This window comes from Mercenaria mercenaria, chromosome 14, assembly GCF_021730395.1.
Source record: "Mercenaria mercenaria strain notata chromosome 14, MADL_Memer_1, whole genome shotgun sequence".
Classification (NCBI taxonomy): Eukaryota; Metazoa; Mollusca; class Bivalvia; order Venerida; family Veneridae; genus Mercenaria; species Mercenaria mercenaria.
In genome coordinates this window covers 19,782,057-19,854,145 of record NC_069374.1, presented here as the reverse complement: position 1 = coordinate 19,854,145, position 72,089 = coordinate 19,782,057, and the positions used below count along the sequence as shown (strand labels likewise).

The 72,089-nt window shown below is 34.8% G+C and overlaps 1 protein-coding gene across 2 annotated transcripts; it reads left to right on the top strand.

Moving 5' to 3' along the window:
• The first annotated feature begins 58,101 nt into the window (after positions 1 to 58,101).
• Positions 58,102 to 70,393, top strand: LOC123526501 (uncharacterized). 2 transcript variants are annotated; one of them, XM_045305673.2, is made up of 6 exons: positions 58,102 to 59,827; positions 60,178 to 60,339; positions 60,888 to 60,942; positions 61,745 to 62,839; positions 64,951 to 64,968; positions 66,558 to 70,393. In XM_045305673.2, exons 1-6 carry the CDS (start codon positions 59,447 to 59,449, stop codon positions 67,253 to 67,255), a joined length of 2,409 nt encoding a protein of 802 aa, XP_045161608.2. In that variant the 5' UTR covers positions 58,102 to 59,446; the 3' UTR covers positions 67,256 to 70,393. The 2 variants fall into 2 exon arrangements, with proteins under 2 accessions (XP_045161608.2, XP_045161609.2); XM_045305674.2 differs by lacking the exon at positions 64,951 to 64,968.
• Positions 70,394 to 72,089: the final 1,696 nt, after the last annotated feature.

Sequence of the window (72,089 nt, the reverse complement as noted above, 5' to 3'; positions counted from 1 at the left end):
AGGGTCACTCATAAACGAATGAACATTACTTATTGCCAGTTTGTATTTTCTAGAAGGACCCGGATCTGCCAGATTCCATCGGGCGGTGTCCATGCTTGTACAAACGTTCACTGTCTATGATACATTAAAAAAAACTTGTAATTTGGACATCCTAACGGATGGGCCCCTACAACCTCCCCACTCTTAGGTAGATCTAATTGCAATCAAAATGTACATGTTTTACATCTTGTACCGAATACGCCTTCCAGTATGGACGACACAGCCACGTTCAGTTTGATGGCTTTACTTAGATCCATGGCAAATGACTGAAAATCAAATACAGATAAATTTAATTCAAATATCTCTGTCTGACTTTAAGATGTTGGCGTCATTATCAAAATGACGTATCATAGTGTGACAATGTATTAATGTCATAATTTATACATAAAAGCAAACAATTAATTCATTGTACAGCTACTGCGCCCCTCTTGTAATTCATAGCTATAGGCCTCAAGTATGAAACCTAAATATGTTAAAATGACTGTACACAATGACGAAACATGAAATGGTAGTCTATATATTGATAAAAATGACTTTTGTCCACTGTCGGATCCTGAAAAGTCAAGAAAATAACGTTTTTCATAAATTCCACCCGCTCGTACGTATGCATTTTTATTTTGGTGTACCACCGACTCGGACGTAAGACAAAACCTTCGCCGACGACCGGGTTTTGCCGGGCTAAGTATTTTCGAAACTGCATACAACGGTGACCAATCTGTAAAAGTGGGTATATCGCACAGGAATGACGAAAATACGAGACATTTTAAGAGTAATTTATCCATTTACAACGAAAAAACTAAGGGGCGGTAGGCAAATACGTGTTTTTTAGTGAATATTTCCTGAATGTTAGAAAAAAATACAAATGATACGAAAATTTCGATACATCCCCATCAAAGCGCGTTCATTGTAGGTCATCCTCGGCCAATTCTCAATAACAAAGCTTTAAAAATGAAAAAACTGCGAAGGAAAACATAAGCTTGACTAGTAAAAACAACCGCAAAAAGCGCCCTGCTCGCACGTAATTATACCACCGGTCAACGCTTACGTTGAGACTCGGTGATATTTACACCACCTTGTATAAGTTGCTAAAGAAAGGGTAAGTGCGAGTTTGGCTTGCCTCAAACGTGTTTATAACTCCAGTTTCCTTTACATATATGTTTCAGACTGTTCCAGGGCGGTACCCCTATTTTCAACTTTTTTTTGTCCATTTCTTTTTTATACGTTATGTTTATTGTCATGAATGATGGTGGTGTTACTTTCGTTCAAACCCCCGGCTTCCACTGTTACGCCCTCTCTCTTTTTTACCACGGGTGAGGTTGGGTGCTCACCAGATACACGTGTGAGCTCCCTATTGGTATTTTGCCACCATTCGTTCTTGGGAGGTGACCTACTGTTACCTTTTCTTGTCCTTTTGTCCTCCTTGTTTTGTTTGTCCTGTGCATGCGTGTGCGTGCGTGCGTGCATGTGTGTTGGTCTATGCTTGCACTGCTGTGGTTTGTAGTCCAGAAAGGCCGAGTTATGTAACATGCGTTCCTTGATTAATATTCATCCTTGTTTTTCTCTCCCCCAAAACTCCTCTACCCAATGTAAATGTACTTGTTGTTGGATTTTGAAGCAACCAGTCTGCTATATCTTTCCACTACAGTTTTGAGGGACTTACTTTGCGGTGTGTTGATCTGGCTGTTTATTTTTTTGCCGTGCTCTGTGTGTCCAGAAAATCTACTTTACCTTTTAATTAGGGGACATCCGTGGCCGACTGGTTATGGTCGCTGACATCAAATCATTTCCATGTTACCGATGCGGGTTCGAGCTTCACTCGAGGCGTAGAATTGTTCACGTGAAGAAGCCATCCAGCTGACTTACGAAGGTCGGTGGTTCTACCCAGGTGCCCGCCCGTGATCAAATAATGCACAGAGGTGCACCTGGGGTCTTCCTCCACCATCACAGCTGAGAGGTCGCCATAAGACCTATAATTGTGTCAGTGCGACGTTAAACCCAACAAAAAAGACCAAATAAATTTACCTTTTAATTCTGACTTTTGACTGCTAAAGTGTGCTCTTGACATTCCCTTTTACTGAGGCGAAATAAAAAGTATGACAAAAGGTTTGACATGGACGTTTACAATGACCTTTCATCCGCAAGTGTAACCTTGACCTTTGGGACAAATGTCTGGTGTTGTTCCGTAAGTGTAACCTTGACCTTTGGGACAAAGATCTGGTGTTGTGAGCGACACTTCGTATCATTTAGGGAGACATTTCTGCCAAACAAAGACAAGCTTTAGAATGCCATTTGACCCATAACTGACATTGATTTTAAAGAGAGGAGTATGGGGTTTGGCGACAGTCAATCTCATTGAGGCAATAGTTATCTTGATCTTCAATTAAAAGGAAAATATATACGAAAAAGATGAAACAACACATATTTACATTGCTGCCTTCACTAGTGTCGTTAAGTTTATATATAACACTTTAAAAGTTCTAATTTCCAATGAGTATTAGATTGGTGACTTCTAAAAGACATCTCGGTAGAACAATCAAACAACAATACTGTAGTGTATATAACATCAAACAACAAAATATTGCTTGTACCAGAATATTTTTGCAAGGGAAGATTTTAGAAGCAGCACATATGTATCTTCAAGGACAATATATTGTTATGTATTCGTCCAAAACTATATAGTTTTTTTGTACAGAAATCGCATTTTCATTCAAGGTTACGATGTTTTCGTCAGAATAAACCGATACTGTACCTTCAATAACTTTTTTACAAACAAAAATAAAAATAAAATACGAGTAAAGATAATTTATATGGCCACCAGCTTGGCGTTTTCATTTGAAAATTCGCAGATAATAAAGTCACTTACAACTGAACATTGTTTTCGCCTAAAAACAGCAACTCACAAAATGCGATCATCTCCCTGGTTATGTATGGACAATATTGAAACAAAAATAAGAATTAATCACAAGCTTATCTTCTATATTGCGCACAGATTTAGACAGAACATGTTTCAAAACAAAAAACAACATAAAAAAGAGAGAAAAAACTTAAAAAAAAACAACACTAATATGATGTAAAATTATGTTCAAATTGTACACGAATATTATACATTGACGATGGCGGAAACTCGACAAATGTGCTGGTTTGTATCCAGTTGCATCCACGTGATGCGTGATTTCTACTATGTATAACAAAATGATATTGCAGTTTAACTGTGTTTCCATTTAGCCAAAACACTGTGAATGCGGTTATGTTGCAGTATTTCCCAACAAAAATATCTTTAAACGAGTTTGCAAGCTTATTTCTAAATATAGTCACCATGGTACGTCGGTACGTAGTATCTTTACATACTAGTGAGACATTGTTTCCTTGAAAACGGTCATTTGAGTCATTTGTCCTCGTTGTATTTATAGACATACTGGTGAAAATGACAAATCATATCGGAGAATTTACAACCATACCTCTCTGGAATAAGGATTAAAACATGATCTATAGATATAATTTTATTTCTTGTTAAAACTATCTTGTATTTAAGTATGTCTTAATAATGTGAATATATTGTTAATTTAGCCAGAACCTAGACGTATGATTCAGTATTATTTCGTTATCGTTTTTTTAAATTTAAAACAGAAATCGTGCTTAACTTTATGTCGTCACGTGGTGTATTTACAAAAATATAGAGGGTGGGTGAGGAGAAAATGTAATAAAGAAATTTGATAGGACACAATGATAAGAGTACAGGGTTTTTCCAATACAGTCCCAAACAAACACTTAAACATCTAAAAATTGTTTTTTACATTCATAAGGTCGTATGTACCGTACAGTTTAAAATTAGTGGCACCTTTTTTATCCATTGAGAATAAGTGAGAACCCTTGCGAGGTTCTATGTCATGTAAGGGGTTGAGGGTCATACATACGCTATGAAAATCTCATCAGCTTTATTTGTCATAAGGATAGTTGTATCGAAACAGTTGCGCTGTTTTGTTCAACAAGTTGTAGATAAAGCATGTCAGGTCACCGTTTCATAATGTAGCCAAATGGAAAACACATTGGTTGATGACGGGAAAGGTGGAGAACTCCATGGTAGCTAGCTCTTAAATTCCCCTCTGGGGACGAACTGGTTTGATATTTGTCCCCTTCCCTGGTTCGTCGTGCCCTTACTGGTGTTTTTCTTGTTGCTCTGGCTTCTGCAAAGTCATTGAGTACATACGTTTATGGTTCCATGGGTTTTGGTATATATATATTTACATGAGCATATTTTGTGTTTTACGATGTGTTCTTGTGGTTACTGTTTCATGTGTTAGGGATTCACCTGTTGGGGAACATGGTAGGACAAAGAGAGTGTTGTTTGGAACCGGTAAACTAGTTTAAACTCCCAAGTGGTGTTTTTTTTTGGTCACTGACCGTTCCAAGGCGTAGCCCTACTGTGTTCCGTCTTCATGTATGTTTCTTCATAGTAATGCATTCGTTTGTGTGCGTATATACAGTATTGCACATACATATATTACCATGTGGAGTGCTGTATGGGCGGCTGCAGACCTTGAATGTGACTTTAGTACTTGTTTTGTAACATAAGCTCTATACTCAAGTCACAAAATAGTGAACCGAAAACAGTTTTTGTCCTACACAAATATCATATTGTAACGAATGCCGTCAGTTTATAAATTATGGCGGATGAACGGTGCCAGTTTGTCTGTAATCCCCATTAACATATTATAGTGAACGTTGCTAATTCATAACTTATAAATGCCCAGTTATATTGAACGAAACGGTTAAATTGTATGTCCAATATCAATATTGATGTGAACACAACAAATAATTATTTTGTAGTCAACTATGAAATATTTCATCTTAATATATCAATTATTATATTTTAGTGAACGGAACCAGTATATATCATATACCCATTACCCAGTAGTGATCGGAGCCAATTACATTTGTATTAATATTGTAGTCAACGATGAAAATTTTCATATTCATATCCTGTTTCATACGTTAGTGAACAGAACTAGATTATATCTAATGTCCCATATAATATCGTTGTGAACGGAGCTAGAAAATATCTAATGCCTCATATCATATCTTAGTGAACGGAGCTAGATAATGTCTATTGTCCAATATTATTAGGTCATTTAACATTGTTCTGTACAATACGGAGATATATTTGTATTTCTGCCTTCCTACTTTCAAGACGCATAATCAAACTCTGTATGTAGAGCGCCTATTTCATTCGATTTACATTCGGAACATTTTCCGGCTTTATCTTATGTTTAACATGGGACTGTTGAACTGTCCAAATACAGAAAATACGGGATTTTTTGTACGCACGTGCGTCCAAATGAAGAAAATACAGGATATTTTGTACGCACGTGCGTCCAAATACAGAAAATACAGGACTTTTGTACGCACGTGCGTCCAAATACCGTAATATATTGTACGGTCACGTGTTGCAAATGAACGTTCGCGATTGGATAGATAAAATAAGTATAGATTAACATATTGTAGTGAACAGACCTATAGATAATATCTAATATCCAGTATCATATGGTATTGACCGGGGTTGTCCAGCATTCAATATTAGTGATCGGAGCTAGATAATGTCTTATGTCCAGAATCATATTGTAGTGATCGGAGCTGGATTATGTCTAACATCAAGTATCATAATGTAGTGATTGGAGCTAGATAACTATTTCCTGTATCTTATGGAAGTGAATGGGTTAAGATAATATCTGATGTCCAGTACCTTAATATATTGAACGTTTCTGGATAATGTCTAATGTCCAGTATCATTTTGTAGTGAACGTAGCAAGATAATATCTAATGTCCAGTATCTTAATGTAGTGACCGGATCTAGATAATGGTAATATCTGTTGTCCAGTATCCGTTGTATGAGGCAATTTTCAGATAAGACTGGTTCGTTTGGTTCAGTCTGGGGTTTATTCTAATCTAGATGTTTTCATTTTTGAATGTTAGCAGACAATTGAATGTTTTAGCTGTTTGCCGTTCTTTTGGCTCACCTATATCCCATCGGATAACTCATGTTGATCTATTATGTTTACAGTTTGTCCGTCAACAATTTATGTAGGATTCTCTGAAACTAATTATTCAGGATCTTTGGATGTCACACTAGCTTACTTTTAAAGGTCTTTAGCACCCTTATGCAGAATGAATTTAGTAATTACTAAAAATTTTGTTATTTCCTACAATTTGTCAAAATGAAACTTGAATGTGTTACTTTTAAAAGATAGTTATTCATGTGTGCATAAATTATTATCCCAGAGGCCTTTATCATCTCAACAAAACATTGTTACTAGATACCTGTAGTACGCCTGCTTTTTTTCAGTCTTTTCTTCCTCTTTGTATATATTAGGATAAAATATGGACAACTTCATGGAAAAGAATATTAGTTTCTTCAAATTAAATAAATTCCCCTAAATTTATTTTTGTCATCCTATTTACATAAAATAAATCTTGTTTCTGCTATTAAACAGTTCAAAAAAAATGTGTAAGAAAGTTTAGAATTACAAGTCGTTTCCGGTAGCGTTTTATTAAATACCTTTTACGTTCTAAGTTGAAGATACCCAAATTAGTGTTATTGGCGTACTTATTCTGCACGTGCGGGCAAATTAAATTTTGCTATAACTAAAATGGACACAATTAAATAGCTAGTGCCACACCCTATAAACGACTGTATTTCCCCGCTTCCTCTTGCGAGTGATCAAAACAATAAAGTGACAGCTAAAAGTTGAAAAACATGACTGATTTGCTTTGAAGGTAGATATATTTACATTTTATTGGAAGCTAAACATGATTTGTTTCTGTATATAATGTGTTAGTCTTATGACAGGTAGAATTATAGCAAGAAACTCGATTGATCACTGATTTTGTCCAGAAATTGTACATTGTCGGCGTCAAAGGTACTTATTTTCTTGCTTGAAGAATGACCTACATGTAACTTCCACTGTTTCGTGGATAAAGAAACAATACTAGTTTGGTAAAATAAAATAAAATCATTGATAAATTCTCCAATTGATTTATAACCGTAAATGAAAGAAGATTCAGTGTTATTTCCTGACTGTATGCACGCTTGCTTAATTACTGTACAAGTGCTTGCGAGTTTAATAAAAACCTGTATGCCTGTTTGTGAGTGACATCTTTATAACATTTCGGCGTTTCCTACGCTCCTGTAGTATTTCTTCATATTTAGAACCCGCAAACAATATTTGAAGGAGGGTGGTATAGAGCAGTCACCATGCGGTCTGTCTGTTCGGTCTGTTTGCATATGTGTCCTCATATATTTGGTCGTGCAATTACTTCAATGCTATTGCACCTACCTCTCTCAAAGTTTACATACAAACATCGGCCATATGTAGTTAATGTCCATCTTATTATTTTCTTTTTAAAGTGACACTTTAAGGTGAAACATGGTCTGTTTTTCGTGTCAGTGCCATAACTTGTTTATGCATTAAGGGATTTTGAAATAACTTGGCACAAATGTTCAACATCATGAGACCGTAATGCGACGATGTGTCGCATACAAGACTATATTTCCTGGAATTTCAAACCATTGAAACGAATATATATTCGCAACTGCAATTAATAAGGTGTGAAAATATGAACAGTAAATGAGGTGATTTGGAGTGAAACGGCGCCAGATTGAACCCACTAATCCTTTGTGGATCGTTTTCTTGACAGCGTCGCACAGTAAACAGCTCTATTCTAGTTTTGTCTTTGTATTTGCCATAAACACATGAACTTTAACATGAAACTTGTCTTATTTTACTGAAAATACATTCTGCGAATAAAATAAGTCCCCATTTTACAAGCAGAAGTGCCATTAGAGGAAAAATGAGGGTTTATTACCTCACCAGAGCAAGAAATGCTGAAGGTGTGCTTTTGTGATCACCCTGTGTCTGTCGTCCATCGTTGTCGTCCGTCGTCAACAATTTGACTGTTAACACTGAGAGGTCACACTTCTGGTCCAATCTTAATTAAACTTAGTCAGAATGTTACCCTTAATAGCATCTTGGACGAGTTCGATATTGGGTCATCTTGGCTCAAAAACTAGGTCAACAGGTCAAATCAAAGGAAAAGGTTGTTAACAGTCTAGAGATCACAGTTTCGTCCAATTTTAATGTAACTTAGTCTGAATATTAGCCTCAATAAAATCTTGGACCAGTTCGACATTGGGTCATCTGGGTTCAAAAACTATGTCACCAGGTCAAATCAAAGGAAAACCTAGTTAACACACTAGAGGCCAAATTTATGACCATTTATCAATGAAACATTTTTTTTTTCAAAATGTTTTTTGGTGATATTTAGGTCGAGTTCAAATCTGGGTCAGACGGGTCAAAATCTTGGTCACCAAGTCAAATCAAAGGAAAAGCAAGTTAACACTCTAGAGGCCACATCTATGACCATATCGTTATGAAACTTAATATTAATCTTGATAATCTATAGATGACTAAAAATCTGAGTCAAGTGGGGTCTAAAAAACTAGGTCACCAGATAAAATCAAAGGAAAAGCCTGTTAACTCTCTATCGGCCATAAGTATGGCAATATCTCTAATGCCTACCCACGACTACCGGCGGTGATTTGATAATCATTTCTCATACATTTATACTTACCAAATAACATACAGCTTTCGATATAAATGTCGGAATTTGCCGATCATACTGAAACAAAGACGAGGTACCACTCAAGCCATTTTTAAAACAACGGAAGTGGATTGAGCAAGGTCTAGCAATGAAAACGACAAATCCGCAAGGACAAATTCCCGTCGCGTGTGCGTTATCACTATCAGATGTACATTATTTCTAACATGAGAAATAGCGGTAAATCTTGACAGGTATAGTAAACACGACGGCAGTATTTGTAACGATAACATGTTTATTTTGTTAGTGAGGAAGTGGGAATCGGGTAGTTAAACCATTAGGCCATTCAACTATTTTGTTTTACTTTTGAATCTTGTTGACTGATTTACCATGAGATAAACTCTGAATTACTAATAAGGACTTAATCGACTTTTCCGATAATGTTTTTGTTATCCTTTTCTATTTATACGTCCATTCGCAGGATACTTGCGGGTGAAATAGTTTTTTTTTTTAAATCAGAGGATCATTTTGTTGCAGACGGACAGACAAACGGGATCAACCTATAGCCCTCTCTTGTCTCATCCCATCGATATTTTGAAATCGTAAAGTAACATTTCTTCGTGCGATTTCCATAGGGAATCGACGTTTAATTTCTTGCAAGACATAGTAGGAACCCTGTGTATACATACAGTTTCTAATTCGTATTTTATGATAGTATATGTGTGTAAAACAAACACTGAACACTTGCATGTAAACGACGCTAAAGTATTCAATTAATTATTTAATTAAGTAGGATAGCGAGTCGCAGACACTCCACCCACCCCAATGGATTAGTGCAAGCATTGCATGGGGGTTTGACATTAAATGACATGACGACTGATCAAAAGAAACAATTTTGTATGCATATTTTTTATTTCATTTACGCCTTTTAAGGACATAATTCGGCTATTGTACTCGCAAGATAGAATACAGAATCACTCGCAATTACGCATTCAGATCAAATATCAAAATTGGCAAGTCGGCATACAGTAAATGTTCTTCACCGACTAGGTAAAAATTAATTTCATTCAAAAACGCAACAGAAACGAAACATTTTATTTGCGTGTATTTATGAAGTATGCATACTTATTACAGAACACATCATGGATAATTGGATTACAAATCAATTTGGCGTGATATTCATTAGTTTCGTGACTTGGTCGAGTGAATTTTCATGCAATGAGTGTGATCAGTCAACATTTTTTAAAAATTACCTGTCAGTTTCATCTATTATATCACCATATACACATATTTATGTTAGACTTATCGTTTAACTTAAATACACATACAGTGTAAAGCCAAATAATGAATCTGAAGACGATTCATACCTTTTGCGTGTCTGTTTATTGTTTTGATCACTCGCAAGAGGAAGAGGGGGAATACAGTCGTTTATAGGGTGAGAGTGCACCTGAGACCCTTATTACTGTGAAACCATTTCATTTCGTGGGCATAAGATTAGCTTTCCTGCACCATTCAAACTGTCTTAATGTCTGGTAATATACCCGCAGTCTTCCTCCACCATTGAAACTGCCTTGATGTCTGGAACTATACCCGTGGCCTTCCTCCACAATTCACACTGTTTAAATGTCTGGTTCTAAACCCTCAGCCGAGAAACCATCATTCAAACTGTCCTAGGGTCTGATACTATGCCCGCAGCCATCCTCCATCATTTAAAATGTCTTACTGTCTGGTACTCTACCCGCAGACAATTCACAATTCAAACTGTCTTACTATGGTATTATACCTGCAGCCCTCCTCAACCAGTCAAACTGTATTACCGTCTGGTACTATACCCGAACTATTCAAACTGTCTTATTGTCTGGTACTATACTCGCAGCGTTCCTCCACAATTCATACTGCCTTAATGTCTGGTACTATACCCACAGCCTTCCTCCATCATTCAAACTATAATACTGCCTGGAGCCATACCCGCAGCCTTCCTCCAACATTCCAACTGTCCAATGGTCTGGTACTATAGTCTTATTGTCTGGTACTATACCCGCAGCCTTCTTCCACCATTGAAACTGGCGCAATTTTTGGAAATATACCCGCAGCCTTCCTCCACCATTCAAACTATTTTACTTTTCTGGTACTATAACGACGGCCTTCCAACACCATTCAAACTGTCTTATTGTCTGGTACTATAACCGCAGCCTTCCAGCGCGATTAAAACTGTCTTACTGTCTGGTACTATAACGGCGGCCTTCCAACACAATTCAAACTGTCTTACTGTCTGGTACTATATACAAGGCCTTCCAACACCATTCAAACTGTCTGACTCTCTGGTACTATAACCGCGGCCTTTCTTCACCGCTCAAACAGTCTTACAGTCTGGAAGTAACCTTCGGTCTTTGACCATTCAGTCTGTCCGCTTAGCCCAATAGGGAGAGGGCAGATCTACAGATCGCAGTCACGAGTTCAATCTCCAGGCACAGCGAATTTCTCCGTGACGTTTGATAAAGGACATTGTGTCTGAGATCATTCGTCCTCCGCCTCTTTTCATGCTGGAAAGCTGGCAGTTACTTGCAGAGAACAGATTAGTACTGGTACAGAATCCAGGAACGCTGGTAAGTTTAAGTGCCCTCCGTTACTGGTGAAAAACGACGCTAAACCCCAAACAATCAAAGTCAACAACCGTTCAATCGGTCTTCATGTCAGGTACTATACACGCCATTTAAGCTGCATCAGTTAACCCCGGGTGTTCCAGCTTGAGAGTCGCTATTTAAGATAAACTGTTGTGATGTTACCTAAAAGTAAACAAAGTCAAATACATATCTAATCGTTTGCAAAACTATGTTGAAAACAAGTTTATTTAATGTATTTAATGAGGAAGTATAATTCAGGTCATGAGTTTTTTGCATGTTTGTTTGTATGTAAGCTTATTTATAGGAGCCACTGGTAACCCAAATGAGTGGCTCCTACAGAAGAGTGTTAGTCATTTAAGTGGAGGAATAGTGCAAGATACAGAAGACGTTACATTTCCAGAAGCATTCCTTGTTCTGTGGCGAATTCATACACGGGTGTCTTATCCAAACGGTTATTATTTCGTTTAAGGAAGGGAAGATCTAACTCACGACCTCTTTCGTAGTCAGGCAGTGTTACCACTGGATCACTGCGTCCGCTCTTTACACACGATCAACTGATTTATACAATTCAAACCCAGCAATGTAGGTATAAAAATGATGAATTTTAATAATAAGGTGTGATTAGTGAACATCACTGTGAATAAAATTATTATAATAAATTATGTAGGGAAAGTTTATAGCGTGCATTTGTGATAGGAACACTCAGACCAATTGGTGAGTAAGTAGACTAGCCACTAGACTGATAAGAATATTTCTGCATTTTTTTCTTTTTTGTCTAATTCCATTTCACAGTGACAACAGCCAATCTATTCTAGAGATTGTTTGACATGAATGATGTTAAAAGTATCAGATATTTGGCATAGGATATAGAATGGCTCAGTTCACTACCTCATATAAATGTAACAATAATACAATCATAGTCTAGCAGCTAGTCTAAAGACAGAAAGATGTACGCAAATATATTGCAATTTTGACACGTCAATGCAATGCTATATCCGCGGTGATAGTCTAATAGGTGTTATGACTTGACATCTTAAGATAATTTATTTTTAAATAACTGGCTTCTAATTCAGTGCTAGGGGCTTGCATGGTGTTCACCCTTCTCCCTTTTATTACAATTCATGAACAGATTCAGTCAAATCGTGCCTGTTTCATTTTTGTTGTTTTGTGTGAAGCATCCGACGGATTTTCTCATAAATTTTCTCAACTATCATAATAAAAGTCTTACGTATTTTGTGGCTCTCAATTCAAGGGTTGCCAACCAATGTGAAATTTAGATATCGTACACATGGAGAATATCGTTCGATTCTGATAACATTTTTGCTTATAATTAAAACAATGAAGAATAAAAGTTCCGACTTTAAAACTATCATACCACCAGTGTTGAGAGCGATTCAATTAAAATTTATTCGTGATATTCGATTTATGATAACCGATTATGATGGCAGTAATTTTTAGTGGCAAGTTGGAATTCAATCAAGCACAGTTGTCGGCAAATATATTCCATAAAAATATTTGTTATCTTTTAACAAAAATGCACTGATTTAATGAATCGCGAACCAGTCGATTTTGAAAAAAGAATAGCGGAAAAAAATTCAGCAGTTTATAAGCCCTGTAACGCAACATTTTTGTTCATGTACTCTATGATGATGTAATAGGCATGCTAGCAATATCCCTTAGAGATAGGAATAGTCACGTTCCAAGAACGCAGACACTCCTAAACTAAACTATACACCGGTGAATGTAAGCATTTATAAATGATAGAAATTTACGAAACGACACAAAAAGAAATAAATAGACAACAAGGACATACCAAATTGGACACATTCTGGCCCCGCCTTTGAACGGTTAGTGGCACACACAGCACTAGCATTTTTCAATCATGAATGCTACACAAACCATCATCTTAATCCCGAACCATATTCCAATGTGACATATGCGTATAAACAAGAATCCATTTAATCGCTGTCTGTTCAAAAGTGACTTATGCTTATAAGCAACAATCAGCTCACTCCCTGCCTGTTCCAAACAGACTACATGTATAAACAACAATCAACGTAATCCCTGCCTGTTCCAATGTGACATATGCTTTTAAACAACAATCCATTTAACCCCTGCCATTTTCCAAAGTGACAAATGCTTATAAACAACAATCTATTCAATCCCTGCCTGTTCAAAAGTGACGTATGTTTATAAACAACAATCCATTTAATCCCTGCCTGTTCCAGTGTGACATATACGTGTAAGCAACAATTCATTTAACCACTGCCTGTTCCGAAGCGACATATGCATATAAACAACGATCCATTTAATCCTTGCCTGTTCCAGTGTGACAAATGCGTATAAGCAACAATCAACTTAATCTCTACCTGTTCCAGTGTGAAATATGCGTATAAACAACAATCAAGTTAATCCCTGCCTGTTCCAAAGTGACATATGCATATAAACAAAAATCAGTTTGATCCTTGCCATGTTCCAAAGTGACAACAATCATCCTGAAACTCCGATATGGTCAATAAAGACATTATTGTATAATCAGTTATCAAGCTTTACTCCCGTCATATTAAAGGGCCATTGCTGTTTAAGCAAAAATCACTCTTAATCCCCATCATGTTCCAAATTAACTTTGAACAATTTCCCACCCAGTTTCAAGGTGACAATTATCACCACTAATACCTACTATGTTCTAAAGTGACATAACTGTATAAACAACCAGCATTCTTAATTCACTCCGTGTTCCATAGTGACTCTTCTATATATACAACATCACCCGTAATCCCCATCTTGTTCAGAATTTACAGCATCTCATCTTTTGCACCAGTGACATTACTGTGTAAACATCCATCATTCCTAATTCCCAGACAGAACTATATAAACAACAATCTGTCTTAATTCCTACCTTGATCCAATATGACGTTATTCTATAAATTATAATAACTACGATTTCAAAGAATTATTTTATTGTTAAAAAAAAATGGAATTTTCTCCATGATCTCAAAGGACCAGAAAGTAAAACAAAAACTAAGTACAGCAAAACTCACTCTCAACACATCCTGCCATGTTACAAGCAGACCAGCCATCTATGTGTAACCATCTATCAAGCTTAATCCCTGACATAAACCAAAGTGAAATTCCTGTGTAAATAAGAATCACACTTAATCCGTAGATTGTTCCAAATTTGTTCGAGACTACTGTAGCCGGATATCGTCACGAGGTCTCATAACGTTAACTTGTGTCTGTGGAGCTCATTTTATGCAAAAATAATCAATTTCTGCTAACGAAAAATGCACTGACAATACAGGATTTCTGGTGGAAAACTAGTTAGGAACACGGCCTGTAAATTTCAATCATTATTATTTGATAATGGAAAATATAATCAAACTTCGCCTATGTTCAAATAGTTCGGTGGGCCGGTGGTTTAGTGGTAAGACGCTTGACTGTCAATTCAGAGGTCCGGGGTTCGAATCCAGGTCGATAAACTTGAAATTTATGAGATGCTCTAGAGTGTCTCCCACATAACTAAAAGGCCTGTACTGGTTCTTCCCAGGAAAGACGGCTTCCCGTGTATCGGCACTATACACCGGGCACATTAAAGAACCAGACTGTCTATTCGCAAAGAGCTAGGCTAAGTTAGCCGGACAGGCCTGTTTCTATCAGTTCTCCTCTGGTCAGATCGCTCTGTGTCTGTACCAGTAGAGAATGAATTTCGCGCCCTTTGTGACTGTGTTTGCTATATGTAAAGCGCATTTGAACGTGTTTTTCATGAAAAGGGCGGCGCTATATAAATCTGATATAATAATCATAATAATAATAAATTAATAACAATAATAATATTAATAATAAATGATATGGACAGATACTTTCTCTTTTGCCGTCAGGTAAAGAAATGTCAGCTTTTAAGAAATATTACCCGCGTTTGCTGTTCAGCAAGCTGATCAATATATCTAACCTTGAATATAACCAGGTTTGCAAAAGTCTGCATGTTAAGACAAGCGTTTATGTTTTCGTGGAAAGCAATATTTTACGTAAACGATGTGATTTAACATTGCGTTTTTACAAAACTACGGGTAATCTGATAAAATATATTTGCCGATATATTTGCCGATAAAGAAAACACAACCTTGGGGGACATCCAGTGCATTTGCTTTCTACTTATTGCTAGTTGAAGTAATAGGATAGTGTCATTAGTACAAACTTCGGTCTTCTTTGATCGTATGAATTCACTCTTTTATAACAGGACTTCAAAGATCTTTATGTACGAGAGACGTTATAAACACTCGAGAAAGAAAAAGTTTTTTCTCTCACAATTACTTCTTCAAAATAATCAAAACACACTTAATAATGTTCAAAGTTTAAAATATAACTGAACTGAGCATTGTAGTATTCAACATAGACTTTCGAATTAGTCGTTTTCATCCTGTAAAAATTAAATAGCTCTTTTGCATAGTTTCTTAGTTAAATATAGTTGTCATTGATTTCAACAGACAATTCAGTTTTATGGTAAATATTCTGCAACCTTCAACAGTTTGAAAATGCATCACCAGGCCATACATAGTATAAATAAATGATGTTTAGAAAGCGATTCTATTTATTCTATTATTACGGAACATTTCACGAATTTCACTTTCTGTTTGTACATGAATGCCTACATGAAGGTATAATGAAAATAACCACGAGGATGGTAGTGGATTTATAGACATGAAAATTTAATGTATTTTTTAAATCAAAAATAAGAAGTTGATAAACATTTTTATTTGTGTCGTGTAAAAGTTAGAAACATATGGAATGTTTCAGTGATTTAACAGGCTTTGTGACGTAGTCACTCGAACATAATCAAAAAGTTTGACGCTTTGTCAATTCTTTATCTCCATGTTCCATACTATAACCGAAATGCCAGAAACTGTAAATCAGGCCAAACTGTAATTGCTAGGTCTCATCTCGTCTCCAAACCGATCTCCGAGAAATACAAGAATAGAACAAGTACAGTCTTGGTCATCAATCGTGACGGGACCCAGATGATGTCTCTTTGGTAATATAACACTTATAATTTACAAATTTCTATCTTAGTTAAAAATACCTTTTCCAAGATTCACTACATTGCAGTGTAACTGTCTAAATAAACATAAAAGTAGATGTACACAACCTGACTTATTTTGATGGAGTCTGTTTATGAGAGGTTATAAAAAGCAGAACGCATCTCATGCTCTGTTGCAAAGGCTTGTTTGTATTTTAACTTATTTTTAGTCACCACAGGTAAACTAAATCAGCGAATATTCAATAACAAAGTTCATAATTTTAGTTGGAGAATAGTGCAAGATACAGAAGATGCTCCAATTCAGAATTTACCCTTGTTCTTTAGCTTGCAAAGTGTAAAGTACCTATACACGGCACTCTTATCCGAATGTTAATAATGTTTATGTAGGAGCGGAAACTTGAACTCTTGACCATTAATTTTTGGTTTCTTTGTAGTCAGTAGGTTCTACCACACCGTCAGCTCTTACAGCATTGTCCTAGGCAAAACTCTGCAATAAAAACACTGAACGGACTGTCATAAAAATGTTTTCTTTTTTGCAAACACGACTGCACAGCACGCCTTCACATATAATGTTCAGTCGGTACGGATTCTATAGTCAGTAACAGGCTCTGTCTGGACATGTCTAGTATTGCTGAGATTATGATTGACGGGTGTTCCTGTTAACCATAATAAGCTATGACATTATAATTATTGGTCCGCTAAACATTTTGCACATTTTAAAGTTGTTTGCATGACAGAAAAATGTTCTTATTGAGCATGCATGACGTAGCGCAATCCATAATATATCATGTCTATACAAGTACAAGTAACAATGTCAATCATTCAGAAATATGATATAATTGCATGGATTCTATTATGGATTTCGACTTAAACCGTCACCTGATTGATAAAGAGTGCGTAGTATAATGTCTAAAAATACAAAACTGGTTTACCAAAAATAAAGGATAAGACGTAATCAATGTGCTACTTGGTGTAAATCAAACGCGCTTTTATCATAATAGAAAGTATATAATAGAAAAGCAATAAGTAATATGACATTGCATACTATCGACAGTGCTGGAACGATTGAGGTTATACTTTATTACTCTATTTTTATTAATCAAAAAGAAATATATATTGAAATCAAAAGAAATAGACTACTTTTTTGATACTTTTAATATTAAAGGGAGACAATTACAAAATTTTATAAAAAGTAATAAAATATACTTTTCAATACGGATCTAACTCTATGGAATGAGACTTTTTGTTCCTTAAATAAATCTCCAACAGAACGTATGAAAACTGACAAATGTCATAAAATGTTGCTCAAATGTGATTGACCACCTTTAAAGATGGCTAATCAGACTTTGATCAAGTCATGGATTGGATCGAAAGTTTAACAAAATTAAAATATGATTATTTACGCTTATTTATGTTCACATCACGGAATGTATTACCAAATGGGCAGCGCTTAAAATCATATTTTGTGCTTCCGGTAGTACATATGTGGTAAACATTTCACAGAAAAACAGGTGAGTCTTTTATTTGTGAGTGAATTTTGTGAAAATGACATTGTTTTGCCAAAAGTGCAACCGTGTATACATTACCAAGCACGTAAGTGCATTTACCTTACCTGTATTTGTAGAAATGACGGAGAAAAAACTTATCCTCCGTGAAGCGGTATGACTGAAAATTAGCAACATTTTATCAATAGATGGAAATATGTTGTAATTGCCCTGCGCCTGCTTAAATTTTGACCTTGAAACCTTCCGTATGCTAAACCCCACCCAGAAGAAAAACTATGTGGCGATCACTTTACTAGAAAAATATTTATTGGCGAAAAAACCGAATGGGATACATATGTTGTGCATGGGATACATATGTGGTGCAAGCCCGCCCGCTTAGCTCAGTAGGTAGAGCGTCGGTCTACGGATCGCGGGGTCGTGAGTTCGATCCTCGGGCGGGGCGTATGTTCTCCGTGACTATTTGATAAACGACATTGTGCCTGAAATCATTAGTCCTCCACCTCTGATTCATGTGGGGAAGTTGGCAGTTACTTGCGGAGAACAGGTTTGTACTGGTACAGAATCCAGGAACACTGGTTAGGTTAACTGCCCGCCGTTACATGACTGAAATACTGTTGAAAAACGGCGTTAAACCCAAAACAAACAAAAACATATGTGGTGCATTAATTTTGTGAGTCGACTAAACGTTTTCAAGCGTTTGACGAGTCCTTGCTATCGCCCGATTTCTCATTCTATTAAATGGCCTCACAACACAGCGAAGTGATGTAGTTCCAGTAGATTGTCTCTAATTTCAAAGAGTTCATTGATCGAATGAAGTTCAGTTATGTCAATCCCATTTGTTATGACCAATATACGATGTAATCTGTCAAATTTATGACTTGTAATTCTGCAATACTCGGATAAAGCCACGTATTTTCTTCCGCGGTAACTCAAAAACTAAAAGCAAACTGAAACTGGTAGACTATACTACCAGTACATTAATCATTAGCCGACTCTCAGGCCCTTCAGGCCTTTGATTTAAAACTCCGCAGATCTTGAGCTTAAATGGTACCTGGATAAAGAAACGAATTGGAAGTACGTATCAAGTGTATGTCACATCATTCCAAATATTATATACATGTGTATTAAAGGGTTAACCTATGATCTCGGGACAATTAGAAACGAACATAGCTTTAAGCGTAGAACATTCAAGTTAGGAGTCAACGCGTCTCTCCTAAATCCGAAGGCGTTTATGTGTTGCCTATGTGTGTTGAGCTGTGAATGTTGGAAATATACATGTATAGTTTGGTGTATAGTATATTAGTTGCCGATAAAGTCTGCTAAATTATATGTTCTTGAACAAAGTGTTCTTTTCATGTTTGTTTTACCCGTCCATGTGCGCCTCTATATATATATCTTCGGCGGTATTTTGCATCGATCATTACCTGTGGAAATGGTCTGTCCATGAATCATGTACGTGAACTGATAATTGGGCCAAATATCTGTGTCTCGGGCAACGGTCTCAAAAATAAAATAAAATAAATACTTTAGGGTCATGGTGTTTCAGGAGGTAATTTTGGTTTGCCCGATACAGAAAAATGTAATAAAGGGAGCCCGGACTAAATTAAAGATAAAGTGAGACAATGAAAAAGAAAAGGTAGGATAGTTTTTGTTTTATGACAATTCACTTGTTATCAATGTCTTCTACATTTCTGTGAAGTTTCAACCAAATGCCTTTTATACGTTTCAAGTTATGCTCCAGAAGCCTTTTTTTCGGGCTCCCAATTGGGATAACCCCATTTATTTTTGCAAGGTATGAGTATTTACAAACAATAACCATAAAAGAAGACATTAAATTACAATTTATACAAAGATACGAGTAATAAATTCAGTAATTGAACACAATAGTTACTTCGCCAGTGAAATAGAACTTGTTCGAAAACGAAATGACAAGTAAAATTTTATGAAGTTTCTTTTATCTGATTATTTTCAAGCTTACAAATATTTTATTATACACAACATTTTATTTCCTACGGTGGTATGTTTAGGACATGCAATTATTTTTTTAGGATTAAATTATCTTGAGCGATCAACATCTTATCTCGAGCGATCAACATATTATCTTGAGCGATCAACATCTTATATTGAGCGATCAACATCTTATTTCGTGCGCACGACATCTTATCTTGAGCGATAAACATCTTATCTCGTGCGCACGACATCTTATCTCGAGCGATCAACATCTTATCTCGAGCGATCAACATATTATCTTGAGCGATCAACATATTATCTTGAGCGATCAACATCTTATCTCGAGCGGTCAACAACTTATTTCGTGCTCATGACATCTTATCTTGAGCGATCAACATCTTATCTCGAACGATCAACATATTATCTTGAGCGATCAACATATTATCTTGAGCGTCAACATCTTATCTTGAGCGATCAACATATTATCTTGAGCGATCAACATCTTATTTCGTGCGCACGACATCTTATCTCGAGCGATCAACATATTATCTCGTGCACACAACATCTTATCTTGAGCAATCAACATCTTATCTCGAGCGATCAACATATTCTCTTGAGCGATCAACATCTTATCTCGAGCGATCAACATCTTATCTTGAGCGATAAACATCTTATCTCGTGCGCACGACATCTTATCTCGAGCGATCAACATATCATCTTGAGCGATCAACATATTATCTTGAGCGATTAACATCTTATTTCGTGCGCACGACATCTTATCTTGAGCGATCAACATCTTATCTCGAGCGATCAACATATTAACTTGAGCGATCAACATATGATCTTGAGCGGTCAACATCTTATCTTGAGCGATCAACATTTTATCTCGTGCGCACGACATCTTATCTTGAGCGATCAACATATTATCTTGAGCGAACAACATCCTATTTCGTGCGCACGACATCTTATCTTGAGCGATCAACATCTTTTCTCGAGCGATCAACATATTATCTCGAGCGATCAACATCTTATCTCGAGCGATCAACATATTATCTCGAGCGATCAACATTTTATCTCGTGCGCACCACAACTTATCTTGAGCGATCAACATCTTATCTTGAGCGATCAACATATTATCTTGAGCGATCAACATCTTATTTCGAGCGATCAACATATTATCTCAAGCGATCAACATCTTTTCTCGGTCATCTTATCAATATCTATTAAGGAGCTTTGTGTGAATTCAGATCATTAGTAAAAACATACGGCTGCCACCGTTTTTTTTTTATTTATATTATACTTATAACCGTTTCACATGTTTGCAGGGTTAGACATTTAAATACGGAAACTGATAAAAAAGGCAGCAAAAAATCAGTGATGATGCAAAGAAATAAATTTAAGTCCTTGACAAAAAAAAAATAGTATGTAGGCTTCGCTATGGAAGCCCTGGAGGGACAATTGATTTCCGTACTTCACACTTCTGACTTCTAACTTCTAACTTTTTGCACTTCTCACTTCCAACTTCTTGACTTCCTACTTCCTACTTCTAACTTCCAAACTTCTGACTTCTAACTTCCGCACTTCTGACTTCCAGCTTCCTGACTTCATACTTCCGACTTCTAACTTCCACACTTCTTACTTCCGACTTCCAAAAAAGGAAAGTTGGCAGTCAGAAGTGCGGAAGTTGGAAGTCGGAAGTCAGGAAGTTAGAAGTCAGAAGTGTGGAAGTTAGAAGTCAGAAGTGCGGTAGTAAGAAGAGGGAAGTAAGAAGTCAAGAAGTCGGAAGTAAGAAGTGTGGAAGTTGGAAATCAAAAGTCGAAAGGCAGGAAGTTAGAAGTCAGAAGTGCGGGTTAGAAGTCAGAAGTGCGGAAGTTAGAAGAGGGAAGTAAGAAGTCAAAAGTCGGAAGTAAGAAGTGTGGAAGTTGGAAATCAGAATTCGAAAATCTGGAAGTTAGGAGTGCGGAAGTTAGAAGTCAGAAGTGCGGAAGTTAGAAGAAGGAAGTAAGAAGTCAAGAAGTCGGAAGTTAGAAGTGTGGAAGTTTGAAATCAGAAGTCGAAAGTCAGGAAGTTGGAAGTCAGAAGTGTGGAAGTTAGAAGTCAGAAGTGCGGAAGTTAGAAGTAGGAAGTAGGAAGTCAAGAAGTTGGAAGTGAGAAATGCAAAAGTTAGAAGTCAGAAGTGGGAAGTACGGAAATCAATTGTCCCTCCAGGGCTTCCATACTTCGCCCATATGTTAAACGATTTTCCTTGTTTTCCCTTAATTCATACATGCAACTTTTCTGCGCGAATTTATCAGTCGAACTGAAATTTGTTGCTGTTTTAACATGCAGTATGCATCATTGGTTATGTTCATTTGATTTTGAAGAGAGGATGACCAATTATATGCATTGCTTTTCCAATTGATGTGATAAACTTGTACATGTACTTGTGGGAAGTTTAAATAACAGCGGAATAGGCGGGACCCTAATTAACAACTTGTCCGTATGTTTTACTGATGACTTAAATGCACACACAAAGGGCCTTAATATATATAAATAGGATGTCGTGCGCTCGAGATAAGATGTTGATCGCACAAGATAAGACGTTGATCGCTCAAGATAATATGTTGATCGCTCGAGATAAGATGTTGATCGCTCAAGATAATATGTTGATCGCTCGATATAAGATGTCGATCGCTCGAGATAATATGTTGATCGCTCGAGATAAGATGTTGATCGCTCGAGGCTCGAGATTAGATGTCGTGCGCACGAAATAAGATGTTGATCGCTCCAGATAAGATGTTGATCGCTCAAGATAATATTTTGATCGCTCAAGATAATATGTTGATCGCTCGATATAAGATGTTGATCGCTCAAGATAATATGTTGATCGCTCAAGACAAGATGTCGATCGCTCAAGATAATATGTTGATCGCTCGATATAAGATGTTGATCGCTCAAGATAATATGTTGATCGCTCGAGATAATATGTTGATTGCTCAAGATAAGATGTTGATCGCTCGAGATAATATGGTGATCGCTCAAGATAAGATGTTGATCGCTCGAGAAAATAGGTTGATCGCTCAAGATAATATGTTGATCGCTCAAGATAAGATGTCGTGCGCACGAAATAACATGTTGATCGCTCGAGATAAGATGTTGATCACTCAAGATAATATGTTGAGCGATAAGATGTTGATCGCTCAAGATAATATGTTGATCGCTCAAGATATGATGTTGATCGTTCAAGATAATATGTTGATCGCTCGAGATAACATGTTGATCGCTCAAGATAATATGTTGATCGCTCGAGATAAGATGTTGATCGCTCAAGATAAGATGTTGTGTGCACGAGATAATATATTGATCGCTCGAGATAAGGTGTCGTGCGCACGAGATAAGATGTTGATCGCTCAAGATAAGATGTCGTGCGCACGAGATAATTTAATCTTAAAAAAAATAACATATGTCCTAAACATACCACCGTAATTTCCCGAGCAATTTCGTTTTTAATAGTTCTGCCAAAAATGGAACATTTTCTTCATTTACTTGTCGAAAAGCATTTATTACTTTTCCATGCCATGATTCAAGATTAAGTTTCGTTTCAACAATCAACTAGCTGATATTTTAGAAAAAGACACATTTCAATGACTTTAAAGTTATAACATAAAACATGTCATTAATATAAGTATTAATAAGTACAAAACGAAAAGAAAGAAAATACATTAAAAATCAAGATTTGTGGCGTGCAATCCAAGATCTTCATTGAATTTGAAAACCATTATTTTTTCTCAAAATATTGATACACTATACTGACAGATATACAAAAATAATTATTATTATGGTATCTGTATACCACACATACGGTATATGTATGTTGATTTATTTCTTATAATCTTGTGAATTAGAAGGAAAAGGGAAATATTAAAGTCAATAAAAATTAACCTTATTTTCACTTTGAACAAGTTCATGCTGATTAATGAAAAAGAGATAAATGAAAAAAAATCAGATTGTCTTGCATTGTGAAATGTTATGAGCTAATCGATTTGACCGCCTTTGAAACGTTCTAAAGTTGCTTAAATCAGCATCAGTCTCTGCTATGTTATATCTTAAAACTATATGTAATATTGTTTTACCATCTGAATAATAAAACTGCTTTCTATATTTTACCGGCAGCATTTTACCAAAAAAAAAAAAAAAGAAAAAAAGAAAACATATATACCCCTTTTGTTATAAATATTTTAGGCATCAAAGACAGATACAACATAAGTATATATATAATAAATTAACTAGAAACAGTAACTTTCATGAAAAATATTTTTCTTCAAACTTAATTTTATGCAATACGAGTATATGTATATAATCATACTATTTTTTTTCTTTCTTATTCTTTTTCTTTCTTTTTTTTCTCTTTCTTTTTATTTCCTCTTTTTCTCTCTTTTTTTTATTATTCTTTTCCAACAGAACATTTTGTACTTACTATATGAAAAAACCGCTTGTTGATTTTCATTAGTCGTGTTTTGATACTGTATTTGTTGTCTTACGGTGTTGATTATTGACATTTTTAAATTCTTAAGTGAATGGGTTTCTAATTCAGCTCTGAATTTATGTAAATTCCGAAATTTCCAAATGTGCAATTTAGTTTCGAATATAAACGTGTTGGTTAAATTAGCATTATTTGAAGTCCAAAAGCAATGTCTTCAAACGAAACAATATTGTTAATATTCAGTATTTTAAATGGTTCTTTTAATATTGTTGAATATATTTCCAGATTGGTTTTACTTTTTCGCACTCCCAGAATAAATGTATTAATGTTTCCCTATGAGATTTACACATGTTACAAATACCGTTTGAGAGACGCATCAAACTTAGTTTGTTTTCTGTGAAAATACAATTATGTAAAGATTTCCATTGGAACTGCTTAGCTTTTCTTGTGGAATAACAACGGTACAAATTTGACCAAGTACAATTCCAGTTTATCAAAATGCTTGTAGTTTTAAACTTTTCTTCCCATTTTTGTTCTGTATGAAGTTTTTTAGTTGATTATGTCGTTCAGATATATTGCAATTTAATAGGCTGAATTTCGTTTCCATTTCGCGTACAGATATTTAAATTTCTTTGGGACAAAATGATATTCCGGTTATTTTGATCATTCACCTGTATTTCGGACCCTACCTTTAAGATATTCGAAAATTCTTTTGGTATGCTGGATTTAAGTTGCATCCACTCTGCAATCCAGTTAGTGGAATTATTTAATTTTCGTAGAAGCTCTCTTTCTGAAATGAAATTCCCAGTTGAATAATCCCAGACGTCTTGAATTGTAACTATATTACTTTTTAAAAAGGACTTAAAATACAGTGGCTTACTGCGTGATAAAATTTTATGATTTCCAAATAAATTACAATTTAAGAGGTCGTCCGATTTTAACGGTTCAAAACGTTTGAGAAAATCACACCAGTTTTCTTATTGCTTGCATGTAAAAATCATGAACCGAGGTTTTCAGGAGTGATTTATCAAAAAAATGAGCATGTACACATAAAATATCTTTGGTCATATTCTTTATCTCGTGCAGACAACTCAGACTTTCCTATTACATTCCAATTTTGAACATCTGCATGCAAAATCTTGTATAACATTTTTATATTTAAAGCCATGCTCAGGTCTGATATACTAAAAAGATTGAGACCATCGGAATATTTTTCTCGCTTAAGTGTATTTTTTGCAACTAGGGGCTTTTTATTATCCCAAAGAAAGTTGAAAATTATTTGCTCTATTTCGTTTGCGTTTCTTTCTGGTATACCACGTGTTTCTAGTTCGTACATTATAGTTGAAAAAACGTAAGTTTTGATGATCAATGATTTTCCGTTAAAAGAGAGATCTCTTGATTTCCAAACTTCTAGACATGATTTGATTTTATTGATTTTTTTCTCCAGATGTCCTCATTGCCAATGCCGTAGCCATGATGAAAGCCAAGCGTTTTAACAAAAGACTTAGTCCAATTTATTTCTTTACAGTTTTGAGTTTTGTCTTTTAATCTGCCTATAAATAGACCGGTAGTTTTTTCTTTGTTTAATTTTGCCCAAGACGCGCGTTCATATAGTTTAAGATCTTTGAAAATATGGTACAAAGAGTCTTCATTTTTCGCGAACAGTTGCGTGTCATCCACAGACTGGTTTATTTTTGCTTCGTAGGTGACGTCATCAAGTACCGGAAGTTGGATGCCTAATATTTGGTTATTATTTCGTATTTTGCAGGCCATAGGTTAGCAGATGCTTGTAGAATATATATATATAAAAGGTGCACATGGGCAACATTGTTTATTGAACGTGTGATGGTGAAAAACTTGACATAAAACCATTACACTGAATACTCACTGTTGAAGAAGCATGATGACCCAGTTTCTGTAGTTTTGACCAAATCCAAATTTTTGTAAACATATATCAATCCATTTTCATTCGCACCGATCAAACGCTTTGACCTGATCGAGAAAAATGAAATGACCGTCTTGATTTTGATTATCACAATAATTAATTAAATCTTGAATGTATCTATTTGCCTCGTTAATGTTTCTGCCCTCTATATACCCTTTTTGATCAGAATTGTTTAAATATAGTAAAACAGGTTTTAAGCGTTTCAAAAGACATTTTGCCACAATTCTATAATCAACATTAAGTATGATTATAGGTCGCTAGTTTCTCAAATCTTCGCGTTCTCCCTTTTTATACATTAATGATAATACTCCCTTATATTGAGAGTCGCTTAAAGAGTTGTTTTCAGAAGCCATATTTTTATAATAAAGGGAGATAATTAAAAAACTAGGTACGGCATGATTATGGTTCTTTGACACTGCACTAACTGTCAATGGCCTCTATTATTTTGTGTAATTTCAGTCCAATACATTTAAATCTTTCGAAATAATGCCCCGGACAAGCATTATGTTATCTAATGAAGGGGGGTTATTCAAAAACTAGGAAAGACAGAGTCATTGTTCTTTGACACTACACTTTGTCTTAATGGGTTTTATGACTACCTGAAGTTTCAATCAAATGTAATTTATGCTCAGGACAAAATGTGTGACGCACAGAAGGACGGACAAAGCCGTAACTATATATGTATATTGGCCCTTTTTGAGAGTATAAGAATAACTATGCTTGCAGATCCTTGTTATCTATTTTGACATTTCAAGGGACTCGCCAAATCATCGCAAACCCGTAACAAAAAAGGAAAATTTTAACAAATAAAGAAATATTGACAATCTAAAAATAGGCAATTCAACATTAACAAGGCACTCTCTTGTACCGGGGATCATAACTACTTACAGAGATACCGTAACAATACGTAACAAAATGTAACAATAATATAGTCCGTTCTTTTAAAATGCTAGTAAATGATTTGTTTTATTGGTGTTATGCCTTGAACAGACTGATTTTGATAAGGGACCAGTATCTCATCAAAACATATTCTAAAACCTTGAAAATGTCGTTTCGAAGTTGTCACACGATATTGACATTAGCCTGATACAGAGGAGAATGTGAGTGTAAGAAACGAATTGAATAGAACAAGGCATCAAGCCTTCATTTTAGCTCAAAATCTGCGGAGTTTTAAAAGAATTAATGCAACATATGTGTAGCCCATGCACAACATATGTATCCCATCCGGTTTTTCGCCAATAAATATTTTCCTAGCAAAGTGGTCGCCATATAGTTTTTCTTCTGAGTGGGGTTTAGCATACGGAAGGTTTCAAGGGCAAAATCTAAGCAGGCGCAGGGTAATTACAATATATTTCCATCTGTTGATAAAAATGTTACTAGTTATCAGTCATACCGCTTCACGGGGGAAAAGTTTTATTCCGTCATTTCTACAAATACAGGTAAGGTAAATGCACTTAGTAAATACGTGCTTGGTAATGTATACTCGGTTGCACTGCATCGCGATATTTTGGCAAAACAATGTCATTTCACAAAATTCACTCACAAATAAAAATCTCATATGTTTTTCTGTGAAATGTTTACCATATATGTACTACCTGAAGCACAACATATAATTTTAAATGTTGCCAATTTTGGAATACATATGTTGGTTCCCCCTCCGTGTACATGTGCGATTTTAGGTGAGATTGTTTTTAGTAATTGAATTCCCTACCGTGGTTGCCCAACAAAGTTATCTTAGCATCTCTGTAGATTTAAAGAGAATTCTTATAGTTTTTTCCTTTCATAGATTTTTTCTAATTCACATATATGATAGGAAAATTTGTGCTGAAAACAATGAACAAATGAAAACAATGGGTCACCAGGCTTATTTTTGTGAAAAATTGTTTTAAATATACCAACTGTTGCTGAAACTGCCAGCGATTTTTCTACACTTTCATAGTTTTTTTTCTGCTTTTTTATAAATACCAACTAAAATATACATCAAGACAGCACAATAAGGTTTATTCTTTTTACAGATTTTAATTTATACTTATTTGATATCATAGTCATATTTGTAGTACCATATTCTTACAATAATAAGTACAAATGAAAAAAAAATGTATGGGTCACCAGGCTAAATTTTATGTTAAGACCTTGAATACAACACCTATTCGGACGAAAAATGGCGCGCGCCTGACCAAATTGATTACATGTATATCTGCTAGAAGGTTTAAAAATGTTTTAAACATTCTTAATTCCTTCTTTAATTGAATACTAAATAATCTGAAAGGTGATACTGTCTTATCAGTACTAAGTCAATTGTCTTACATTATATGAACAACACTGTCTTTGTACTAAAATGCGATGTGAAAAAACAGCCACAAAAATGGCAAGATATCTGTCAAGCATGATACTTGTCAATACAACATAAACCAGTATCAACATTTGATTACTGATAAAACTTATCAAAAATGTTATTTCATTCAAAATTCCTCACATTTAAGATTGTCTGGCAAATGTTTCAATAAATGTTCACTTCACTTCAGTTTTCCATAGAAAGTGTCGGCTGCGCAGAAAGATGCGCGTAAAAAACAATAGGAATTCCCTTTAACAAACATAATTACATTAAAACTTACATTTTGGTCAAAATTATTGAGATATCTCAGTACTTGTATCAGTTAAATAGAAATTATATTGAAATCAAATGAAAGAGTCCAGCTATTTAATACTTTCATAATACAAACTTCCAAAAAAATTTATAAAGCATACACATTTCTAATAGGAATCTAACTATATATTGGATCTTTTTGTTCAAAACAGAATACACTTAAAATGAAAAATGTCATAAAATGATGCCTTAATTTGATTGACCATCTTTAAGATACAGAAAAAAAACTTCCTCTTTTATTCCATGCTTTTTGCAGATAAACAAAATTATATCATTACTTTGTGACAGACTTGTTTAAAGGGAGGTAGCAATGATACTATCTCTTCTTAATTATAACCGGATTATCTCCTTTTAAACATACAACTTGATTATAGGACCATTTTTCATGACGTTTAATGAATATCAAGCTTGAACTAATCTTCGTTGTAATTACATATCTACAATTCTATACCTTTTAAACAAATTCATTTCATATTTTGTCTGTTACGGTGTCCCGTTAGGGCCATTACGCCCAAAGCACGATACTACGATGATGAAACGTCAAAATAACGAAACCATTTTGATCAATACAGCAAAAAGGAATTCTTACTTAACGACCGTTTATTAATAAAGTAGTTTACCTTACATTAACTTTAGATTAAAAAGATGTTCTAGGGCTTTGGATTCCCCAACTTACGACCGTAAAGACCGAGTTTTCACTAAAGGTACAGTCATTATAGGAGGTAAAGCAATCTAAGGAAGTGAACCTGTAATGACAATCGTCAGTTTCCGTATTTTTACGTATTCTTCGTTTGCGATGTCGACATTCACGGGTTGTTACGGAAAGCTATGTGCGCGTTAAGCTAGATATTTGTCCAAAGAATGTCGAATCGCCTAATAAGAATACGTTATCTCATGGAATGGTCAGCTATATTATGAATTACACCTGCACTGGTAAAGATTTAATGGTGTGAATATTTTACGTTTTTTTGTTGTTGTCCAAAACATGTTTGAGAAAATATGAATTTGTGTTTGTCTGGCCGACCTTCCGTCCACAGCCTACGCGTCTGGTCAGGATACATGCTGTTCGCTTTCAAAGCCTATTGCAATTAGAGAAACCGTTAGCAAACAGCATGGATCCTGATTAGACTGCGCGGATGCGCAGGCTGGTCTGGATCAATGCTGGCCGCAAATGCACTATGTTGGTTTTCTCATGGTGCGGCTCAATTATTAATTTTCTTCTTTTGATTCTATTATGCCACGGATACACGGGTTTAACTGCGAACAAAAAAATCAAGATTCTTTGAATCATTATAGAAATCAACTTTCTCACATTATTACTTTGAAAATGGGTGTGTGCAATTTGTAAGCTTGTGTTAAATAGACCTTCGTATGTCTGGTTAGGATAACACCTTCAACAAAACAGATCTTTTTCTTGCCAAATACTCGAGTGTCTCTTATAATTAAGTTTGAAACAAAACAATCCCAAGTCGCAGTGAAGCAAGCAAACAAGAAGGCAATTAGACCTGGTAAAGGACATGTTTTAAATCGGTAAAAAATAGATATAGTTAATTTCTTGTCATAAAATATATGTTTATCCATGTATGTTTTGTATGATTTGGATAAAAAAGATTCTAGTTCAGAAAGATTAAATCTTATTTGTTAGAGTTTAAAAATGATGATATGCTATACGTTGTTAACAGCATTACAAATAAACCAGACATTTGAAAACAGGAAGTAAAAAACTTGTTATAAATTTAACCTTCATAGAAATAAACAAGTTTAAAGGGATAAAACAACAATATTACCTCTCCTTAAGTATTGCATGTTATCCATCTTGGTTATAAATGAATTCTAATTGTGTTAATTTTCATGTTTAATTTATGTAAAAGAAAGCTTCAATTAACTTATCATATCATTGTAACCATGAACAATTATTGCGCAAGCAATAAGTGATACGTTAATAAATTTTATTCGTCTGTTCATGTGTGTCCACAGACTAAATATCTCGGTGTTAGTTGAACATGTCTGACATTCTCATACAATAGTTTGATACTTTTCACAGCAATTTGTATTCTTTATCAGGTAATATTTCCTTTGAAATTCCTATTCCTTTTATGAACTTAAAGAGCAGAGTGAAGTTTACTAAACATACATTCGAAATAATGTTAATATCATTCAGCAAACGACAAACGACTTTCAAAAAATATTTAACATTCGAACTTTGTCTTAATTTGCAAATGTCTGATAGTGAACAGATAGCACCTATTTTTTTCAAAACATATTTACGTAGTAAAAAAACCTTGAAATGTGTGCAGATGTCGGTATATGCCTCAAAAATAGATATAAATATGATTTTGCATCCAAAAGTGCATAGTAATTAGCATTTAATAATTTCATGTGAAAGAATTTTTTTGTGATCAAGGAAATGTAACTCTTCTTGGATATATAGAGAAGAACCATCAAAGCGACATGATATATTGGCTATTTTATATTTTGGGTGTAGTTCATTTTACATTGACAGTGATCAGGATTGCTAAACAATGATCCATTATACTGTTCACTAAAATATAGAACATCTAGAACAGTCTGATAACCTTCAAAGATATGATGAAACAGAATGCAAAATATTTAATCTCTGACCGAGACTCGAACCTAGGACCGTTTACTTCTAGTGCAGACACTACAATTTCGCTATAACAGCATATTCTATAGCTAGGCAGTGTAAGAACACACTTATTCTCCACTCGACTATATTACATGGACTGGAACAATTTTGTAACAATGACATGTTCGGAGTACTGCGGGATATCGGTGTGTTGACTTTGTTAGCTAACGGCAATTTTCGTGTAGAGAAAAATATATTAATCTAACTTTTCAAACATTTTCAGTCGGTCAAAACGGCCTAAATTTCTCTGTATGAACTTACTAACTGGCAGTACCTGTGAAATATAACTTACAAAGATTCTTTCGTATTCGCGCATTAGTAGCAGACGAACGGTGTAGTTTTAAGACGATTTCAATCGATATGAAATTACAGTTACAACTACAACACACAAGTCATTAAGATTCGCTGCCAATCAGTATTAAGACTAAGACTGATAATCATTCATTCATTCCAATGATTCCTTAACATAATATCCATTGTTTACGATTTTACTCGTTACCGGTGCATGTATACATCACAAAAATCTAAGTACGCGAATAATTCTTGTACAGTCTCTACTTGTATTGAACATTTTTACGCGACGTAAAAAGTCACAGGTTAGTCACTTTTTTCACACACAGCGTCCGTTAAGTGGCAGGGGCCTGTTTTGTATGCGGTCTGGGTACGTTTTCTAAATGAAAAAGGTAGGTGTATTTAAAGGCATTTATATTCAACTGGTTATTTATGATGTTTATAGAACTAAGGATTCCTGCGAACTAGTAATTATTGTGTAAAATAAATAAATGCTGGAATCGATTTTGTTCCTTGCTCCATGTAGACGACTGGGTCTAAAATCTTACCTGAGGTAACGGAAGGGATCCTGGAAAACCTGGGATGGGCTCATGGGATGAGCTCGTAAGATGGGATGGGATGGGCACACGGACATGGGCTAAACTTATTTGCCCCTAAAATTTTCTCAGATTCTCGAAGGTTTCTTAAGGTGAACAGTTCTCTATAAAATAAATGATACTCCTGGGAATTCATGCCATACTGTCAATAAGATCTGGCCGAGAGTAACAAAATTGGTTAATGTCTTATTCAAATAGGCTAATAACAGTGACTACATACAGTAATATTATGAAAAATAAAAACACGTAGAACAGTAATAATTTTAAAATAATATTATGAAAATTAAAAAATATATACATCTTGCATGTGTATTTAAAAAAAAATAATCTAAATTATAACGTCTACAACTGTTACATTGAAAAATAGTATAATAATGTATATTATTTAACATACATAGACGTATTATTTCATGATGCACTTTTATCAGCCATTTGTGGCGTCTAAACGTCGACGTCCATTTGGCGCGTCGACGTCATTTCCGTATTTCACGTATCATTGTGTATGTTTTTGTCAACTGAAGAAGCTTATTAATTTAAAAGCGAAACATGTTTTGACAAAACTGTGTTGGTTTATGAATTTTCAACATCATATTTAAAAGTGATACCTTTATGAAATAAAAGTAGACTTATATAGCGGAAGAAATGTATTTGAATATTAAAGCAAAACAATTTGGTATAATGAAGAATTATGAAGATAAAGGGTAGAATTACATGTATATATGTCACAGGGAGAAAAATGATGAATTCAGCAGTTGGCCTCTAAGTCAGAGAATGAACCTACAACATTAATTTGATGAAAAAATAATTTTGAGAGAAAATATGAAATGGAACTTATGATAAATCAATTCTGAAAAAAAAAGTTACTGAAAATAAGAAGAAAACAATAATTGACAAATTTCAATATAAAAGGATGACAGAAATGAATTTAATAATATATGAGACATATTATAACATATGAAAAGGGGGATTCTCAAACATATGGCAATTTTCAATTTATTGGTAATAGATTTTGATGTTAACATTAACACAAAGTGGACAATAAATGACCATATTTTGTTCCAAATAATTACTTTTTAGTTTTACTTATCACAAAAAAGATGTTTACATTAACAGCAAGTGGACAATAAATGATTATATTTTGTTAAAAATAATTGCTTTTTTTTTTGGCTTTACTTATAATAAAATGTGATGTTTACATTAACACCAAGTGGACAATAAATGATTACATTTTGTTCAAAATAATTGCTTTTTTCCTTTACGTATGATAAAAAATACAGTCTATAAATTTTTCATCACTTATATTGGAACCGTAGAAGTAGATTCTAACGAGTTAGAGAACTAAGTGTCGGTAATTTCTTTCTTTGTTTCCCTTCATGACAGCCAATACAGTGTGAGTCACTCTGGGAATTGTAATTACAGGCTGTCGTCCCTGTTATCCTTAGCTGTCCTCTTAATTGCCCAGTTGAACTTTTAATTTATGTTTCTCACTATATATTTCTCTGACCTTGGGCCCACGATCCAATGACCTTCAGCCAAACCCATCCCATCCCATTAGCTCATCCCACGAGCCCATAACAGGTTTTCCAGGCTGCCGGTAACGGAAGTCAGACGAAATAGAAACGGTCATCCATCCATCAAGATTCAGCTCAAATTTGCGGAAAAAGTAAACGGTTATGAGACATTTTCTTCCCACTATTATTTTTGTCTAGTCACATGCTTTAAAGTATACATATGTTTAAGGCCAGTCATTTGCAGATAATACGGTACAGGTCGCCAGGTGTGCATTTTGGGCCATTTTTGCCTCAAAATTTAGTGTCTTGAATCCGGAGTTTTACTTGTTTTTTACGGGTTAGGGACTTTTTATTGAAAGCATAAATGTTCTGAGACCTGGTTAGATAAGGTCGATGAGAGGAATTTGAATTCAAAAAAGACACAAGAGAAAAAAAAAATTTTTCATAGTGATAACGAGGCTGGATTCTTTGATCACTATAGCAATGACGAAGCTTTTAAGTTCCTTGGTCTTGTGGTGTCCAAGAAATACCAGAGACGTGACATTGCTACAAAAATCTTTCGTGCAGTTGTATATATAATCCGCCAGTTTGGATTTGGGCAAGTTTATATCAAAGGTACATGTACTTACAATTAATCGAAGAAAATTTACGAAAAAGAATGTTCCGAAATATTGTATGAGAAGTTTTATGAAAATCATGATGTAGACGGACACTTTCCCATCCATTATACTAGTGAACATGAGTCAATGAAAGAATACGAATTTAAGCTTACACAAAAACAATAAAAAAAAATTTCAAAATGTTATGACCAGCATTTCCCATCGGAAAAATATCTTCCCGCGTGATTTAGAACTTTTTTCTTTTTGGTCATTTTGTTGTTGAATTTTTTTTTTTCTGTGGGAAATATCAGCTTTGAAAGGTACTATCTAAATATAATTGCATAATAACTTTTAACGAATCTTACAGCAGACGAACGGCGAAGACATCAAGCCTTGTCCAAACGTCAACAATATTATTAGAGTTTTAATTAGAAAACGACACTTTCAAACAAAATACCCCCTATATTACAAAAAGTCATTATCATTCGTCCTCAGCATGATATAAAGTTCATTGTTTTTTGTCTACTCGTTCACGGTCAATTACCAAAGGCAATTCTTAGTCTCCGCATTGTAAATCTTTACCCCGGCATTGAATATCTGAACTTGAAAAACAGATAATAAAACACATTTAACTTAAAACATTTGAAACGACATTTCTTTAAATGAATTTTCCAAATGTGACATATTTTAACATTTTTAACCAAGCAACCTATCTTTCTCATGAATAAAAAAAAACAAATCTGAAAACTCGCAGAAGGTGATATATGTAAATGTTACAGTTGTTAACTTGCAACAAATGCCTGATCTTATTTCTAAGTTAATTTATTTAAGTTAATTTTATTATGTGATACATTGTCTGATTTTATATAAAAAGTAAATGACTGGTGATTTTAAGTTTTGTGTTGTTGAATGGCTACACGTTGTAGCATGTATTTAATAAAATACAAAATGCAGTGTATATTGATAAAAGTCGCCAAGTATTTCGCTGTAGATTTTCGCCATTATGTTTTGACAACTACTGTTTTTTAAGATACAGCCTTGAAATTTTGATGGCATGTATAGATTTGCACACCAATCTAAAAACTGACTTCCAGTGACCATGAATGTGACATACTGACCTACTTTCTTAATATTTTAGCATTAGTTTGACATTTGAAACATCCACGCGCGCATCCAGGAGAGGTATGATAATACTATTGAGGCCACCGTGAGGCAAATCAAGTACTAGCCCGAGAAGCAGGATATCATTATCGATCAGCAAATTGTTGAAAAAGATAATATTGATACCCCGTCTCAAATTCAACTACCTATCCGAACACTCCTTAAGCTAACGCAGAAATCAAGAAACACGGCATCTCAATTCCCTCACCAGGGTATCTCATGGTAGAACGTGCACCATTACAGGAGCATCGTCTAGTTCCATAGCCTAAAAATAGTTGGCACCACAGCGACTACTGATACCTCGCAATTTGATACTGACTGCCCAAATTCCCCAGATATAACTTCAAGCTATGAGCAGACATCATTCAACTCTGACTTTTACAGTACCAACCACATAAGAGATACAACAAATGTACATAAAGCAGATGTTGACAAGATACAAATAACAGTTTGCCCTTTAAATGTCTGTGACCTTTAGACGCTTCTAAATATTCACTTATTCATCAGTACACTACGAGGTTGATCTAATAAATCCTGTCACTGGTCTTCGTTTGCCTTTGATATCAATCAGAACCAGACATTTTTCACATCATCTCTTCAAAGTATTCTCCTCCACACTTTTAGAGTCTTGCTATCCATGACATAAATGCTGCAAAAAAGTCTTCTCTTGATATACTATTGAGCTGTTGAAAACTGCATAACCAAGGACACATTTAGTGGCATAAAGGGGATTGAAATGCACAGGCAGGACATACAATATAGGTAAGAAGAGAAATATGGATGCTCAACCTGTATAACATTTTGTTGTTCTGAGAAAGACTGTACAATTTGAATTTTGTGAATGAACGAATTGGCATGACTAAGATTTCAAACCCTTCCTTGAGTGTTCATTATGATAGACTAATATTACAGCCCACGACCTCCCGCACTCGAAGCGGACGCTCTACCACTAGGCTATCGAGGCGGTTAAACACATTTCTTTCAGCTCTTATCTGAGCCATTCTATTGTGCGAGCTGGTCACTTTCTTTGATTTTTTTAAAGTAAAGGCTGTTATTGCCAATTTTTTACTTTGAATGGATGTATATTTTTTCTACAACTGTCCTCACATTTTTCAATAAGCTTTGATCTGCGCAGGTTCCACTTCTTTGTGTGTGAATTTGTCTTCTGAAGTCATGTCTGCTTACGGTTTTGTAGCTTCAACATATTAAGCTCGCATGTGCTGTGTCAAACAACACCTGTAGTATGAAAAACATTTTCTGCTGAAACTTATGATGCATTTCTTTTTCTTGGCATGAAGTTAGATAGTCTGTTCTATAGTACGTTTTACAGCATTCTGTGATGCTGGTATGGCTGATCTAGACACACTGAAGCTATAACCCCTCAAAAGCTTTTCTGCACAAAGGCGGGTTACTTCAAGATTCATCATTAGGAACAGATAGGGGAGCAGTGGTCTAGTAGATAAGTTGTCGGTTCAATCCAGGAGTCGTGGGTTCGAGCCCCACTGGGGTCACAATCATGACCTTTCTAATGACACCAGTACTAGTTTTCTCCGGAAGCGGACTCGGCAGTGATACCAATAGGCTTGAAGCAACTAACGGATAAGCAGGTAGATACATTACATCGTTCAGATGATTGGACGCAATTGATAGTGGGCACAACTTGTGCCAGACCCCTATATGCACATCCACGTCGTTGACATTTGTGGCCTGTATTAATACCAGTATATCATGAATGATATCAATAAATTATATACGGAAGTGTGCCCTTTTCCGTGATGTCTCTCTCTCAAACTTTTGAAGTGTTGGTACTTTTAAGAGTATTCTTTGAACGCTGTTTCACTTACAACAGATTTTCAAGGCTTGGATTGTCAACAAGTTCCGTTACTTGTTTACATAAACATCAGTTGAAGGTCAAATAATTATGGTTGAATATATATGTGTCATCTGTAAATAAGTAAGTGTAAAGAAGATTTCTAACATTTAAACTAAGAATGATTAAATCCATATGAAGCCATGGTGTTCCACTGAGTATCTATTTGTTTTTTTTAATCTGTTTAAAACCTGTTTCTAAAATGTATTACAATATATACATGTATAATTATGTTTTTGAACATATATAATTGATTTGTACTGATTTCGGTAACACATATCACGTAAAAGTCTCACAACTATTGAAATGAGATGGTATTTCACTGCATTCTAGTAAATATCTAGTTTAACAACACAAATAATGTATATTTATTATAAAATGCTATGATTTTTCCCGATCTGTGTAGGGTATTTTCTTCACTTCAGAAATATCAGTTTTGTAACATTTTGGTAACATACAAACTTATACGGAGATTACATCATGGAAAAGTTCCTTCCATCGCAGAAAAAATAGTTATAAGAAACACTATTCAGTGTACTTTCAATTGTATTGAAGAATCATAAACATTTTGGTCATTGGGTTATTAGTACGAGTAAAATATCTATAATGTTGGTAATAAAATTACGTAAATTACACTAATTTAGATGTTAACGGGTACGTGAAAGAAATCTTGTTTTAAAGCACATTCAATAAATGGTTCAATAAGATTGTTAGTAATCTACAGAATGCACTTTTTCTTAATTATTTTGTAACAATATTGCATCGTCTTAAATGTTTTAGGAAACATATTAAATGTCCCGTAATTTACAAAAGCCCTAACAAGTAGACGGCATTCATGTAGGAATAACAAGCATTCAGTATGTACTTTCCGAAAGCCATAATGTTGAATATTCCTTAGGGAAGGCAGGGGGAAATAGTACCTCAAGGTCTAACATCTAAATGAAGAAAATCTAATTATGAACTGTAATTAGGCTTAATAGTTGTCCATGCTATTAAGATGTTCTTTATAATCATTATTTTACTTAACATTTATTCAGAGAAGCAAACCAAAAAATGTCGAAAATTAGGGAAATGTTTTATTTGCTTGTTCTTAAATACTTGTTACATATACATCAATTATTCGAACTGAATAGCATATGTTCCATAATTCGTATGTCTACATTGGATATAATTTAGCTCACATGAACTTGTATCTAAGTGTAAGCATATAACAGGATGATATCACACCAAAAGCTACCGTCGATACATTGCTATCACATATTATCTTACTCCAGGGTTGTATGCAAAGAACACTATGAGAATTAATCCCCCCAGATGGTACCATCAACCCTATGGCACATCTACTATTCTTTGCTTAGTTACTTTTCAAAGATAGATGTATTATTCTTATAACTAAAAAAAATGCGTTATACTACACTTTATGAAGATATGGAAGATTGTCTTCAGAATTTAAAATTTTACATGTTTGTTTTGCACGCAGTTATTATTTTCTTTTCTTCAGTAATAGCACTAGCGTACGACTTTGATTAAATGATGAAACGGATGAAACTCTCGAATTTTATACCATTCAGGTGGACACTTTAGCGGAGTTGAAGAATCATGCAAAAATAACTAACTTGAAAATTTCAATTATCGGATTACCATTTGAACTTATTATGTTAGACTTAGGCCGCCATAATATAGAATAAAGATAAGAAAATACAATCAACATGTACATGTGTTGATTACATGTTTGATCGCAAATTACATTGAAAAATGGTCAGATTTCGGTCGGATAATGAATGGATATACATTGGAAAATCGCGATCCGACGTCTAAACGGTTTGTAGATACAACCAAAATCCAACGTTAATCCGACGTCGGGATCCGACAAATGTTTACTGGGTTAAAGGTGGACAGTCACATCCGAGCAACATTTTATGACATTTTTCAGCTTTCATATATTCTGTTAGAGATTCATTTAAGGAACAGTAAGAGCCATTACATAGAGTTACATCCCTATTTGAAATGTATATTTTATTACTTTTGATGAGTTTTAGTACTTATCTCACTTTTATATAAAAATACTTAAAAAGTTGATTATTTTTTTTTAATTTCAGTATAATATCCAGTTTTACGCTTGCATTTGATAAATATTGGGATATTCCAATCACCTTATACAACAGGCAAGTTCTAAAACAGCATGTAGATTCAGAATTAATCTATTTTAAATCTATATTTAATTGCACAACTGAGATAGACAAAGGGAGGTGATAATGATTTTAATTGATTTAGGCAAAGTATGTACTTTTCAATACAAATCTTTGACAACTTGGATACAGTAGTGCTTATATTCATATTATTCCTTAGGCAAAATGTGTTTGTTAAATTTAAACTTATGCTAAAATACCGCTATATTGGTCAGGGAAGCAGGATAGGAAAATCAAATTTCAAAAAATACTTCAAGCGAAAATCTGATTAATACTAAAACGTCAGTGTACACAAATAAGTGTAAATGAGCAGTTGGTTAAGTTTTGAACAAATCTATTAGTTGACCAAAATCTGATTAACCTCTTTTAAGAAATCTGGTTTAAAGGATTGACTTGATAAATTTAGATTTAGTTTTAAACTGCATCAGCTGGGATTAGAAACTTGGCCAGGATGGCCCAAGATCGCTCACCTGTGTAACATCGCTTGCTTGAACAGTTTTTGAAGATGGTTATACAAGGAAAATGTCTGTGAAATTATTTCGACAAGAATACTTTAGAAGTTTTAATTTTAAAGTTAGTAGATACGGGCAAATGATGATATAATTCGGTTGGTGCGACGTTAAACCCAACAAAAACAAAAAAAAAGGATTTTATTTGGTAAAAGTGTACACAAATCAAGCATAAAACATGGCAATAAAACAGATGCATGATATAGAACATCAATACGGTGGCAAGCAGACTAATTACAATCATACATATATTCTAAACCATGAAATGCACACCAACACCAGGGATAACACAAAAAGAGAAACATGTGGCATGGCACAGAAAGTCATGTATTTGTTTTAACTATAAAATTGCACATTTAATCTTGAAATCAAGTGTATCACAGATAATTTAGTTTTATGTATTATCGCAGCTTTTGATGTCACATATTACTATCAAAGAATTAAGTGTTTGACACATATAGGTCAGTATGAAAATCACAGAAATATATCATGCACAACATATAAGTGACTAGATTAAAAGGAAATAAGAATGTAGGAAAACTAACAGGCCATTAATTGGATTTTGATGGCGTGTTTGAACTTTAAAGGACAAGTAATATATCTAAGATCCTGAGGAAAGTGGTTCCATACATACAGGACATATGGGCAAGAGTGGATTTGTACGAACTGTAGTCTTTATCTTTTGAATCTTAGACCTTAAATGAGAAAAAACATAGTCTGCCCAAACCGGTTTTCTGCGGGTGTTCGTATTACTCTGGATGTCTGTCAAATCGTCATTTTTATCAATATAATCTGTACCCGGTAAATCTACATCTGAGTTTCTGCCTGTACTACCTTCATCATCACTATCTTTATCAAAATTTATCTCTGTTTTATCAAGTAAAATTTGGTTCTTACATTTTCTAGCTGTATTACAATGAATGACTTGTGGAACGCGATTTCGTCCACAGTCAATATTATACAGAACTTGGGATAACTTCCCAAGTACTGTATAAGGACTTCGCCAGAAGGATGTGAATTTTGATGAAGTTCCAACCTTCTTTCCTGGGAAATATACATATACCTTCTCAGCACTTCTATACGCCATCATCACATATGGTATTTGTTCATCCCAGTTTCGATGATTCTCAAATTACCTTAACATCATCGTTAGTGTTCTATTAAATGCTGTACCATGCCATCTGACTCAGGATGATAAGGCGTTGTTCTTGTCTTTAGTATTCCTAAAACCTGACACAACCCCTTAAATAACTTTCCCTCAAACTGTCTGCCTTGATCTGAATGTATCTGTGATGGTATTCCGAACCTTGTTATTACTTCTTCTAATAAAATTCTAGCAACAGTGGCAGCTTCCATATTCCTCATTCGGAAGCATTCAGTCCATTTAGTGAAGTAAACATAACGATTTCCCTGTTCTGTCTTGGGCAACTCTCAATGATATCAATAGCTATCCTCTATATAGGATAGCCACTCCTTACAACCTACATTGGAGCATGCTTGGTTTTATTTGGCCCCTTTCGTTTCATGCATATCTCATATCCTGCAACATACAGCCGAACATCATTTTGCATGCCTGACCAATAAAAGATCACTGTAAATTCAGGCGAGTACTTAATTTGAAATTTACTTTCTTCACAAATGTTTTACTTTTATGCTGTTAACTTGCTCGTGTTTACGAACGGATACAATAGAAATAGGATATTTGATATATGTGTGGTTCATTTCTTAAGTAATGACATAAAACATACATTCTGAGGGGAACTTACAGGTATGCAACTAGAGTAACCGATTATCCGATTATATCCAATTAATCGAATCGATTGGCTTGTCCGATTATGCCGATTAATCGGTGGGCAAATCTAACTGACTTGCCCATCACTAATTTTAAGTACAGCTTCATCAAAGCATTCAAAACCTTGCTGTAATTTTTTTATCATATCGTCAAAGGTTTTGCAGACTACAATAAAGTCATCCAAGTAAACGAGGCATATTTTCCAATGAAAATCAGTCAAAACATATTCCATTAAACGCTCAAAGGTGGCAGGGGAGTTGCAGAGACCAAAAAGCATTTTGTTAAATTCAAGAAGACCCTGCCTTGATGCAAACGCAGTCTTGGGTTTATCTTCATCCGCCATCTCCACTTGCCAGTATTCAGAAGCTAGATCCAGGCATGAAAACCATGCGGATCCAGCAAGCTGATTAAGGGACTCATCAATTCTGGGGAGTGGATACGCATCCTTCATTTAAACGACGATAATCAATGCAAAATCTTCGAGATCCATCCTTCTTCTTCACAAAAACTATTCCACTGGCCCACGGACTAGTTGAAGGTTGTATCACGTCATCTTTTCAGCATTTTTCTTACAACCTCATCCTGCAAATGTACTTGTATCCTCCAGATCGGTTGTTTGATGGGGTGGGCAATGGCTTTTGGGATGTGATGCTTTATAATTCCAGTCCTACCTAAATCACTGTCGGATTTCGAAAAGATATGAGAATATCTTGTCAATAGTTCCTTGACCTTTTCCTTCTTATTTGTGGCCATCCCAGAAGATGAACGTTCATATAGGTTTTGAATGTGCTCAAGCTCAAGGACTATGTTGTTTTCATTATTTTGTGTCTCTTCTCCTTTTATCCAATCAATTTTACAAACAGTTGCGACATTAGTCCCAGGATATAAGGTTTGTGGCTGCTTCAAAAAATTTGCAATTCTTACAGAAACCATTTTATCTGCCCGAACTAGAGTTCTTGCGATCAACACCTGTCCAAGCTCCCTGAATGTATCACTTGCTTCGATAATATCCCATCCTATCCTTTTAATACCTGATTCAGTCACCATCCCTTTGGTTATCATCTCAGTCTCAGCAGGTATCACAACTTGTTCTGATAAGGCTATCCTAAAACATCCTATCTTGCCAGAACAGAAAATGTTAAATGTTTGATCACGTTTCTTAGTATTGCTGACAACGTCTATGCTTACATTGTGAATCTGCATAAAGTCGAGGCCAAGTACTACATCTATGTCGATTTCTGCTATAATAACATCAGTTCTACAATATTTATCACCAAACAGAATCGAAATTTCCGTTTTTCCTTGACATTCAGGTAGTTTCCACTTCCGAATGTCAAATGGTTGTACGGGACACTGCTGATCCATGACACTCAAAAACTTTTCAGGTATGATTGTCAACGTGGCCCCTGTATCGATCAGACAATAAACAGACATCCCATTAATGCTAGCTGTTACGTATACACCAGATGATCGCATGCTCGACTTTTTACAACTGTGTTCGGTATCTTTATCCTTCTTTTTGCCTGTCTCAGATCTTGATTCTGAGATGCCTGACTTAGACTTGTTATATGAGTCATGTCTCATATCCTTTTGAGGAGGGTTTTTTACTACAGGATTTGAAGGAAAGTATCTTCTTGATCTATTATCATATCTGTATGGCTGAGGAGGTGGATGTCTGTATTGTCCTCGTTGAGCATTCCGTCGATCATAACCATAAGGTCTTTGCATAGGCCTATTTTCAGGCTTATTATATTGTCCTTGGCGTTTCAGACTATCTACAATATGTTTCAAATTTGAAACTACCTGTCTGAGTTTTCCAATACCTTTTGACTGTCCCTCATTTACTGCAGTTCTAAGGATTCCTTGTTTCTCTTCTGCACAATAGAAGGCCTCCAACTCCACAGCATGTCTGACGGCATCGTTTAGATCCGTAGGTCTGGCTTGCTTAATCTTGAGACTCATTTCTGAACTCACAAGGGCGTCGAGAAATTGTTCTTTAGCCAGGGTCTCACGAACGTCAGCTGGGGCATTAGGATAGGTCAAGTTAGCTAGACGTCGGATATCAAGTCCCAGTTCGGCCATAGACTCTGTAGCTTTCTGTTGTCTGTCTCTCAATTGAACCATATATAACTCGGTTTGATTTCTCGATGAAAACATATCTTCTAAAGCTCTTATCAATTCATGATAATCGGTGGTCTTTGAATAAAGGTTGCCAAAAACTCCCTGGGCTTGTCCTCGTAGTGATACGGATAGATATAAGCCTTTCTTGTTGTAATCCAGCCATTTAAAGTAGCACATGCATCAAAGTGCGCCTCATAATCTGTCCATGCACTTGTCCCGTCGTATGTGGCTGGTTTCACCAAAGTCATTTTACTGGAGCTTGATATTTTTGTTCCATCACTTGAATTTAAAGTTGGCTTATCCTCGATTTTTAGTGGATGGGCAACCTTCATAATGCGCTCCGTCACAAATCTATCTGGCTTTAATGACTCTCCTTTATCTTTTGATGTAGTTGTTTCTGGTAACATACGCCTAGGCTTCATGGGTCCTGTATGCACAGTAGAGAACCCTTCGTCAGATCAGCCTGGTGGTGTCATTTTGAAGACATACTTTTTATCATTATGTACTGGGGTTGAGGTGCCAATATCACTCAAGGTCCTATCTATTTCATGTTGTAACTTTGAAATCTCTCGTTCAAGTATCAGCATCCTATTTTCTCTCCTTAACCTCTCAACCTCTTCAACCATGGTTTCGTCGTGATAAGGCACCCCAAACGTGTGCTCTGCCATCTTTTAGTGTGGATACGATAGCCTATATGAAACTATGAATATACCCCACATTGGGCGACCTAGCTCGGGATATAAAATATAGACTAATTTTTTCTATTGAATTCCTTGCCGACTGATTGGAAAATAGATGATTTTTAAAATGATTAGTAATGTGTAAAATAATTACCGTGAATCAATCTATCTCAGTTTAACTGATAATGGGGACTCAAAATCAGTAGATGGGATCTTGTTGTATGGTGATTCACAACAAACAATGCCTGAGGTGAATACCATACATAAGATTTACCAAAATACAACCAGATATCAAGTTCCTATCGTCGTTGCCCTTAAACGAAACGCAATGTTTTGTGTAAGGACTCAGACTGTGATAGGAGGTCAAGAACCTAATAGTATTTGGTAATATTTTGTACTATTTATTTTTCAGTGAAGTTATTCACTCGGTAGCTTGACAGATTCTTATCTCTTCGTGGAGCTGTCCTGTATTTATCCAACTGTAATTAATGAGCGCTCAATGATTATGACGAAATCAAGCTCCATAGTAAAATGACCATTGAAGTGCGTAATTTGTCTTTTATTTCCATATTTTCCATAATTAACGCCTTAATATATTGACATTATCGTACTAGTAGATCGAACTTTCTCTTTCCTAAGAATTCAAGGAAATTAATGTTTACTTCATTAAGTCTATCATCTAGAACGTTGAATTATTTCGGCTCATCGGTGGGCCAAAAAAGAGGTGCGAATATGTTAGGTACGAATCTTAAGGTATGCGGCAACTAAATCAAATCAACATAAGGTATCTCGCCACAGAGGGATGGAAAAGGAGAGGTGGTGGAGATTTGGGTGCGGGGGAGGTGGCGGGTAGGGGGAAGGGTGAACGCCTCTAATTTCGTATCTTTCTAGCATACTTTATAATGCCTAATGAAGGTACGTTTCTATAGAGTAAAAGAATTATATACAATGATTTCTGCCTTCTTTCTCTCGATGTCTGCTCGTTCATCAAATTAAGTATATAAATCACATTTGCAAGAGAAATCTTTTATTATGTTTTTCGTTATGTTCTGCATTTAAGAACTCTATTTGAAGGGTTGACTATATTACATTTTGAATATTTTGAGAAATGTAACTTACCCGATCCCAACCCCACCCCAATTTCACGAAAAACTTAAATAATTACTTAGTTTAGCCTGTTATTTTAAAATCGTGCTATTGCTTAAGTTATTTTTTTATTTAATGTTGATTTCTTTTTCTATAACAATGTATTTAAAGCTAAATCATACTATGGTTAGTATTATTTGTCTGCAGTAATTATTTCAGTCACGCAAATATTTTATTTCTATTTAAGCACGATATAACCAACTTAAGTGTTTTCTTCAGTATATTTCTTATTTCTACACTTCGTTTTCTGTGAAATTCAGAATTGTTGTCTTTTGATCTACGAAATAGTCGTATACGGTTCTGATATAGATGACAAAGTAAACACTGAAAACGAATAAAGGGCAAAAACAGGTATTTAAAATAATAAACTCAGCTAAACAATTACTTGAGGTTTTTTTGTGAAATTGGGACTGCACTAAGACTCCCTTCATTCGGCACTTTTTGTTTTTGATTTCAAAAATAAGAGTTCAGCTCTTTAATTTGAAAGTGCTTTGGCTTCTGAAATAATTTATATTTCCAAACACATTTTGTAACTGCTCCTGATGTCGGAACAACTTTAATGCTGCATTGGTAGTTCAGTCAATATAGAAAGAAAATATCATCAAAAATAAAAACATCATTACTTTTCAAACTTCCGGGAAAAGCTATTCATATTTTTTCTAGTCAGGTAAAAATATGCAATGTAATCCTAAGAATTTTCGACTGACTTTCTTGTAGTGTCTACTTACACAACTCGAATTTGTGTCGCATGCAAATCGTTCTTCCGGCAATAGGAGAAAAATGGCTACAGTGGGATCTACAAATTATATGAATTATATATCATATGAGTAATGCAATATTGTCTCAATGAATGACATGTTTTATAAAAGTGCATGCAGGCTGTGCTAATCAGTTCATTTTAGACCTGGTCTTAAATGATAGAAGTCTTAAGACGTTTCTTAATTTTTGGCAATAGTCTTATCTTTTCAGCTCAGTGTTTTATTTTACTTTCTTTTATGGTAGTTTCTAACCATGAAATCAACAGTAGAATTAACACAGTTTGCCTGACCTTTAATTAATGTAAAAATCACCGGTCTTGTAGTGTTGCAGAGTGGGACGGGGCTTTGTGGTGGTTTGCTAGGGGGTCATGCTTCTGTAGATAAAAGGACATAGCAAGAAACAGATGTTGTGCTCTGACATTGATAGTCGCTGGACTGTGTGGCGGGGTGTCGTTGGGGGTTGCATGGCGCTGCAACGCATCAAGACACTCTGCCAGTGTTATTATTGTATAGTTACAGTGTGATATGATGTATGTATCGTCTCTAATAATTCATCCATATGAGTAGTCATTTACATGTGGTTTTATTGTTCTTTTATATGTATATTTATGTAAATGTAAATGGAAGAGACTTAAATAAACTGATAGATTTATACGTTTTGTACTAACTAATATTATCTACCGGTTGCTTTGTTTGGAAGAGGTCTATGAAATACTTATAGACCGCTAAACTGGTCAATAATAATTACCAGGCCTGTCCTACTTCTTTGTTTACAATACAATAGAAGCATGCGTTAGTGACTATAAGTATTGTCCATAAGTATTGACCTGGCAGTCATTAATCTTCGCCAATATTTTCGGGCGTTTTCGTCATTTTACGCGATATTTATATCCTGAAAACATCTACGTTAATTAAAATAATCGATGTAAGGAAGCAATGGCACGGTGGCATGGTGGTAAGCTCTCCGACTTCGATCCACGTTACAATGAGTTCGAATTCTGTTCAGACCATTCTTTAATTTTAATGTAATTGTATCGATATAACTTTAATTTTTACATTATTTTATGAAACATATTTTTTTCTCGTGTACTGACGCCAATGTCTTTAATTGTCCGTTGAATGAACGAACACTTGTCCGGTCCTAAAGATTATACTCGACATTTTGTATAGAACGGGTTTTTTCCAAGTACACAGAAGAATGTAGAATAGTAGAGTATTGCATTTGATAAATGAAAGATAAATCATGAAAATTATGACAGTTATCACGTCTGTTAAGTTTACAATTAACAAAAATTGTATGGTGAGACAGAGGACTCGAACCCAAAACCCCGAGATTGGTGACTGAACGCTTCACCCGCACAGCTATATGAGCACATGCGACATGATCATGTTAATAAATGCATTGGGTTTTCAATAGTTATATCGTTATTTAGGTTCGGACACCGAGAATTAAGTAACGAAAACATACAGAATATTCATGAGTGCCAGGTCAACACTTACGGACAATACCATAGGTAGATAGAGGATATTTGTTTGTTTTGAGTGGATATGGTATATATCTCGTCGAGTAGTGATAACATTTTTAAATTTTATCTCTACGAGATGAGATATATACCATATTCACTCAAACAAACAAATTTTCTTTTTATTTTATGTTTATTCGGTTGTAAAAATGGTACTATTTTTGACAACTAATCATGTTAACTAGAGGATGAATACATAATCAAATTCATAGTTCAATAAACAATCCGCCGTATTGGATTTTGAAGACGAATCTAAGAAGTGCTTTACATTTATTTTTTGTAACTTCTCTGTTTGTGTGAGAATTTCCACTACTGACAAGTTCAAAGTTAACTTTGACATCATCCCTTCGGTCTTGAAAAATCAAAGTCATTTCCAAAGAGTAAATCATACGTTTCTTCATCAATTTCTTTCAAAATCAGTCCATTATTATTTTGATTCATTTTTTAACTCGTATTTTTATATTTTATTTTTACCTTTGTTTTGTTATTATATAGATATTTGTTTTGAATGACAGATAGCAGACGTATTGTTGTTGTTGTTATTGTTCTTTGGTGATGTTTTGTGTTGTTGAATTAACGGAGACAACTAGTACAAAAATTCAAAGGGAGACAATGAAAAAAGTAATTCCGGCAGAGGGGGCGGAGCTATATCACACACAGTGTGAGTGACAATCATCGACTGATATGGAATTTATTTAACTGATAGAATGCAGTATTTCATTAGTTAGCAAATTAAAGAGTCAAGTAAATAGGGTCATAACAAATGTATAAACGTAAATTTATTCAGTGGAATCTTCAGAGTAGTATGTTAAATTACGTGTTTACATCATTTTAGAGTATTCCTCTCTTGAAAAAAGTAAAAAACAGTATAACAGTTCTCCATAAAACACAACCACCCTCAAAGTTCCGTGTGTCAGACTAGGTGGGTGGGTAACAAACAATTAAACTAAACGTACCACCTTTCGAGTTCTTCCCTCAAATTACAGTTAGTATCGTGTGTGTCCACCACGTGCATTAATCACTTCCTGGCATATGCGGAGAAAGCTAAGAATCAACGTCCGAGAATCTGCGATGGGTATCCTGCGCCATTCTTCAATGAGCATGTTTGTTAGCTCCTCGACAGTCCTTGGTTGCCGATCTCGACAGGATATCCTGCGTTGCAGGCATGCTCTATTCGCTCTATGCCCTCCTGCTCCAGGTACTGATCCACCACCCGTGCTCGGTTGGGGCGTGCGTTGTCGTCCATCAGAATGAAGCCTGGACCGTAAGCTCCAGCGTAAGGGCGCACAATAGGGTCTAAGATCTCGTCCCTGTACCTAACACCGGTCAGTGCCCCGTTTCTAATGACGTATAGGTCCGTGCGCCCGTTTAGGATATGTCCGCCCATACAAGCACTGAACCCCCTCCGAATGGGTCATGCTCTGCCACACAGCAGTCTCGGAAACGTTCGTTTCTCTGTCTCCACACTCGTCTGCGCCCGTCATTGAGATCCAAATTGAATTTGCACTCGTCAGTCCACAAAACGTTGCGCAAACGTTGACGTCCAAATGGCAGCTGGTCGCGGGCGAACACTAGACGACATCTTCGGTGGTGTGGGGTCAAGGGCGGTCTCACGACCGGTCTTCTAGCTCGCAGGTTTGCAGCATCAAGTCTGTTCCCGACAGTTTGAACAGAGATCCTGTACCCAAACGTCTGCTCAAAGTCCCTATTTAGCGTAACGGCGGAGTCGAACCGTCGACGCCGTGCCATAAGCGATAAATGTCGTTCCTGCGCTTCAGTTGTGACCAGCAAACGACCTTGAACTGGTTTCCGCTGTACATCTCCAGTGTCCAGGTACAAATGCCACAACCTGCCGATAACGCTCTGGCTAACATTAAACTTCGTCGCAACATGACGTTGGGTCTGACCAGCTAACAGATAGCCGAGGGCACGCTGCCTTTCATTTTGAGTCAAATGGCGTCTTTGAGGCATTATTTTCGAATTTTATTCCAATATGTACTCTAGTTTTGCGCTAAAAGACAAATCTGCACTCGTTACAATGAAAACAGTTGTGAAATGAATCATTGAAGCATATACAATAACTTTATGCGAAAACCCCGTGCACGTTGAAAACCGGGTTTTTGATACCTGTCCGGTTCCCTTCATTCAACCATGACCGTGTTTGCACTAAGCGACCTGCTTTTCTTCATTTTTAATTCTAAATGGTCTAAACATTTATTCACTATTGTTATTTTTAATATATTTGCATTTACAAAAAAGATTTATGATATTATACTTCTGACCCTTTAATTTTTTTTAGATAAAAGTAGATAAAACTATCGCCTGATTCAAAAATGTTTGTTATAAATACATATCTTAACAAGAAATATCTTTAAAAATGATAGTCGGCGAATTGTAATAAGGAAAGAAGTTTATGAATTTTTCATCTAACATTCATCTTTCATCTAACATTTTTCAAATTGCAAAACTAAACACCGCAATTTAACAATTTAAATGGTTCTCTTTTAAATTTTCGCAAATGTTTCGTATGGTTGCAATTTTGTTTCGTTTATCCTTTGACGAATAATTACAGCAGTAGTTTGATAAAGATTCATGAAGCGGTTCATGAGAAGAGGTCATTAAACGTGTTTCTATTTTTAGCTAAATTGGTCCCTATCCCCATTTGTAACAAAATAGCAGGAGACCTTACGATATTGTTACACATCGAGTTTGATAAAAATCCATAACATGTTAGTGGTTAATGCGAAGAAAGGCATATCTACTTTTAGCTATAGTGGTCCCTTATAGGGCCCAAGTTCCTATATAAATAAATTTGGAAGAGGACCTTATAATGATGCTCCAGACCAAGTATGACAAAGATCCACCAAGCTGTTCATGAGACGCTGTATAAATAAAATCTGAATAGTAGATCCCTCGGAAGCACCGAAAACAAGGCAAACAGTGAAAATTCCAGACTCGGTTTGATTGAGTCTGTTCAACAGCAGTAATGGAAAATGCAACACTGCCCACGCCCTCTAGCACCGGCTTAAGCAGTATTCAATCTTCAAATCTAAATGAGTTGAAATCAATGATCCCGAAGGACCAGATAAGGCATTTCTAGTTTTAGCTCTAGCAGCCCCTAAAAGGGGTTAAATGTCCCAGCTGAACAAAGTTGGCTACGGGCCTAATAAGGATGCTACAAATCAAGTTTGATTAGAATACGAGAAAAAATCAATTAAAGGATTTTTTTATTTATTATTTTTATTTATTTCTAAAATAGGCCAACTGATCCCGCTTTAACAAATGTATAATCGCTATTCATGAATCTTTGGACAATGACGTCACACCTATAAAAAGTGAAGGTCAAGCAAAACATACAATTGTAATTATTTCAATATAAATTTCTGTTTCGTAAGCAAAGTTTGACCGTAATCATATCACATAGATAAACTGTATGCAGCGTATCTTCAGTTCAGTGTAATGAGATCAGTCATTATATAGCATATATATAATAAAACAGACTTCAACTGAGTTCAATATTTGCATACCATACTAAAGAAAAATATTCATATATAATAAATCAGTTAAATAATTTATAACAAATATATCAAAGCAAACAAGTACTCATTTTAATATGCAATCTGAATAAGTCACAAAAGCAAGAAACTTTTTCATATACAGACGACAATTGTAACAAGGAAAATCTTTAAAAAAGCACTTCTCTACATAAAAGACTGTTATCACACCCTTATTCATGTGATACGCAGACCGTATTCAGCTCTTTCCTTAATTTGATATATGTTGGTATTTGAACAGGTTTTTATCATATCTATTAAACTTACTTATCCTTTTGAAATACAACATGTATATCAATATTCTTGCTAAATATACTGAGCCAAAGTCAGCTTTAAAACTGCGAACAGCGTCGTTTAGGATAAACGCTTTGTCTACATTTCACTCAGCGTAGCACAATCAACAGAGTGAAAGAAATGAACACTCTTGTCCAATCAGGCAGAGTGTTGCATAAATCTTCCATTTTGATAAATTATCTATAATGCGTTATCAAGTAGTTTGATTTGCAAACTGAAGTCACGTGGCATAGGTAACGAAAACGAATTTAGACGGCGTCGCCGAAAAATTGTTCTAAACCGAAATTTGCGGCAGAATTTTATCATTAAATGTTACTGGGGATTTATCTGAAAGTTAAAACCAGCCTACTCAATATCATGTTAGTTAAATATCTTCCCTCTAAGTCAAATTACTTCTAGGAGAAGAATTCTGTAAGACTTGTCTTTCATTCTTATCCTTTTCTGTTTGGCTTTCAAGTATGACATATGTACCATTATATGAACTCTATTTTGGGAATAAATATGTTTAAACTAAAATACTTCATGAAACAGGAACATTTATTTAATAGCAATAATAATGGCAAATGATAAAATCGCAAAATCTAGTACAAACACCATGAACCTCCTCCGAGTTCAGTATTAATCAAATGACAATTTCCCATACACTTTAATATGAACTGCTACAGCTTAACCTGTTTTAAAGATAGCAAGATTTTAAGTAGTGGGGATGGGTGTTAGTTTGGTCATTTTCAAATCAAATGAATGCTAACATTTGTTTATACATTTTCACATAATTATATTTCACTATACAGAGTTGTGTCGGTGTTTTATGGTTTTGGTGTACATTTATTTCCAGGTATGGTTTAAACTACATGTACACATAATGACGAAGCTCTATATAAATGACGAATGTTTAAGCCATTGCATTATGTTCTGCTGATCCTTCGGTTTCTGACCAGTAACATGACACTTGCAGACTTTGACCCTGTTCGAGTCGGTTATTTCCAATAGGGAGATGTTTCAAAATTTTCAGTTACTGAGGGAAGCTATTTTCAGTGAAGCTTTTATTAATCGGGGCCTAGTTTAAAAGTGCATTATAACACTATATAACGTAACATTGACTTGAAATTTAATATTATGACAAGTGTAAGGGGCTTATCAATTCACATATTCATTAAACGTGTTGTCCTAGCGAAAGTGAAAAACAGACCTTAGCTTTTTAAAACCAAAATTCTTTCCTTATGCTTCTGCCAAATCCGTTAAAATATTCAGCTGAATTAACCTGCTACAGAGATGTGACTACTTTAATATAGTCAAACAGACTGGATTCATCTCCCGATCGAGCTGTATAGCATCGTAACGGAGACCACCTGGCTCTAAAGACCACCTGTTTTGTTTCCCATTTTACAGTGTATTTTAACCTGTGAATAAAGACCACCTCCCACTAAAGACCACATTTTGGCTCTCCCTCTCCCAAGGGTGGTCTTAATAAACAGGTTTGACTGTATTTTTATCCTCTCAGCGTAGTACAAAATAACACAAAAGTCGGGGTTTCTCTAGAAAAGTACTAAAACAACATTTTATATAATTAATATGTTTGATACAGCTCAGCGAAAAATCATCAATACAAGAAACGCGGCAATGCCACGAAACCAGGTTTTCAACACTTTTCATAAGAATAAAAAAGTATACTGAATCACAGTGCACCACTTTAAAGCACAACCCTAACCCTAAAGCACAACCCTAACCCTAACCCTAACCTAACCCTAACACTATTTTTAGTAACAATGACCTTGACCTTGATCCCAGAAACCCCAAAATCAATCCCATGCTACAATTTTAAATAAGTTTTCTATACACCAAGTTTCATCATGATAGCTCATTCCTAAGTTAAGTTATTGACCGGAAACCCTTTTTCTATTTTAAGTAACAGTGACCATGACCTTGACCCCAGAAACCCTAAAATCAATCCCAGCCTTTGTCTTGATATAAGCTACATACATACCAAGTTTTATTAAAATTTCTTTACCGAAAGAAAAGTTATTGACCGGAAACACCAGTTTGACGCCGCCATCCGCCCGCCCGCCCAACGACATACCCCAATCTAATAACTCAGGTTTTCGTTGAAAACCTTGTTAACAAACACCCCCATCAATAATCTTTGTTTTGCCTTTGTTAAAAACTTTGAACTTTTATACAGTTTACTTGATACGGATGTCGTACATTTCTTACTATAATGTAATGATAATCCTATAAAAAAATACATGCATGCGCCAATGTATCTTTAAGTAGCAAACAGATCCCTCACATGTCTATAAACTTCATGCAGACCTATTCCTCGAAAAATAAATATAACTTAAATGCTGTGAAATAAATAAATCGAATAAATTTATGAATGTTTTACGTCAATGGTTTAAACTACATGCAACATCTTTATTGGTTATGTCATAAAATAAAAGCTCAAGTCAGTCCTCAACGTTGACGCGCTTCGGACAGTCAACTCATGGATCGTTTTCGTCTTAACATTTTACATGAAAATACATTAACAAAGTGTAATAATCATTATCATAATCCATTATTATTATTACTATATTAATAGATACAACATTTTGTTGACCTTACCTTTTAGCTTAATCTGACCTTGAATTGACGCAAACAAAAAGATTAGATTGACAATTACACAGTTAAAAACCTTTCTATCAGATGACACTATCTTTGATAATATAGGTAAGCAGTGATATAAAAGATATTAAGATATTGGTTTCAAACCAGATTTTGAATAGAGGTAAAGGAAAACTTGACCACAATAGTTGTTCAGTATGCCTAAAATATAGATCAATAGAATATTTTACTATGTGTATGTCAATATTACTTTAAAACAAATCGTTTCATACATATTTTTACATAATAACAAGGTATTTGAGTAGCAGTCACTTTATAAAACAGCTACACTTGACTATCATGTAGCGAATGGCGATTAACATTTTATAAATTAAAAATATATGTATATATGTAGCAAAATCAGCTTTTCTGAGACATTTGAGTTTTGTGATGGACGGAAGGACGGACGGAACAAAATCAATATGCCTTCCCAAAAATTTGGTCAGACATGTTCATTTTCTCCAGACCATAATCAAATTAAGTCAAGTTGCACATTACCATCTATAGGTGTAAGCGCAGGTGTACTTTTTGTTTAAAAAGAAGGCATCTGTGACGTACAGACGGATGTACAGACAAACTGGTGTTAAAATTGACATCACTTCATGTAAATGCATCACTTGACCATCGAAGTAAGTATAAATCAATTTATATATAAATATGTATCAAGACTAAATCAATAACCAACTTTATTGGGTGTGTGTGTGTATACGGGAAGGGGAGGGTTAACGTAGCATCGACACAATTAGAGAGTTTGAGATTTCAACCTTCGCCTTCCCCTTCAACGTCTCTTGCGAAGTTAACGTAAAAAGTTGAAGTTCGATTAAAATTCCTTGAGATTTCAAACATTAGAATGAACCTTACTTCTTTTAATCCGCCTATTCAATTTATCCGTAATTATGATCGTTTTTTTTCGCGCATTTTGATACCAATTGTCCGAAAGGGCAGGAATTTTACAAGAGGTTTTAAAAATGAAAAGAATGAAAATTAAATGAAAAAGAAAACATTTCAATTAATATAATCATCGCATGGATATTAGAGCGATTACCTTAAAAGAAAAACAACAACAACAACACAACAAAAAAACAACAACAACAAAAAACACGATAAAACAATGTGAACAATGTAAAAACTCGTTAGTGTTGCTCCGAACATTTAGGTTTTATATAAAATTATATCAGTATAGTCAGTATAATGCACGATTGTAAATCATACACGAGAGGAAATAAAAATGATTATTACATACCTAAAATTATTTTCCATTGGGTTTCAATGGACCGCGATCATGCAATAGTTTTCCATATCATGACGTTGAACGCTTTCATATCGGACTAGTCCCAATCCGTGACTCTAGTTACCTCCCCTGACGGTCCGTCCATTGCGAATCTCGTTTCTTTAGATTTCTGTTGCTATTGTGTATTTGTTTAATTTGTAATTTATGCAACATTTGTTTACTTTTACACTTTGATTAATCTGACCTATTAGATACTGGCACGTAGTAATTTATCAGACTGAAATGAAATGAAAGTTATAATTACGTCATAAGTTGGACTAATATAGGACGTGGAATGTTTTCTTAACGTTGTAATGGAAAGAATCGCGTGACGTCCATGGCGTCCACGCGCACGTTGCGACAAGTTGACGTCATTTTCGCGGAAAATATTAATGCGCGTCAGTTTGATTTTTTATTGCATTTTCGGAGATTTTTTTTCCGTATTTTTTCCTGTCTTTCGTAACAGAACGATAATTTAGATATAAATTATTCATTTGATAGTGGATATGTAATAAAAAGGTTATCAACTTTATATGTGGATATATGCACTCGTTCTTTCGCGGACAATATTGCGCTCCTAAAGTCGCGCAATATTACCGCTGCAGAACTCGTGCATATATCCACATACAAAGTTAATAGCCTGTTATGATCATATCAAAGTGATAATGACACTCTGTATGGCTCTGTATAATGCCAAACTCTCAGACAGCACACTATGATTTTAATATACTGTTTTATAAATAAAGCATCTGCGGATCCAGGACTTTTTGTTAGAGGGACACCAACATTAAAGGTAACCAATTTTAGGGGCTGGGGGCGGGGAGGGGGGTAGGGGTATGGTAGGGTCACACCGAGTTTCAAGACTGACTTTCTTTGTAAAATGTAAGAATCAAAGGGGGAATTAACCCACAATGTCTCTCTGCCAGGCTCTGGTTCCATGCATTTAAAAAATGGAGTTATCCCATACGGCTAACAGGAAAAATCTCTCATCATGATATCATAAATCTGAAATTGTCTGATACTTCAAAAGAATTTTCCGTCTTACTAGTACCATTTTATGTTTATAATTAAAACGCAATTGTCATGTTAAGTGTCCGACAGAAACAGATTGATTTTATTTGGATGTGAAAATAAAATGTTCCACCAAATGATAATCGCGCGTAATTATTTATTTTTCAAGTAAAATGACTGTCATGCCATGTGCCTCCATCCAGATTTCAGTCTTTGATGCCGAGTATGTGGACAGAGTAGATGTAAAAAGAATGAAGTTTCGACTTTCGTGATATCACATCTTCGGACGTTCAAAACTTCACTTCATACGACAAAAAGACCCATCTGGTATAATCGATACCGCCTGGGGACACAAATATGCCGTAGAAGTTAGAGTTTGAACAAAATCTCAAAATTTCTCAAAATCAGTTGATAACTTTATACTTCCAGGTTCAATTCAATGTATTTAGTTAAAATCATTAGCCATACAAAACTTCATTATTCTTATACCTATTGATAGTGTTTCGCATCAAATTTAGTCTAATTATATATATGGATAATCAAATACCTTAATAAGCAGAAATCCAAAAACTAAGCTTTTTATCTCGCAAAGTAATAAAGCGAAGTCTTAGGCTTACGTGATATTACATGGAAAACTTTAGTAGCAACGTGTGATTTAAATAAAATACACACATGTTGGTGACGTTTTACCCAAAATATATATGAGAGACGTTGAAGGGGAAGGCGAAGTTTGAAATCTCAAACTCTCTATTAATAAGTCATATGGCGACTTTCCAGCTTTGATGGTGGAGGAAGACCCCATGTGCCTCTCCGTGCATTATTTCATTACGGGCGGGCATCTGGTTAGAACCACCGACTTTCCGTAAGCCAGCTGGATGGCATCCTCCCATGAAGAATTCAATTTCTGGAGTAAGGCTCGAACCAACATCGGGAAGTGATTTTAAGTCAGCAACCTTAACCACTCGGCCTAGGAGGCCCCTAACTATTACTAAAATAGTTTTTTTAATGGCTGCTACTTTGTAAAAATAGAATTCCAAAGAGCTGTGACTTCGGTCTTCACAACCAAATGTCTTAAATTTGTCACCACTATTGTCCCTATTTTTCACATTTTATGAAGAATTGGAACTAAGATACAACTTACAGAGGTTAAGAAAGGCCTAGTATGTAAATGTTATGTTTATGTAATTTGGTAATTATCGCGGCCCGTCACTTGAAATACAGGAAAGTACCGAAAATGTTATTTTCCATCGAAATACCTGAAATGAGAATTCTTACGTCGGCAGATCAGACAGCGCAGAATTTCAGCAAATCTAGAAAATTCAACTCCGTTTAAAACTGAAGAAGTCAGCTTGTTATTAACCTTCGTATACTTTAAGGAAACTGACGGTCGACTGAATCTTGTGAAATAATAGGAAGCGAATTGCTTACAAATTCTGTTGATTGTGAAGTGCACGGAGTAGATTGTGATCAGTAAGTAACTTTATAAATATGTCCCTAAATGGGAATGCACCATGAATTACGTAAAAGTTTGTACTTCATTATGAAACGGCCATTGCGACTCAAAGTATGTATCAATATAAATGTGGCGAAAATGCTTTTCGAATGTTCAAGTATCAAATATCTATCAACATGTGTTCGGGATATTCATATATTCATGTTTAATGAGATTAATAAATGGTTCTGTCGGTATGAAATCACTAAATTTACCAACTCAACCAGTTGCGTGCTTGCTAAAAGAGCCCTGAAATGGTCAATGGCAGAAATAAGGAAAATAATTTTTCAGTCATATTGCGGATATAGAAAATAGGTAATTTCAGACTTTTAAATGGAAGAATTAGAATTTATTCTGATATGAAAAAGGCAAGCTTTGAAAGTTAGCAAGCAATGCTTCATTTTTTGATCAGTTTATGAACATTGTATATTGTAATAAAACGTCCTTTACTATTCTGTAAAACAACATAAAGGTAAAGGTAAACTTTGTTTCTTTTGTTGCATATTACCAATAGCTCTTGTGCAACAAACTAGGCATACAGTAATAAATACTTACCTGTGCTTATTTTTTTCCTCCTGAAACAACCCTTTAAATGCTGAGTGCCGAGCAAGGGAGCTATCAGTTCCATTTTTCACGTCTTTGTGAAGCGGTCGTTGCTCAAACCCACGACCTCCCGCACACAAAGCGGACACTACTATTGAGTTTTTTAGGCAATTTTATATCTTCATGTATATACATTGTAACCTCTACCCCCATGAAATGCAGTGAAGATAACAATTTCTACAACGTTGCATGGAAATGGATTTTTTAAAAAGAAACTCATACTACTGTATGATCTTGTACATTAATATACGCTGAACACGGTCGCATGCAGTCTTTATACAAATTATATTAACCCTTCTACTCGGTAAAATAATACATATTTTGCTTAACAGGGACGAATTTTCTTCACATCCTTCAAATAACAAAACTTAGACCGAATTCACGCTGAAAATGGCTACAATGGAAGACGTGGACTACTCTAAAAAGGCTAAAGAAGCTGAGGAAATCACTTCCAAAGGGTTGTGCAACTTCGTCCTTGGAGAATTTAATGCGTTTACACAAACAACAAAAAACATTGACAAACTTAAAATTAAAGAAAACCATAGAATAGGAAAGCCTGCCTATACGAATATGTCCAAGGATGCCTATAAGAATATAATGCGTGGGAAGGCAAGACAGAACCCATTTCAGATTTGCAAGTGTTACATGCCATATAACAGGAAGTTATTAAACTATATTGAAAAAGCGGATTTCTATACCTTGATAAATGTTATATGCGACTTTGTACCCTTCCAGGAAAGGTTGTCAGATGTAGAACCTCTATACTTTAAGGTACTCTTTTTTATGTTCGAGTTGAATATTGCTGTATAGAAGGACGATTTATTTGTGACTATCTTAAATCAAGTTTGTAAGTTTTGGACGACATTAGTTCAATTAAGTACGAGCTACGTTTTACGAAAAAATCTCATAGTATGTATTTAGAATAAAAAGCTGCCATTATATAGTTTTTGTGATTATATTTTCTATATGCATTCAACTTAATTCATGCATTTTTCTTACCAACTTACGATACTCTGCCTATTCGCAAGTCTTTCGTGACGTTTTCTAATGTGATCGGTGGACAGACTACCCATCCAAATGGTTACACTGTCTAAATGTTCTTTACTTTTATCAAAACATAGGCTAGAGAACAAGCAGAATATATTGACCGACTTGCAATGAAAGCATTGTTGACAGAGAAGGAACTGTTGGATTATGTTGACCTACTAATTAGGCTTTTAGTCAAAGTAGAAGCTGTAGATAAAGACACGTCGATTTCTGACGCTAGGAAAGATCTGGAGAAGGTAGTTCTTAAAAAATTTTACCTGCATTACTTACACTTTAGTTATATAATCATAAGTCTAAACATGTGAATTGAAAGAATAAAGTTGAAGTTAACGGTAATATATTTATTATCTATTCTTTGTTTGCAAATGTCTAATTATCCCTTATGAGAGGTAAAGGGATATGCAGTCCCATGCGCCCGTCCGTCACAACTTTGCTTGTTTCATACCTCATACATATCTTGAAGAATTTTGACCAAACAAACTTGTTAGACTTTCATCTACATATAAAGCTATTGCTCATGATACATTTTACTTTTAATATTACATGAGTTATGGGTTCTTTGTCTTTGTCTTTGCTGGATAGAGCAAAAATGCTATCAAAACGCGCGTGAAGAAATTGATTTACTACAGATATCAGATACTTTACGTTTAATCTTGAGAATAAGTTCATCACATGATAAGGGAGACAAAATAATTAATAAGGTCATTATAGTAATCTTTGTGCATTATGCTTTTGACTTGTTCGTTAACTGTATTTTTTATGCTAAATTATCTATCTTTTTCAGATGAAAATTTCACTAGAACCTCCAGCATACAAACGCTACACCTTTTCCATTGAAGGTATACATAATTCAAATGAATTGACGAAATCAATTGTGTCCGTCTTTTCTGTTATTTTCTGAACAAACTGAGCAATCGAAAATTAATTCAGTTTGAAAAATGTATGGTTTGGGAATCGAGCACAATGTATTTGAAATTTGGTGCTGAATGTTTATTGTCATTTTATAAGCCTTGATCTGTTCAATTTCTTTAGAAAAGCATAATTCAGCAGCCAGATCACCACTGCTATCTACGCCAGCATTCATTTGTGTTAATGCTAACATGCGCTGTGTACGTTTGCACATTTACATTTGCCCATATTTCTATGAAGAGTGTTGTATAGTCAATGTTCCTGTTAGACTGTTCCTTAAATTATAAGTTCTTAGTCGATATTTGATTAAAAATCCTCCATCCAAGCCACAGAATCAACAATTGTATCCAGTATTCGTATACTAATTCTGGAATAAGGTGGGACCCTATACAAATGGGACAAATGCTGGAAAACATCAAAATTGGTATTAGTACATTTAATTATTAAACGCAGGTTTTATTACAAAAAATTTACCCAAAAAAAAATCAGACCTGCATTTTATTTGTAGGTTGTTCACTCTTTTAACGTTAACATTAACATATATATATTAACTCAAATGTCAAAATCCGTTACATAGATATAACTGCCGTTTAGATATCCGCACACCTGGCTTCAAAATTCGTTTAATTTAACATAATACCGTACTATCAATTTATTTTATATATTTTTAAAGTTTTACTACATGTTTTAGAATAGTTATCTCAATGAAGACACAACTTCTATTTTGTGCAGCCTGGAATACCTGTATTGACACATTAGACAAGAAAAAAGTTTATATGCTTCTGGATTCCGCACAACTCCCTGACATGAAAACACTCAACAGATTATGCCAAAATGATGCATTTGGAAGAAAATCTGATGTTGCGATAGACGTGTGCAAGAAGATATGTGCTTTCATGAAAAGTTTCAGTACTGCTATCACCGACGTTTGGCCATCAAGGAAAGCAGTTCCTTTACAAGAAAATGAGAAATTCGACATCAAATTTGTTGTAATAACAGAAAAATTGGAACAGAAAAGTATGGAGGACTTAGAAAAGCATATACAATCATATTACGACGTACTTCCACTTCGAGACTGCGATCATTTTAGTTCAGAGGAAGAAGATGTGATGAACTATAAGGGTAAAGTGCTGACTGACGAAGATCGAGATAAAATAAGAGCTTGTATAAGTAAAAACGCAAACATATTACTACAGAAACATACATACCTCAGTGTTATTTCTGGAAGCCAGTTTAGATCCGTTGGGTACGGCAGAGGTAGCCATGAAATCTTAGATACTCCGTGCATTGTTCTGAATGTTCACTACAAGGGCTATATTCCCATTGACGAAGAGCCATTTAGTAGTGAGTACGACGGAGTAAAGGTCGATGTCAGAGAGGACGTCTTTATTCTCTATAACCAGACGGCGCAAGAAAAACATGACAATCTGAAATATGGCTGTCTCATTAGTGGCGAAAAAGACGAAAGCGGACGTCCAGCAGGAACACTTAGTGGTTTCGCTATTCATCCCGAATATGGCCTATGTGGACTGTCCTGCTCCCATACCCTGCTGTCACCATCTGAACTAAACAAAATAAACCAACAAGGTCAAATAGATTGGAGTCTACCTTCGTTGCCAACGGAACAAAACAAAACTCAGAAAAACGTCTATCAGCCATTTAAAAACGATGCCGTTAAAGACAAAAATAGAATTGGGCAATTGGTAAAGGTAATTTACCGAAGTGGTACTGCAGCTTCTCAAGGAATGGATGCGTGTGGTATGGATGTTGCGCTTTTTCAGTTAAGCAAGAGGTTACCAGAGTCGAGTGACTTTCCAGTTGTACAAGGTAAAACATTCGCAAAGGTAGTATTAAAAATTCTACATAAAATCAAACAACAAGTGACCTGACCACATATCAAACAAATTTATAGACATACTGAATTATTGAATGGTATATACTTGGATTATACGTACATTTTAACTCAAGTAATCGAAACAAACTTAAAGAAGTCGTTTATTTAACTGCAACATTAAGCATACATAATTTTATATCATATAAATATTAATAGAATGTATGGAGGAAACAAATGGTTTAGAAAATAACGTACTTGTAACATATTTTTGTTTTGGTTCGTTGAGTTAGTTGATAGTAAAATATCAAACATTTACAGAATGCTTCCAAACGTCACGTCAGTAGATATCATGTATTGACTTCAACGAGCCAAGTCCGATTACTTTGAAGCTTGTTTTCACTAAAAATTATGCCCCTTTGAAATCAAACATTTTCAACTTTAAACTCTCGCTTATCTGTGGCATCACGATTAGAACTCTCTGCATGAAGTACATGTTTTGATGCTCTTGTTTTGGCATCACGAAATGACCTCTCAAAGCCAAGTTCAATACTGTCACTAACATTTCAACAAACGCTCATTTTTTACTAAAAAAGCGAAGAGATAAATCTTTTGTCAGTGAACTAGTAGAAGAATAGTAGCGTAATATTTCAAACAGCTTAACATACTGCCACCAGACATTGAAAATCTGGTAAAATTTTAGATAAACGGGTTAAAGGTGGTTAATCAAATTTTGGTCGACTGATGGATTTGTTCAAAACTTTAATAACTAGTTATCTACACTTATTGTGTTCGCTGAGTAATTAATAGATGTTAGCTTTTCGCTTGAAGTATTTTTAAAAATTGATTTTTTCTATCCTAGTTGTCCAACTAAGATAGCATAATTTTAGCATTAAATATAAACCTAAAAAACAACATATTTAGCCGTTAAAGGGAAATGCAATGTTGTTTTTATGTTAATTCCATCTACTAGGATTTCTTAAATCATTCAAAGAAGTGAAAAAATTTTCAAAATTAATAAATTTATAGATGCATATTTGAACTATATTTACTTATTTCTGTAAAATATTTTCTCTACTTTTTCCAACTGTAATGAAAGAAAGTACCATATTTTGCGTCATACACTCAAGAAGGATTTTAAAAGGTTATTTGCTAAATACAGAATTCAGCAGTGTGTAAATGACGTCATAAAGAAATAAAATGGCTGCCTCCATGATCAACCATTTTCTTAGATTTCAAACTGCTATATCTTCTTTCAATAATGGTCCGACTTTAAAAATTCTATCAGCGTTATGAAAGGCTTGGGGATGCATTTACAGTATATATTTTGCCAAAATGTGTTAGAAATGCACGTTTATAAAATTATTATTACCTACTTTTGCTAATCATGGTTGCGCAACCAATATAGATTAATATTAGATGAATTCCAAAGCTCAACGATATTTTAAAACTGGCCATTTGTTTCAGATAGTTGAAATATCCCAATATTTAGCAAATATAAATGTAAAACTAAAACATACATTGAAATCTAAAGAAATAGTCCACTTCCTAAATACTTTTATATTGAAGGGAGGTAATTACCAAATTTTATAAAAAAGTAATAAAATATACATTTCCAGCTGGGATCTACCTCTGTAAAGGATCTTTTTGTTCCTTAAACAAATTTCTGACAGAATGTACTGAAACGTGTCATAAAATGTTGTTCAAGAGAAATTTTGCAAAGCCCATTTTAATATGACATATGTCACAGGGTGAGAAAAATGTGCAGCCAGACCGGGACTCGAACCCGGGACCTCGGAATACCGTTCCGATTCTCTACCGGCTGAGCTACCCAGCCGCCTACACACTTTCTCCCCGTTTTAATATTCAAGTTCTATACCGTGACACATATATGTATGATTAACGTCCATAGTTACTCATTTGTGTTAAAGATTTGAAAAGAATAAAATGTAAAAAGCTGATTTTTTTCTGCAAAACAGGAAATTATCTTTTATAAGTTATTCTTCAATATTTGCATTTAATAATGAAAGAGACTAATAATGTGATAGACTTGTTTAAAAAGAAGAAGTAAAGGGCTCATTTCACATTTCTGTCTTGTCTTTTCCAGTGTCCGAAGATTCGCAAGGTATGTTTTATCAAATTATTTATTTGGTGAATGTGAAATAAGAAAAACGTTAACTACTGGCTCATTCACTGTAAAGTTGAGCTTTTACGTCTTTTAACCTGCCATCGATAAATCGGTACTTTTCCTCAAAATTGTACAAAAAATGTACATATCACATTCTAAAATCTACATTTCATTAACCAGTAGACTCAAATACGAACATATTTTACATTTAAGGTAGTTTTGCACGTTCGGGACAAATGTTATCCACAATGTAGAATTTAGTATATTAACCCAGATTTTTCGGAACATCAGATTAAAAAAGCTCGGCAAATGAAAACGATAGGGTTGTGTGCCTGACTTTTTGGTAAACCTATTTGAAGATATTGATCCTCCGATCAATTTCTACAATGGTCTTCTAAAATCGCACATTTCATGGCATTTTTGCGTACAGAAAAATTACTACAGTGTATATTTTGATAAAACTTTTCATTGTTGTACATTTAATTATTTTCAAGCATATGGTCAATAAAATGTATAGGTCCGTCTGCTTAATTGTTTACAATTCGTAAACTGTCAATTGCATTTCTTATATTCCTGCTTATTGTTGACATTATTTTGAATTATTTTCAATGAAAACTTTTTCACAATTTATCCAATTTTAAATAAACCTTTAATTAAGACAGAAACACTGAGTGTTGAACACATAATACACGAGATATAATATTTCCCCGCCAACATTTATTCAATACGTGTAACGGATAACATGCATTATTCTAGTAATTCCGTATATTTCAGACATGATGTAAACTGACAGCGTGTTTGTTTTTTAACCACTTCATTAGACATGATGTTTCAAATTTTAGTGATTTTCTCCATGCACCAGAAATCTCGAACACAACTATTCTCATGTTAAAACTAAAATATAAGTTCTAACTCATGTTTCGACTGAAAAAAAGGAAATAACAGCTGCTTTCGAATTTTACTGCTGATTTACTCAGCCATGATCTAACGCAGTTCATCAAAGTAAAAACGACTAGGCTTAACCAATCAGATTGCTTAAATTAATAAAAGACTGGAATTATTAGACGATGCAATTGTGGGTATTCCACATTGTGAACGAATATCTTATCAACACTCTTAGTTGAAAAAATTAAAGTGAAACCACGACTTGTACTTGATTTCATTGTCAAATGGTTTTGTAAATCCTGTTGTCTTTAGAATTCTCTTTAAAGCTTCATCCTTCTTATTTGTGGAAACATTTGGCAGACATGCACTTGTCCTTTCCTGCGTACCATAAACTTGATTAAGCTACCAAACAACGGTCTTGGAAATTGACACGATTAGACTTTCGGAAGAGCAATCCAATCTGAGATTGTCGTTATTTTACTTATCCATCATAAATGACCTTGAACTTTTAAAAAATCTCTTAATTTTAATCTTAGATACATGATGAAAATGTATTACGTTTTCTAAAAAGGTATTGCCTTTATTACTCAAATCCTTAAATATAGCTAGTTAATGGACTGTCATATTGTTAAAACATTATGAATTTATTTCTGTTTTATTTGAATTTTGTATTATTTTAAAAACCTTTATCAATTTTCTAGAAAAAATACAAGCACAGTTTGAGAGTGGAGCAGTCGCAGGATTTGCTTGGCATGACGAAACAGCATTATTTTCTAAGTATGGAGCCATCACTGGTTACACTGTTGGAATACCTCTTGACTCTGGTATATCCTGTAAACAAACTTGCACATGGACTTATTATAAGAAGTCAGACAATCCACAAGTGGAGTTCGAATTCACATTACACAACCAGCTATGTTTTATAAAGGACAAAAATAAAAATTGTCATATTATGCCATGGGACAGACCACATAAAAGTAACGAAAGATTTGCTTGGAAAGGAGATTCGGGATCATTGATGTATCGTCAAACAACAGATGGTAACTTAGTATGTGTTGGAATAATTGAAGGTGGTAGAAAGGGAAAAAACGCAAGATGTTATGTTACGCCCATTTTGCCGGTTCTTAAAGCAATGGGCATAACGAACTTCAAAAATTTTGAAAGCGAGCGTATGGGGAAGGATGTGAAATCGTTAGTCACAGATATGAAAGAAATGAAAGAAGAGATGGCAGAGTTAAAGAGCACAGTTAAAACATTAGATGAAGATGTGAAAAAGATGAAAAAAGAGATGACGGATATAAATAGCACAATGGCAAAAGGCTTTGCAGATGTTTTAGAAAAGTTTAACCAAAAGGAAATGTCTAACATTTCACTTGAGGAATCAGAACCGAATGCTTGAATACACTCCGCATCCATATGATTGTTTTCATTTTGCTTTCTCTCACTGGACATGCATTTCATGATTTTGAAATTTTAAGATAAATTAAAAGTGACCCATTTGTTAGTTGTAATCTTCATTTTGGATTCAAACAAAAATCAGAATTCACCACATTGAAACTAGATACTAGAAAATGCATATAATTGTGTATTTTAATCATAAACAGAATTTCAGGTCTATGATTAGAACTTTACATGGAAGTCTTATGTCGATTTCACAATTTCCATACCGATAAATTCTCATGTTGACCTCACTAAAAGGCAAAATGTGGATGTTTTTCCCCAGATAAAGATAGTATTACCTATTTTTGAATATCGTATCATCTTTAAATACTTAAGATTTAATTAGAAGCATTGCAAATCAAACATTTGGAACCACAATTTGCTGAAAAATCTTGAAAAAAAAATGTCCATTTGCTTACAAAGTGTCCTTGTCCTTTGAATATACTGATAAGGTTTCGTTTTCCCGTATGTTTATGTTTTAATGACATTCATTTTAGTTCTTTCATTTGATGAGAAAGGTTTTGCATATTTTGGGAAATGTCATTGTTTTCGTGCTTGTCTATAAATATGGGCTAATCAGTTATATCTTTGCTCTTATAGTTTACACTCGGGATTTATCACTTCTTCTTGAATTGGAAATTATAGCATGGAAATTTAGAGCCAGTTTTAGGAATCTTGGACTTTATTTTCATTGGAGAAATAAGTTAGAACTTTGGAGTTTTATTATAACTTTATTATTTACAGAATACATTAAATATCAAGTGAATTTTATTTGGAACAGAGTGACACATGCAGACTGTGGAATATTCTGACAATGTTCAATACATATTTTTAACTTAAGGAAATTGCCGATTGATGTATATAATTTTAATCTTCTATTGCTATATAATTTTATTGATATGCATATATTAACAATTAGTAGATATGAATATGTGTTATGAGTGGAAGATTTAATAGAATCTGAATTTAGAATAGAAATCTGGATTTATTCTTAAGTGTTCATTTCATTTAACATGATGACTGTTCTTATGTATAATCAAAAGCTGTGTGATGATTATTAAACTATTGTTACAGCACCTAGACATATCTCGAGCACATGACATCTTATTTCGTGAGCACGATATCTTATGTTTGATTTTCAGAATGACCGACATCACTGAGATATTATTTCAAGAAAAAAAAGATTACTTATAAAACCACTTTCTGTGTAATTTCAAAGTCTTTAGATGTCGTGCGCACGAGATAATATCGTTCGCTCGAGATAAGATGTCGACGTGTACACGAGTAAATTTAATCATAAAAAATGCATGTCCTAAATATATAAACGATATATCTTTTGAAATTAATTACAAAATAATATTTTGGTGTAGTGCGTTAAAATGAAATGACCTATGGTGAGCTGATACATTTCTAAAACCATGGGCGTGTAAATTGGCGCTTTTTAATTTAGAAATATGCAGTTCAGCATGTGGCCGTTAAAATCAGATGGGCGATGTTATTTTAAGACATATACCAATACGACTTGCCTGTATCTAAAATGCATTTCTCTCTTTCTGTTCTGGGGGCTTTATCTAACTCTGTCCCTCTGGCCAGATCGCTCTGTGTCTGTACTGGTAGAGGATGAATTTCGCACCCTGTGTGGCTGCGTTAGCTATACGTAATCATGAAAAGGGCGCTATAAAAATCTGGTATAATAATAATGATAAAATTATTCGCCAATTTCGGGAATAATTCGGCATTTACTGGCATAAAATATTTGAATATCCAGGTGCGTATCAACCGAAGGGTGCTGATTAAAGCACCTTATTTTGAAAAAAAGAGAACTTTTATGACAAATACTATGTCTTTCTTTAAATAATACTTTAAAAAAATGTTTCTGTACCTTTTGTTTAAAAAGAATGTTATTATACTGGAATGATAAGAACTTAAAAATTCAGGGGCGAATAATATTGAGTGATTACACATTAGAATCACACGGTTTAGGGTATAAATTTTATATGCTTGCATGCCGGACAGGATTTTCCCGTGCTTTTCCGATGTTAGAAAAACTCATCTTACACCCAGGTGTGTAAGATAACTCACGTGCTATAATTTTTTAATGCCCAACTAGCTTAAAATCGTATGCCAGTGTCGTAGGGTAAAATAACGGTACATCTCTTTAAAGTTTTGGTCATTTTATTTAAATGCTTATACAAAATGGTACTTTTTATTTTGTATGTTAAATGTCGGGACGCCATTTTCGAAGCAGGGGGAGTATGTCGTAGGGTAAAATAACGGTAAATGTAAATATCTTTAAAGTTTTGGTTATTTTATTTAAATGCTTATACAAAATGGTACTTTTCATTTCGTATGTTAAATGTCGGAAACGCCATTTTCGAAGCAGGGCGAGTATGTCGTAGGGTAAAATAACGGTACATGTAAATCTCTTTAAAGTTTTGGTTATTTTATTTCATTTTCCCTTTTTTGTCCCGTCTGGTGTTCCATACTTTTTAACAAAATATTCCAATACTTACGAATGGCCAAAGGAAAATAAATCATGACCTCCTGTACTAATCTTCCACATATTTTGGCATGTGACTTACTTTAACCAATCACGATCTGGTCACTTCAAAGGTCAATCTTTTGAAACATATATATTTTCATACTCTGCAAAATAAGCCAAGTATCTTTGGATATATTACATATATAATCAGGTAAATACCAATTTTGTACTTTGCAATTATATTTCTTGTTGTGTCTAAAATATTGTATTGATATGTAATGTATTTAATACATTATTACGAGTTTAAATTTACTGTGTCGAAAGCGGTCAGTTACGCGCCACCATATCTTTTATAACACTCTTTTGTTTACATTTTTGACAGCTGTCATCTGTCAAATGACGTTTCACTATTTCTCGCTTATGTTTACTATTTGTTGTTTTATATTTTCAGAATTACTTCTTGGTAGTAAAACAACATCATGTTATTATCACCAATAAACCCATTATTGAACTAAATAAATGTTTTTGTCATCCGACCCACCCTCAATGAAATTGCCACATCATGTAGCCAAGTCGACTATATTACTGTATATATTCAGGAACTGAGATAGTTGAGACGAAAGGGGTGACACCAGCTCGAAGATCGAAATTTTGATCCTAAGCTACACCTGAAGATCGAAAAACGTCAAATTTCAAAATAGCTTTTAATTTCGGGCCAGCTCAATGATCGAAATTTATAATATTCCAAAAGCCAAATTTCGATCTCGTATTGAATTAACAACCTGTTCCAAGATTGATATTGAAATGAAAAAGTCAAATATCGAGCAAGCAATAAGTGTCGAGCCATCTCGAAAATCGTACTTCAAATTTTGAAAAGCTGAACTTCAGTATAATACTGAAACTGCGATCTGCTCAAGATTCAAAGATTAAAAATCGTGCAAGACCGGATATATCGAAATTCAAGTTTTCATGCCCCCGGCATCTACTGATGCGGGAGGCATATAGTGATTGTCCTGTCCGTCCGTTCGTTCGTCCATCCGTCCGTACGAGGTTAATCAAATGGGACCGATTTGTCTAGCATCAATACCCCTTACTAGAATGACTTGATAGTAATGCAGATGTAACCTGTGACCATTCCTCATCTTCATTCATCACCTGACCTCAGTTTGACCTTGACCTTGAACTTGACCTCGTTCTGGACTTAGGTTGCTTTGTATCGACAAGGATGCCACCGGGGGCATCAAACGTTTATTGAACACAGCTCCTTGTTAAAAATCTAATTAGATTATTCCCGGTATGATATTTCAAGCATGCTCGAATTTTCAAAGCAATCGAATTTAAAACTGGTATCGAATGTGAAACTTTTAAACTTTTAAACAGCCAGCTTCCGGGAAAACCCAGTACTGATGTCATATGAGAAGTCATGGTCGTGACCCCTTTCACGGGTGCTCGAACCCACGACCCCTGGGTTGAGCGGCCGACACATTATCCACTGGACGACCGCTCCCCTCAAAATGTTTGAATTTCGGTCATCCTGCTGGATCTAATTTCAATTCTGCCTCGAAATTCGACGAATTCTTTTTATTTTAATTTCGATTTCCGAGTCTGTGCGAAACTCAATGTAAGCGAAATTCAACATCATCCTTTCAAAATTTGAATTTTGATTTTTCTAGTTCTAATTTGCCCAAAATATGCCGCCTCAAATTTCAACGTTTCTTTTTTAAATTTTGAACTTCGATCCTCAAACTGTTTAAAATTGACTATTGGCTGTAAACAGATCATATTATGGAGCGTCTACTAATTTATAAATCCGTACATGTGTGCTGTTAAGCGGGTGATAACATATCAGTCTTTACCGTTAAGGAGCTTAAATTCCGTAAGAATTGACAGAAACATACGAGATTGTTCAAGTCTTTCCGATAAGGAAAAAAACCTATACTCATCTGCAAAATGCTTAAAAAAGACCATTTTCTTCTTCACCTAGAAAACTGAAATTAGTATGAAACAATAGCTAAATGAATATAGATTACTAAATCGTTTACAAAGGTCTTTAAGCGCACATAAGAATCTATTTATTATTTGCTAAACAGAAGAAATTTCAGCAAATTATCCATATTTTACTATGTTTCTAATTGTAGATAGACAGACATAAAGTATACGCAAAAAAGACCATTTTCTTTTAAATTTATTTAAAAATAAAATATTAATAATAAAGACAATGCATTGAATATTATCACATCGTTTGCAAAGCTAAAATACCTATAATACTTTTTCCATGAATTTAAATAAAGTAAAGGGCTCCTTTGCGCTA

What these genes read in the sequence shown, in the direction of transcription:
- LOC123526501 (XM_045305673.2), top strand. Translation starts at nt 59,447, where the DNA reads ATGGCTACAATGGAAGACGTGGACTACTCTAAAAAGGCTAAAGAAGCT. An exon ending in CTAGGAAAGATCTGGAGAAG is followed by an intron (nt 60,340 to 60,887) that starts GTAGTTCTTAAA and finishes TATCTTTTTCAG; the next exon opens with ATGAAAATTTCACTAGAACC. An exon ending in CTACACCTTTTCCATTGAAG is followed by an intron (nt 60,943 to 61,744) that starts GTATACATAATT and finishes TATTTTGTGCAG; the next exon opens with CCTGGAATACCTGTATTGAC.